The 72,089-nt window shown below is 36.0% G+C and overlaps 1 protein-coding gene and 1 pseudogene across 1 annotated transcript; one reads left to right on the forward strand and one right to left on the reverse strand.

The window, feature by feature from the left end:
* The first annotated feature begins 22,957 nt into the window (after positions 1-22,957).
* On the forward strand, positions 22,958-24,149 carry LOC113328074 (zinc finger protein 385B-like). The gene is made up of 2 exons (XM_026575166.1): positions 22,958-23,324; positions 23,739-24,149. The coding sequence occupies exons 1-2, from the start codon at positions 23,016-23,018 to the stop codon at positions 24,105-24,107; spliced, it is 678 nt and encodes a 225-aa protein (XP_026430951.1). The 5' UTR covers positions 22,958-23,015; the 3' UTR covers positions 24,108-24,149.
* Positions 24,150-37,518: 13,369 nt separating this feature from the next.
* Positions 37,519-38,206, reverse strand: LOC113291678 (annotated as a pseudogene).
* Positions 38,207-72,089: the final 33,883 nt, after the last annotated feature.

Here is a 72,089-nt window from a genome sequence, read left to right on the forward strand (position 1 = left end):
TTTTGTGTTTATTGCATATCTTTGAGAATATTCGGTTTTGGATCCTTGGTGTCCAAACTTCCTTGTCTATAAATATTGAAGTTTGTATTTCTAGCAAACTAATCCTCAGAGCCAGAAAAACTACCTAGTTGTGTTGTTACTGGTGGAGCCGCCTATTCAGAGAGGAAAGTAACCTAATTAGGCGAAATCACTTACGGCCGCTCAGTTTAAATACTTCTTTGGGATTGAGAAGCTCTATTAGTACCGTTGGTGGGAAACTAGATAATTGCGGTTTATTATTAGTTTTCGATTGATTTGATTGACTAACAGTTGTTGAACTTTGATTGCACCTAGTTTTTTTATTCTTGAGAATCTTCTCTTCTGATATAAGATTCACCCAAACTAGATCGAAGTTTCGACGGGGATATTTAGACTGTTTGTAATTCTAAAGACGTCTTGTGATAATCCAACGTTAACAGACTCCGTTTTGTGTGTGATTGATCACAAGAGATTCAAGTTGATTGTGTGCAGGTGTTGATTGAAGATTAAAGAAGATTTGAAGACAAGAATACTTTTTGGGTTCATAATATTTGGTGTGCACAATACTTGTTTCGGATGGAAAGGGATCCAAGTATAATCGGTTTATCTTTGTGATAGATTGGATTGATTAGTTGAGTAGATCGGCATCAATACACTTCTTTGTGATTAATAGTATTGATTGCATAGTCTAACAATTACTTCGGTAGTTGTTGAGAGATTGATCTAAGGACCCGACAAAGGAGTTTATTGGTTAAAGGGAAGAGCCTTTGTCAAACTCAAATCACGTTGTTTGAAAATATTTGTTACCGAACAGATTTGTTGTTCCTTTACTGTTTGGAATACGAACCAAAGGAATTGTTCCAAGTGCGTGACTTATTAACAAGTTGGAGGCGCAGGGATACTGAGCAAACTAGGTGAACTATAGGTTTAGTTGCTTGGTCTCAACTATACGAAGTTGGTTTGATTTTGTATAGCGTCTTAATCTGAGAGTATTCAATTCTGGACTAGGTCCCGGGGTTTTTCTGCATTTGCGGTTTCCTCGTTAACAAAATCTTGTTGTGTCATTTACTTTTATTTTCCGCAATTATAATTTTTGTTATTATAATTTAAAGTAAATTACACAAACGTTAATTTCTATTTTACTTGATAGACAATCTCTAAAGTTTGGTTAAGTCTGAACCTATTATCAAGTAAACTACTTCGTTGTTGTATTGTCTCGATCTTGTATCCGTAGTCAATCACACAAGTTATCTTGTTGTCGTATTGTCTCGATCTCGTATCCATAAACGATCACACAAAGTGTGAACCGATTAGTTGTATTGTCTCAACTCAGTCTGTAGACAATCACTTTCGGAGAAAGGACTTATAGATGGAAAAGTTTTAGATTGAGGTATATTTGGGTACTCTCGTCTTTTCAAAGATCAATCAATCATGAAAGATAATTAAATGAATCTAATTGTGTTTCAAATATAGTTGTTTAATTGTTCATTATATCATAGAAATATATATATGAACAAATTGAATCGAAATCGTTTTGATTCATAATCGTACAAAGTACTTATACAAGAATCAATTCATGAACATTAAGCCACGGTTTGCAAAAATTGCATTCCTTAGATCATAAATGTTTTAGTTTATGAGTATGAGAATCATAAATGACCGATTCTATAACTTCACCACTGTGTTCGCCAACCAGGTACGCGAAACAGCAGCTCGGGACCTTGGCCTAGTCAAGCCGTTCGCAAACCCGATTCGCGAACAACCATCCCGGACCCAACTCAGGTAAACCCGTTCGCATACTAGGTACGCAAACAAGAGTTTAGGACCTTCTCAGGTAAATCTGTTCGCATACTAGGTACTCAAACAAGGGTTCCATACCTGAATCATCACAATACAGTTCACATACTAGGTATGCATACCGTGTTGTAACCAGACATGGGTAAACATTCCAAACTATCATTCAATCATTGAAACATCCTTGGAAGACGACAATGGTTGTCTCACACATACCATTAGCTTCAAGTAATTTTCAAGTGATCGAATGATCAATATGGAACTTCCCAAGCTAACATAAAATGATTGTCTTGCACAAATCATATAAGATGTTCAATGTAATTTCACATGATCATCTTTTGACATTATATTTAGTTTCCAACAAATAAATTGTTTCCAACTAAACTCGTCAAGAATATGATGAACATAGCTAAAGCAAAAAGCTTCCAACACATATTTCGAGAAACACATAAGCGAGATAAACTCGGCTCGAAATATCAAATGTGTATAATGTTAAAGTCTATATAGCTATACGACTTAGTCTCATTAGAAGATAAAATAGAATAAACTTCTGAGTCATAGATAATTTTTAATCTCCACAAACCTTTTGTTGAAGAAATTCCTCCAAGTTCCTCAGTAGATCTTCATCTTCAATTGGTGAACGTCGTGAAGTTTAAAGCTCAACTACACATTTTATCCTAATCCGAGACATAGCTATAAGTAAACTAGAAATCAAGTATATAGTTTTGATCAACTAAACTTGACAAACAAGCTTGAGATAGCAACGCTTGCGAGTTCGACCGAGCAGTGCTTTAACAATCTCCCCCTTTGTCAATTTAAGTGAAAAACTATCATTACATATGGATTACAAAATAAATAAACTTTGTAGCTTCTCATCCATCATGCTTAATTTCCTTGGCTCTTCAACATTCCTTGAATTCTTCGTTACTCCAATGTACTTCAGCGATTCTGAACGTATTCAACTCAGCATCATTGTTGTTGAAGATCTGTAGCCATAACAATAAGAAAGCATATGTTATCAATAATCGTTATACAACGTCATAATATTATTATATAGATAATCAAAGTCCAATTGTATCACAACTTTGAAATAATACTGTGATGATATGTATCACTCCCCCTTAGTCAATACTTCATCTTACAATGAAAACCACTTCCCCTTACATAATGACCCGTAAACCATATGTATTTAGTGTGAACTACCAAATAATTTCCCCCTTTTTGTCAATATAAATTTGTTAGAGCACTGTTCGGTCGAACTCGCAAGCGTTGCTATCTCAAGATTGTTGTCAATTTTAGTTCCAAAACTATAAGTCTTGATTTCTAGTCTACTTATAGCTAAGTATCGGATTAGGATAGTAAATATAGTTGAGCATTAGACTTCACGGCGTTCATCGATTGAAGACGAAGAATTACTAATGGGAGCTTATGGAACTTCATCAACAAAAGGTATGGGGAGACTTGAACTCATCTATCACTCAAAAGTCTATCTACTCTATCTCCTATTTGAGACAAAAGTCGTATAGCTATATAGACTTCGATTATACACATTTGATATTTCAAGCTAAGTTTAACTCGCTTACATATTTCTCGAAATATGTGTTGGTAAGCTTTCGCTTTAACCAAGTTCATCTTATATTCTTGACGAAAGTCAAAAGATGATCATGTGAAAATCGCCTGGTAACATCTTACATGATTTGTGTGACACAGTCATTTGACGTAGACTCGAAATGTTTCGTATTGATCATTCGATCACTTGAAAATTGCTTTGAAGCTAATAGTTTGTGTGAGACAGCTATTCCCGTCTTCCAAGAATGTTTCAATGATTAATATGGAGTTTAGAACGATTAACCATTGATTGGATATGGTACAGTGTGCGTACTTGTATGCTAATTGTTGCATGTTATTCCAAGTCTGGGAACCATAGTATGCATACCCATATGCATACTGTTTGGTTTAATGAAAGTCCGGGAACTTAGTATGCATACCCGTACATACACTGGCGTAAAGTTCATGTCCAGAAATTCAACTGATTTTGGAGGTATGCGTACCCGTTCGCATACTGGAGAACCCAAACTAAGTCCAACCACTTAGGCATGCGTACCTGTTTGTATACTTGAGTAGGTTATGTTCTAAAATCGGTTTGTTCATGAACTAATACATATATATATTAAGGAATGCAATATTTTGCAAACCGTTGATATAATGTTTATGAACTAATTCGAGTGAATCAAAATCGATTTTGCTTCAATTGTGTCTTGTATGCTTCTATGAGAATATAAACAATTGAAAAACTCTAGAACTAGTTTCATTTAAGTCATTTGAACTAGTTATGGTTAAGATGAATAAGGTTGACATGAAAGTGTTCATATGGCTAACTTCGGTTAACTATTGTTGATCCAACAAGGTGTACACGTTTAAGTACGGTTACTCATATCTAAACGAAGTCACTTTTCATTTATGTGTAACAAGCTAAGTTTGATCTAATGGTTGAAAGATATTAGCTTGAGTCTAATCAGGTTTTCATCTATCAGTGAATATTGAATGCTTTGTTACCAAGGTAACATTGATTGCAAACCCTTATTTGAAGACTATATACAGGAGAACTCTAGCAACTGGGAAACATAATCCCCACACCTCCTGTGTGATACTAGTAGCGACTATAGTCGATTATCCTTTAACCTTAGGTTTTTTCCAAAACCATGTAGCTAACGACTTGAAGACTTCATTGGGATTGTGAAGCCAGACCCAACTATTTTCTCTGTAGTTGCATGTTCTGATCTTGATGTATTCTATCGTATCGAGTACTATCTTTCTAAGATTTGCTCGAGATTTAATCTCCGATAGGCAAGATAAAAAGTAGTCACAAACATCTTCCTATCATCGTTTGTGATTCCCCAATATCTTGTTCGCTACCATACGGTTAATATTATTGTGAGGTGATTGATATTATTAGGTGGTTCTTCGGGAATATAAGACCGGTGTTTCAATTGATTCGTGTTCACCTTGATTTATCAAAAGACAGAACAAAACTCATAGGTATTTCTATGGGAGACATATTTATCTATTCATCTGTGTGAGACAGATTAGTTTATCAATTCTTCGACTTTGGATCGTAGCAACTCGTAGTTGTGGGTAAGATCAACTGAGGGAATCAAGTGCGCAGAGTCCTGCTGGGATTCAGAGGCGTAAGGAACGCGACTGTACCTTGATCAGTGTGAGATTGGTTAGGGCTCAACTACATTCCAGTCTGAATTTAACTTGGAGTAGGCTAGTGTCTGTAGCGGCTTAATATAGTGTGGTGTTCAAATCTGGACTAGGTCCCGGGGTTTTTCTGCATTTGCAGTTTCCTCGTTAACAAAATTTATGGTGTATGTGTCATTTCCTTTCCGCATTATATTTTTTTATATAATCGAAATATCACAGTTTGTGCGTACTTCAATCAATTAGATAATCCAACCTTTGGTTGTTGATATAAATTGATTGAGACTTGGATATTGGTCTTTGGTACCATCCAAGTTATTTCTCATATTAATCCGGCTCACAGATTTCCGTCTGTTCGATTGTTGATTGACTTGAGAAATCGAGATACAACTCTTAGATATATTTCCATTGATTGAGTCTGACTGTCTAGTTGATTCTCTTGGAGTTTGTCCATACAGATTTCCTAAACGAAATATTGGGTGAGGTTGTTAAACCCCTGAATTTTCAAAATTGTCAAAGGTACGAAAACTACGGTAAAATAATGAAATTTTCAAAAAGACACTTCATAACTAAGAGAGAACATATCAACTTTGTTTTGATGATTTCACATAGTCGAAACTTAGTGTATTCATCAATGAGTTTATAAGGATACAACATAACTCCTACAATATTCCACATCCGTACTCCCCACAAAGATATGAAAATTAAGCACAAGTTCAATTAAGAACTCTCCCCCATTTGATTGTAATTCCCAAGAGAATAACATGAGCGACCTTACTTTCACAAGAAAAGAAGGATTTCTTTGGACATTAACAAATGACATGGATTTGTATCCAATAAACTCGAATAAATTAACTGTTAGAACACTGCTCGGTCGAACTTGCAAGCGTTGCTATCTCAAGTTTGTTTTTCAAGTTTAGTTGTCAAAACTATAAGTCTTGATTTATAGTCTACTTATAGCTATGACTCGGATTAGGATAGAATGTGTAGTTGAGCTTTAGACTTCACGGCGTTCATGGATTGAAGACGAAGAACTATTAAGGGGGATAGTGGAACTTCATCAACAAAAGGTATGTGGAGACTTGAACCCATTTATCACTCAGAAGTCTATTTCTATTCAATCTCCTATTGTCACAAAAGTCGTATAGTTATATAGACTTTATTTTATACACATTTGATATTTCGAGCTGAGTTTAACTCGCTTACATATTTATCGGAATATATGTTGGTAAGCTTTCGCTTAAAACAAGTTCATCTTTATTATTGACGAAAGTAAAAAGATGATCATGTGAAAATCGCCTGGTAACATCTTCCATGATTTGTGTGAGACGGTCATTTGATGTAGACACGAAATGTTTCGTATTGATTTATTAATCACTTGAAAATTGCTTTGAGGCTAATAGTTTGTGTGCGACAGCTATTCCCATCTTCCAAAAATGTTTCAATGATTAATATGGAGTTTAGAACGATTAACCATTGATTGGATTTAGCATAGTATGCGTACTTGTATGCTAACTATTGCAAGTTATTCAAAGTCCGGGAACCATAGTATGCATACGCATATGCATACTGGTTTGATAGTTGAAGTCGGGGAACTTAGTATGCATACCCGTATGCGTACCATCTTAAAAGTTCAAGTTCGGAATTCAACTGAGGTTGGTCATGTACGACAGTATGCGTACCCGTTCCAATACTGGCGAACCCAGACCAAGTCCGAAACTCTAAGTATGCGTACCCGTTTGCATACTTGAGTGGGTTAAGTTCTAAAATCGGTTTGTTTATGAACAAATACATCTATATAATAAGAAATGCAATCTTTTGCAAACCGTGGCTATAATGTTCATCAATTGATTCGAGTGAATCAAAATCGATTTTTCTTCAATTGTGTGTTGTATACTTCTATGAGAATATAAACAATTGAAAAACTCCATAACTAGTTTCATTTGAGTCATGTGAACCAGTTGTGATTAAGATGAACAAGGTTGATATGAAAGTGTTCATATGGGTTAACTTCGGCTAACTATTGTTGAGCCAACCATGTGCACACGTTTAGGTACGGTTACTCATACCTAAATGAAATCAAATTTCATTTGTGTATAACAAGCTAAGTTCGATCTAACAGTTGAAAGATATTAGCTTGACTCTAATCAGGTTTTCATCTAACGGTGAATATTGAATATTTTGTTACCAAGGGAGCATTGATTGCAAACCTTGATTTGTAGACTATATAAGGGAGAACTCTAGCAACTGGGAAACCTAATCCTCACACCTCTTGTGTGATACTAGTTGCAACTAGACTCGATTCTCCTTTAACCTAGGCTTTTCCTAAAATCATTATAGGTTAATGACTTAAAGACTTCATTGGGATTCTGAAGCCAGACCCAATTATTTATTATGTAGTTGCGCGTTCTGATCTTACTTTGTTTTATCGTATTGAGTACTATCTTCTCTTAGATTTGCTCGAGATTTAATCTTCGATAGGTAAGATAAAAAGTAGCCACAAACATCTTCGTCTCATCGTTTGTGATTCCTCAATATCTTGTTTCGCATCCATACGATTAAGATTATTGTGAGGTGATTGATATTACTAGGTTGTTCTTCGGGAATATAACACCGATGTATCAATTGGTTCATGTTCACCTTGATTTATCAAAAGACGAAACAAAAACTCGTAGGTATTTATGTGGGAGACAGATTTGTCTATTCAATATACTTTTCTATGTGAGACAGATTTGTTTATCAAGTCTTCGACTTTGGGTCGTAACAACTCTTAGTTTTGGGTGAGATCAGCTAAGGGAATCAAATGTGCATAATTCGGCGTGGTTCTAGAGGCGTAAGGAACGCGACAGTACCTTAATCAGTGTGAGATTGGTTAGGGCTCAACTACAAGCCAGTCCGAAGTTAATTGGTAGTAGGATAGAGTTTTTAGCGGCTTAATACCGCGTGGTGTTCAAATATGGACTAAGTCCCGGGGTTTTTTTGCATTTAGGGTTTCCTCGTTAACAAAATTTCTGGTGTTTGTGTTATTTCTTTTCCGCATTATATTTTTATATAGTTGAAATATCACATGTTGTGCGTAGTTCAATCAATTGGTAAATACAAACTTTGGTTGTTGATTGAAATTGATTGGCGCTTGGATATTGGTCTTTGTTACCATCTAAGTTATTTATCATATTAATCCGGCTCACAGATGTTTATCTGTTCGATTGCAGATTGATTTGAGAAATTAAGATATAACTCTTCGATGTATTTTCCTTGATTGAATCTGACTGTCTAGTTGATTCTCTTGGAAATATATTGGAGTTAGTCCATACAAATTTCCTAAACGAAATATTTAGTGTGGTTGTTAGACCCCTGGTTTTTCAATTGGTGTCAGAGGAGGCAAACACGTTTAAGACCTCATAAGTCTGTGTTTGTAGCAGTCTGGTTTCTGTGGATAGATTGTCTCATTCTCACGCACATAAAAATGTCTTCCAAAGTTTTTTATTATGCCAAATGCCTTCTCAGCTCATTGGTTAACTCAGAAGTCTCCTGGTCAAGAACGGGAACTCTACAGTATTGTTGAGTCTTTCTCTAACAATATCGAAAACCTTGTTCAAGAAACTACCATACAACGTGAAAAATTAGTGTTCTTGGAGATATTATTAAAGAAGATTCAATTAGAGAAAAATGTTTGATCGATAATGATTCATCAGATCAGAACAACATTCATGCTGAAATATAGAAACTGGTCGCATCTCCTCTCCTAGCCCAGGATTAGTGTGATTCCTTGAAAAAGGAAAACTGTCTCTTAATAAGCAAATCTTCTTCTATGTCATTCTCTAATTCTCATGAGGTATTACAGTACATGAATAAAATTACTCCAAAGGAAGCATATGCTAAGAAATGTATGCATAACTTGCAGTCTTCCAATAGGGTTATGAGTTTAGAATAGGTTCCTTTCGATGTCCCTCATCCACGATCATGTGTCTTTCTGCGGGAAAATAAATCATTATTATTACAATGTTTTTCTAGAAAGAAACATATTTCTGATCTTCAGAATCTACTTCTTTTTGTTGTTGACAGGGTGAATTGCCTGACAACATCCACAATGGATTTCATTCCTGCAGAAAAACCATAACTCGCATGCACAAGGTTTCCAAAGTCACTTTTCGAGAAATCCTTACATGAATCGTGTTCCTCTTAATGGTGTTAATAATCACACTACTAATGTACACATTCCAAGTGCAAATGAGAAGAAGTCTGGTAGACCTAAGTCTAGAAGATGGAATTTTCTCAATTCTGATCCCCTGGAACCAATCTCTAGAGGTTCCAGATTTAATCCTCAAAAAAATATGTCTGATGGATACTCAAAGAGGTTTATGTCTTATTTCTCTGGAATAAGAAATAACCAAAGAAAGGTAAGGAATACAAGGGTCAAACATCTAGATGGTATTTACAATTCATCTCTCAATGGTCATGGCGGGATAACTTCTCACTTTGTTACCTAGCTCTAGATAATTTCATCCTTGTATCTAACTTAAGAGTTGTAAGTATGACATTTGCGAGATGCTCAAGTTTGTTGTAGATTACCATTTGTCTTATGTTTGATTTAGTTGTTTTCTTCTTTTGTGAAGGTTGAGTCATTTCTTGACTCCTTGTAACTATTGTATCTTCTCCTTATGCTCTGATTAAATATTTTAATTATTGAGCTATGAAGGTAAGAGATATCTGAAAACAGAGAGTATTTCCTCATTTTTGGATCTTTTCCGATCCATTAACCTTTCATAATAGGTCCACGAACGTCCGTTTCTTTCGTGGGTGTTTTAGGGTTTCCTTAACAAGGGCGTCCTTCTCTTGTTCATAATATATATATCATTTTTCCTTCCCTAATAAAAAAATTTGGAGAACTCCTCAAGACCTCAGGTAGTGGTGAATCTTGAGATGGAATAAGACATTAAAGGATGCGATTCAGTTCAAGATCTTGTCTTGAAAAAGATGATTGAAAGGAAAGAGTACAACTCGTAGATTGGAGAATCTGTCAAGGATTTAATTTTTTCAGAATGACTCTAGGGTCGAATTTGCAAATCCTCAACTGCAAATGAATCAACTTATTGATGGTCAGACCAAAATCCTTGAAAATCAAAAGATCTTGATCAGGAATCAGAAGAAACTCATCGTGGATTGTGTCAAAACTAGGCAGCTTGCCCGCATTGTTGATCGAAAAGTTAATGTTCTAACCCATGAACATGGAGTTTCTACGGTCAAAAGAATCAAGGATATCAGTGATACCTTTTATGATGGAGCTTTTCAAAGGTATGAAGTTATCAAAGAAACTTGATTTTGTCTAGGAAACTTCTTATGAGAATTCATTCTTGTATTTTAAGTAGGATAACTAGGATTTGGAATAGCCTATATTGTGATTACACATTACAATTGCCAACAATTTTCATCTTGCAATTTATTTAAATTCTAAAGTTTATTTGGAAGATGATTTTGCAGTATTAATCTTTATTGGTTTTATATTTTGCAAAAATTATTATGGGATATGTGTGTTTGGGTCCGAACTATGATTGTCCCATATTTGTCAAAAGTTAAGTCTATTGTGTCATTATGAAAATAATGATGTAAAATAGAATGAACTTTTGAATTGCAAAGATTAAGTCTATGATATCATTATGCAAATATTGATGAAAAATATAATGAATCTTTGAATATTCCGCAGTATTGATCTTTCCCTGATCTACTTCTATGTGAAAGTATTGTATGACTCTGTAAGTTTTCTTATGTTGAGCATTTCCGATTAAATTAATCATGGCTTCTCTTGTGGTTAATTTAATTGAGTTGTCTGGATACAAATTCATGTTTCGTGTAATTTTTTAATGTCCAAAGAAATCCTTCTTTTCGTGCAAAAGTAAGGTCGCTCTTGTTGTTCTTTCGGGAATAACATTTTATGGGGGAGAGTTCTTAATTGAACTTGTGTGCTTAATTGCCAAATCTTTGTGGGGAGTGTGGCTGTGGAATATTGTAGGAGTTATCTTGCATCTTTATAAACTCCTTGATGAATAAACTAAGTTTCAAATATGTGAAATCATCGAAACAAAGTTGATATGTTCTCTTTTAGTCATGAAGTATCTCTATGAGAATTTTATTATGATCCCACTAGTTTTCGTACCATTGCCAATTTATATTGACAAAAATGGGCAGAATTATTGTGTAGTTCACACTACAAATACATATGGTTTACGGTTTACGGATCTTTATGTAACGGGGGGGGGGGGGGGGATGTTCATTGTGAGATGAAGTATTGACTAAGGGGGAGTGATACATATCACCATAGTATTATTGTCAAAGTTGTGATACAATTAAACTTTGATGTTGTGTAATAATACTATGACACTGCATAACAATAATTGAAAACAATTGTTTTCTTATCGTTATGTGGGCGGATCTTCAGCAACTATGATGCTGAGTTGAACACGTTCATAATCACTGGAGTACTTGGAAGTGACGAAGATTTCGAGTAATGTTGAAGAACCAAGGAAATCAAGCATTTGGATGAGAAATTACAAAGTTTATTTATTTTTTAATATATATGTATTGATAGTTTTGTCACTAAAATTGACAAAGGGGGAGATTGTTAGAGCACTGCTCGGTCGAACTCGCAAGTGTCGCTATCTCAAGCTTGTTTGTCAAGTTTACTTGCCAAAACTATAAGTCTTGATTTCTAGTCTACTTATAGCTATGTTTCGGATTATGATAGAATGTGTAGTTGAGCTTTAGACTTCACGGCGTTCATCGATTGAAGATGAAGAACTACTAATGGGATCTTGTGGAACTTCATCAACAAAAGGTATGTGGATACTTGAACTCATCTATCACTTAGAAGTCTATTTCTATTCTATATCCTATTGATATAAAATTCGTATATCTATATTGACTTTATTTTATACACATTTGATATTTCGAGCTGATTTTGACTCGCTTACATATTTCTCGAAATATGTGTTGGTAAGCTTTCGCTTTAACCAAGTTCATCTTTATTCTTGACGAAAGTCAAAAGATGATCATGTGAAAATTTCCTGGTAACATCTTACATGATTTGTGTGAGACATTCATTTGATGTAGACTCGAAATGTTTCGTATTGATCTATTGATCACTTGAAAATTGCTTTGAAGCTAATAGTTTGTGTGAGACAGCTATTCCCATCTTCCAAGAATGTTTCAATGAATAATATGGAGTTTAGAACGATTAACCATTGATTGAATATAACAAAGTATACGTACTTGTATGCTAACTGTTGCAAGTTATTCCAAGTCCGAGAGCCATCGTATGCATACCGGCTTAAAATTTCAAGTCCGGGAATTCAACTGAGGTTGGTCATGTACGACAGTATGCGTACTCGTTCTCATACTGGCGAACCCAGACCAAGTACGACTAATTAGGTATGCGTACCCGTTTGCATACTTGAGTGGGTTAAGTTCTAAAATAGGTTTATTCATGAACAAATGCATTTATATATTAAGGAATGCAATCTTTTGCAAACCGTGGCTATAATGTTCATGAATTGATTCGAGTGAATCAAAATCGATTTTGCTTCGATTGTGTCTTGTATATTTCTATGAGAATATAAACAATTGAAAAACTCTATAACTAGTTTCATTTGAGTCATTTGTGGTAAAGATGAACAAGGTGGATATGAAAGTGTTCATACGGCTAACTTCGATAAACTATTGTTGAGCCAACCAAGTGTATACGTTTAGGTTCGGCTACCCATATCTAAATGAAGGCACGTTTCATTTTTGTATAAGGCAGAAACACAAGTCTCCCCTCCTCCTTTACTGTATAATCATACACATGAATAGATCGATCATTTCTTTTTGCTTTTCTGTTTGCAATTCAATAGACAGTAGTTTATGTTTGACATTTTCCTCTTAATTAAGTTGGTGCTCTCGAAATTGCATTGGAGTTTAGTCCATACAGATTTCCGAACGAATTATTGGGTGTGGTTGTTATACCCCCGCTTTTTCAGACACCTTTCCTTGTACCCATTGGTTTAATCTTTCCGCTCTCTACTAAATGAGTTAAACCTCTACTCAGCACTTCTTCCATTATCACAAACAAAATGAGAGACAAGGAATCCTCTTGTCTCAACCTCTTAATTCGCACGGAGAAAAAACCATTTGGTCCATTATTAACCATCGTAAATATTTTGGCATACCCAAATAAGGCTCTCAACCAATCGCATCAAGTTGTAGAAAAACCATATCCTTGAAACACCTTAAACAAGAACTTCTAACTAATAAATTCATATGCTTGGGATATGTCCAACTTCAGCCTCAGATTGCCACCTTTTATCTTCACCTTCATCTCATTCACCAGTTCTGAACCTAGAAGTACTTGCTCATGAATACTTCTCATTTTGACAAATGCAACTTGATGAGGTGAGACTAATTTTCCCAAGGCCCTGTGTATCACTGCTTTATACTCCCTTTGTATCTGTGTCACTGTTTTATATTCCCTCTGTATAATGTTGGTTGTTTATCTAGGTTTTTTTGTCTTCCATAAGATCCCAACAAACTTTCATTTTATTTTATTTGCAATACATTTGGATGAACAAAAATTATAATAATACGAAACCCTCAATCTTCTAAGTTTATCAATCCTGTTAAAGGGGCGGCATGTTCCATTGGAGGGGCAGCAAGGGTGATAGCAATGTCCCTCTTATTGGTTAGGGGATTCCTATAGGGGGTGTAAATTAACCAGATTACCCTACTCCTATGTTTAACCTAATGGAATCAGAAAAATCAAAACAATTTTTTTGATTTTTTTCATCTTCTCTTCTCTTCTCCTCCTCCATTAAAATTGAATTTTCATCGTCCTCGATTAATCAGCAATTTGAAAAATTGATAATCGTTGATTGAAAACTATATTTCAAAAGACCCAGTTAGGATTTTGTTTATTGTGTTTGATTTAAGTTAGTTTTGTATCAAAAATTAGGATTTTGGATCAAAATTGAAATTGAAATTTATGTGTTGCATGTGAGTTACGGTTGGTAATAACTCCAATTGGAACAGTAACTATAGATTTGGTTGATGTTACGGTTCATTTAACTCAAATACCAACCGTAAGTTCTTGATTTTGAGATAAAATATTCAGTTACGAAATTTTTTTTCAACCGTAAATTACTTACGGTTGGTCTCGTTACTTAAGTTACGAGCCGTAAGTCGTCCTGGATGTTTCATTTTCTTTTTACGTACGGTTTGTAATTGCATCACTGTTACCAACCGTATTTGAGTTACGACTTGTAACTCAAATAACCTTACCAACCATAGGTTAATTACGGTTGATCTCGGTTCATTAGTTACCAACTGTAATTTGTTACGGTTGCTATATGTTGTCGTTCTACCAACCGTAACTAGTATTACGATTGGGTTTTCCCCAAATTGAACAAGTTACGGTTGGTATTCAATACTTTTGGAACCGTAACTGAGAGTTACGGTTGGTAACGAGCTAAATTCCAACCGTAAGTTCTTCTGAAATTTTAAAAGTTTCGATTTTTTTACGTACTTTAGATAATTTTGAGCGACAAAAAGCTAATGGGAACTAATTTAGAGATTCACCCATCTCAAATTTGTCACTGGAATCACTCATTTTGGTTGAGTGAATCAAAATCTAGGGTTTTACAAAAATGTCTTTTTTCTTCTCCTCACAACTTTCTTTTTTCAACTCTAAAAATCTGATTTTAGAGTTATTATAAGTAAAAATTAATTATCAACACTAATCTTGATTATCATCACTAATCTTGATTATTAATAATAAGGGTTAATTGGTCATTTCCATATTTTTTTTGATAAGGGGTGGCATGAATTATCATGTAATGACGCTTTTTGTCTTATTAGGTTGTTGTCCCTCTAATGGATCATGACGCCCCTTTAACGAGATTGAAGTTTATAGTTCCAAAAAGTGTGATACAACTTCTAAGATAAGGGCCATGTGTAATCTCATTCCTTATCTTTTTAAGAATTGATTTAGAAGGCAGGCCCACTGTACTTGAATGCTGTATTTTTTTATTTGTTTTTTAATTTTAAAAAAGGAAATTTAAATTTTTAATAGTGGGTTATATGTTTCTTTACTGAACTTTTTTTTTTACGGGTTAGTGTGTGCAGCTTTAGTTCACAGAGTGCGATCACTCTTTCAAAGACTTGGTCTCTCATTCAAAATGAATAATTTAGTCTTGTTTGGGGACTACTCATATCCTTTGCTCTAATTTCAAAACAAAATCGAGTGGGATTTGATTTTTATAATGAAAAGTTGGGAAAATACGTCATATTTTAGAAAATTGGAGAGATCCAATCCTCTTTTTCTTCCCTTTCTTGAGTATTATTATTTTAGCATAATATACTGACTTATACCGACAAATTACTGCTAATTTATTAAGCTTCGCATTTTTGAAATCACATGTTTTGACTGAATTGATAATTAAGACCGACAACATATTATTTAAGATACATTTTAAAGTTTTTCTTCCTCTGCTAAGCAATATACTTTATAGTTTTATATTGTTTGATCAAAACTTTGACGATCACTCCTACGTTGGACTCGCACTTTTTTCAATTGATTACTCTATAAATGATAAATATTATTTTTGTACAAATGAGTATCAATTCATTTGGAGACCTTTTTATTTGTTCAATGCGCCAAAATGTCAAAATGAAATCTAAGATGAGATGGAAAGAGAGAATATATATTTTGACCCAAAAAGAAAAACGCTTATAATTCTCGTTTAATTAGGGGTCCCAAAAAATAATTAGGGGTCTTCCACTACAAGACAAAAAAGATTATTAAAACTTAATTTTGGTCACCCTTTAACCAAATTTTTTAAATGACTAAATTACCCCTAAATGATTAGTGCTTATAAGTAGTTAAGTTAAGTTAATTAATGATGTTAGGTTAAAATCAGATTTAAGAATTAGAATTTGGAAAAACAAAAATTGTGTTTTTCGTGTTTTGGGAAGAAGAAGAGGATTTTTGGAGGAGAACTTAGAGTTTTTAGAAATAAGTGATTCAAAAGGAGGAAATGATGTCGGTGAAGGTCCAAATAGCAAACATGATTGTGTTGATGGTGAGATTATCTTACATTCTCCTATGGATTGGATATATGATGAGGAAATGTTGATAGAGGAAGCTCAAAATGATGGTGCAAATGAAGATCTTATTGCTCTAGATGAACGAACCATCCCTCAATATGAAGAACCCGAAGCTCAAAACAATCAGGTAAACATCTTATACCCTTCGATTTGTCTGTTTGTTGCTCCAAGTGGTCGATTGATCCACACCATGGAAAAACTCAGTGTTAGGGTCGTTACTAACAATGACGACTCAAACCTGCAACTTTTCAGGTTATGAGAAATCGTCAACGTAGTGTGTAAACATTGATGACTCTACCTAGCTAGGTCACCTAGAGTCGTTATTTTGTTTTGTTAACACCCAGACGACTCTAAAACCCTAACTCTCTGTTTAAAAAATTCAATGGGTCGTCATTTGATTATTCATGTGCAATAACGACCCTAACTAACCATTAAGAATTTTTGTTAAAGTCGTCTGGGTCGATAGTTAAATCACTAACGACTCTTGCCCTGGATTTTCATAATTTTTGATTTCATAGAATCATTTCATTGAATCGTAAAACGCATACATCTTGCATAGCGTTGCATTAAAGGAAATGAAATATAATAGATGATAACGGTGCACTTATACACTTAACCATAGATGTTGTAATTATAGGTAGTGCCTTCCAAGATACGACAGCATTCGTCGAACTCAAACTTTTTCCCACGAAACACCTCATATCGGGCATACGCCTTCCCCAACTGAAAACGCAAAACAAAAATAATATGCTCAGTTAATATCATTCAAAACTTGGGATTAGTTTTACCTCTTGTTTAAATAATTACTCTTATAGCACCCAACATATTGGGTAAGACTTCCCTTACGACTTTCAATCCTTTTTTGAAAGCTTCACATTCTACGAATATCTCCTCGAACCGTTCCTTGACGAGTTTCAAAGATCTTGAGTTACAATTTCCGTCTAACTCCACAAAAACGATGAATACACGGTTTCACCAAGCATCAGATGTTTGATCAATGTCTTTTCCTAGACCTTCAAAGTGGTCTTGGAGTGTCAACCAAGCTCTCACAGTGGCGCCATTCTCTTCGGAAGTGTAGGGAGTAGTCATGGTGTATCTCTTCTTTTTCCTCTTGGATGATAAATAAATGAGAAGGGGAAAAGAAAGTTGAGAATTATGGTTTGGGTGAGGAAGAGGTGACATATGGGTCTCTATTTATGGAATTAAACGATCCAACTGCCAAGTTTTTGAATTTTTTTCCGTCGGTCGACTCAACCACATTAGGTGAATTCAATTCTTATTAACTGCTAAGTGGGTCGTTATCAGACAAATTAACAAAGTGACGACTCTTGCAGATCAAATGAGTCGTCATTATTTATGTTTATTTGTTGATGACTTTGTTATCCAAAAGTCTCTGCGTGGAGTAACATCTAGAGTCGTTAATAAGTCTTTCTCCAAAAGTGACGACTCATACCAAAAATTTCAAATTACCTTAAGAGTCATCACTCATATATTTTAAATCCCTAACGACCCGTTTTAGGAATATTTACTGAATAAATATTTGAACTCATTTTATTAAATCCGAAAAAACATGCATGTACTATGAAATAAAATCGAAGAAAAAGACATAAAATAGTTCAATACATTGCTCTTGAACACCTAAACGAGTTTAAACACATGCGACGAATTTCCAGGTACTTTCCCTCAAGAGACGATAGCAGTCCTCGTGCAAAAACTCCTTGTCGTACTTAAATTCGTATTGGTTGCGACCCAAAGAGTACTGGAAAAACAATTTGTTCATAAGTTAGCGTTGTTGAATAAAAATAACCAAAAAAATAATTTTTGATGAACAACCTTTTGATTGACAAATTTACTCTCACCATATCAGATCCGTTGGAAAGAGCGTCGGCCTGAGCGTTGGGAGATACCATGGGATTCTTATCTTTCGTCTTGCTACAATACTCCAAAGACAAAAAAAGGAACCAATGAGACATCATTTTTATTGTCTAGAGAACAAGGGTCGTCAGTAAGAAATTGTTAAACATAAACGACCCTTCAATACAAATGACGGCTCTAAATCATCCAATGACGATTCTCAACTACACAATGACAACTCTACTGCTTCTACATGACGACCCTTTCAATTTTTTGGATAGAATGATAGTTATTTATCTTATAGAGTCGTTAGGGATTAGAAAAGGGTCATCACCAAAGAATCGTTAATGGTTTAGAGATTGTAATTGACGATCCCTTCATTATTTTGGACAAAGAAGTAGTTTTGTATAGTAAAGAGTCGTTGAGTTATAAAACGAGTCATCATCAAGAATCGTCAACAGTGTAGTGACTTCATCGACGATTCTAAATTAGGGAAAAAAAATTTGCAAACCAAGTTCTAGGGTCGTTATCTCCTTCAGCCTATACGTTAACGATATTTCATAATACGAACATGCAAATGAAAAATCGTTATGGAACAAAAACATCGACATTGACGACCCTAGAACTGTAACTGCAATTTTGCGGTTAAAAACCTAATTTTTCAATCAACATATCAAATTAAACGCAAACCCAAGTTAGATTAGGGGGTTTTAGTTCACATACCTTCTGATTGGAGCCATACCTTGCTCCGATTCCACCTGATTTGATTTCAGACTGGTTCTTGAATAAACCCTAGCTTTAACTGTCTCGATGAGATTAGGGACCTGAAGTTCTTTTCTAGCAGTCTGCTTGGTACGTGCCATGCTTGTAGAAGAAGTTAATCGTCGATTAAAGTTTTCGTATCGACGATTACTACGATGAATCGTTTGAAATTTTTTACTTCCTCTGGATCGTTAATGGAGATGGAGAGAGCAGAGAGAGAAGGAAGGGAGGAGAGGAAGATTTTTTGGGTTAGATAGAAAATGAAATTGGGGGCCTAGGGTTAAGGGTTAATAGGATTTTAAATTTAGTTATTAGAGAAGGGCATAATAGCATTTTCACCACCTTTTAGAACCCCTATAATTTTTGGTGTGGGTATAAATTAGGTGAGGCCCCTAATTGTTTTCTGGGCCCCCAATTAAATGAGTTTATCATTTACGCTTTTAAATTGAGTCTAGAAGTAGGGGTGAGCATGGACCGGTATGGATCGGTTTTTACCTCATCTGCATCCAATCCAATACACTACGAATTTCAAATTTGGCATCCGTATCCAATCCAACATCCAACGGATTTGCATCCAATGGATGCACGGATGAACGGATCGGGTGCGCATAATCCAATGGATTTGTGTAAGTTAAAATTTATAATGTAAAAATAAATCATATATAGATGACTTCTTATAGAACCTACACATTTTATATATGTATATAAATATAGAAGTGACATAGACAACACTCTAAGCAAACACCCTAAAAATTACAAAACTATCTATATATTTTTTAGAAACTGTATAAATGCGCTTAATCTAATGGATATGGATGCATCCGGGCCCAATCCGTTATTCGTCGGATTTCAAAAATCTCTTTCACGTCCAACCCATTAACGAACGGTCCGGACATCCATCCGCAAAAATACGGTTGGTCCCGGTTAAATCCGCGGATTACGGGTAAAATGCTCACCCCTCCCTATAAGGGAGTCTGAAAATTAAAACTCTGGGGGCGGGATTTAAAAAGGGAAAATTAGGGGGAGACCCAAAAAAAATAATATTTACATTGTTAGGCCCACAATTAATTTTAGGTACCGTGACACCCATAATTATATGAAATTATTAAAAATGTCTGCATGACAGATTATGCATCCGCATGATGGGTTATGCATCAAGGGTATAATTGACAACGCAACTTGGATATAACATAGCTAAAAATCCGTGCTTTGAAATTTTACATCGTTGGAAATCTTTTTAAGAGAGCTATGCAACGAGTACAAACAAGAATATCAAATTTTTGTTTTTCACGAAAAAATCGGAGGTGATCATCATTTTAGGCAAAATTTTCGAAAACTTGATACATAACTACTATGCAGCCACCAAAAAAAATGCATAACACATTCTGCAGACGCATAACGAATTATGCAACCATTTTCTCCACTGCATAACAAATTATGCATTTGGATAACAAAGTTGTGCATTTATAACAAGTTATGTAACCATTGTTTTGGTTGATTTTAGTGCGTACGTAAAAAAATTATGCACAATGCAGTATGCATCCATATTTACGGATGCATATCAGGTTATGCATCTATTTTCTCGATGCATAAAAGATTGTGCAACAATTTTCTTGATGCATAATGCATTATGCAGTCATATTTTCGGATGCATAACAGGTTATGCATACATTTTTACGACTGCATAACATTTTAGGTAGATATTATTGTAGGTGCATGACAAGTTATGCAACCAATTTCGAGAATGCATAACAAGTTATGCAACAAATTTTGTAGATGCATAGCCTGTTATGCATCACTATTCACACCTCCATTTTCTTTTAAATGCACGTCACACGCATACCAAACCTATTTGCACTTCCATCTCCTTTGCCTTGCCACTGCAGCATCCTTTTAGCTCCATATTTTTTAAATGCATAACCCATTGAAACCAACATCAACACCACCATTCCTAACTCACTTCACTGATCCACAGAAACATACCATGCCTAGTGTTGTAAGAGAACTCCAAAAAATGTGGCCACAATCTAAAACATACAAGTTGTACTTTTAATAATACATGGCAATCATAATGTGCTAGTTACTCTCAAGCATCAGCGGAAGTTGCTAATTGAAATAATACATGGTAATCATAATTAAGAACAACTCTGGTAGGAAGATGAACTCTTGAACGAATTTGCAGTATGAAACAAACTTAGTTTTTTCTTACCGCCGAAGGAGCCATAGCACTTGAGAATACCGAAGGCAGTTCCCTTCCTAACATGTTCCTTGACCAGCTAAAAGAAGAGCTATTAATAAATCTTGACATGATACTGCTAAGCTGCAACACCAGCAAAGAAAAAAAAAAAAAACAACAACAACAAAAGTCTATTAGAAACCAGAAGTCCAAAAGCCATTTGGTAACGTCTTCTCTGGTTTATCCTTTCCCTATGGAATTTGGGGCATTTGTTTTTGTGTTGTTTCCTATTTAGAGGCCAATAAAGAAAGAGCACAAACCTGCACCAACAACACTGTGCATCTCATCAATAAATAAGATTATTGGAAGCAGTGACTTCCTTCAGGACAGCTTTGAGCCTCTCCTCAAACCCTCCACAGAATTTCGCTGCAACAACTATTGAACCCATGTATTAGCTTAAAAAAACAAGATATAGAAAGACCAAATGCTAAATGAATTTGAAAGGAAAATAGACTCAATGGCTATTCTTCTTTTTTTTATATGTTTTTTTCATACATACTGCAAAGATTGATATGCTCCAAGCCTCCAACAATTTCACAACTTAAAACTGCACTAATCCGACTATATTGTACTATTTTCATCCAACTATTCTAACTTAACCAGACTACTTTTTGGCTTAAATATAACTCCGGGCGGTCCTATTATAATACCATGGGTAAATGTACTTTTTGGAAACAAAAATTGATCAAACTCGACATAAGTGATTGCTCTAAAACGAAACAAAACCCAGCAATCAAAACTATTTGCTAGATGTTACGAGGATTTCACAACATTAAGTGATTTCTCTAAACTAAAAACCCAGTAACCAAAACCTCTTTATAATCAAATGATCCTAAAACTACAATCTAATTTCAGGTACTTGACAATCAGTTCTCTGAGGTATTTTATCAAACAAGAATTGATCAATACTGTTTCCTTTTTTTGATTGAATTGATGAGAAATCAAAGCTTGAACACTTGTATTATAGCCAAAAAAGAGAGTTCCGGTATGAAAGATCCATACATACCTAAGTCACGGGAAATGGCCATTACATTAAATTGACTCTGTAATTATGCTCAATCTATGTACAAACAACAATTAGAACAACTCCAAATAAATCAAGAAAACAAACAAACAAGGGTTTCACCGAGATGAGAAAAATTAGTACATGATGTCTGCTCGTGACTCTGCTCAAAGTTCTTCAGTCTCTCAATTCTCCGCTCAAACCTCAGCCTCCTGTTTATCTCAGTTCGTGACTCGCTGCTTAAAGCACAGATCAAAAACCTAAAAAGCATAAAAGCGAAATTGAGATTGGATTAAACCTAAAAAAGAAACTCTAAGGCCAAATCTCGACTATGCACTACAGAGGTTTTTAATTTTGGAAGGAGATCTCCTCTCTCTATCTCGTCTTCTTTGATAGAATAAAAAAAACAAAATACAGTTTCAGAAAATATGAGTTTGGGATTAATTTTTTCTTAAAAAATGGGTGTGAGGGTGAACTTTTGTGAGTTTCTCAATGAAGAAAATCTTAACAATGGGTGTGAGTGTAGTTTTCACATTTAAAAATGGGCCTATGTTTTGTCTCTGCTCGGCTATACCGAAAGAAAAGTAGAAAACACTTAAGCCCCAGACTGTAAGCCCATTCCACAGCAATAACCTATCATCAGTTCAGTTCAGTTCAGGATCGATATCGATCGCCATGTAAATTCCTGGCATTTCCCATACGAAAAGTACTTTTGACCATGTCAAAGGTAATAAACATTCTGGAGCGGTATCGAGTAGTCTGTCCCAGTTGAGTTGGATAAGACTAGTCGGTATGGAAAAGACTAGATCTGCATGCACTTGGCTAGTAGAAACAAGAATATGAAAAGACTAGAGAATGAGCTTTGAAAACAGGAGAGACTAATTAAGATTAATTAAGGGTATTAATTACACTGGAGTGATTATACCAAATCATCTTTATATTTCTCTCTTCTGCTTCATTTCATATCGAAACCATTCTCAAGTTGTCTCTCCTCTCTCACTCTCTGCATGTTCCATGGGTTCAAGTTTTCCATCACATGATAATATAATCTCTTTAGGTGGTTATGCCATGGACGGGGCAAGTTTTCCACCGCGTGATCATAATAATATAATTCCTCTAGGTGGTGGCTATGCAATGAATGGGGCAAGAATTTCAGAACCGATACCAACTTCAAATCCTTTTGAAATGATTCAAAGAGAACAAGAAAAAGAACGAATTAGGGAGGAAATTATAGCAGCAGAAATGATGAGATTGCAAACACTAGAAGCAGAGGTGAAGAAAGAGTTAGCCATTGAGAGAGAGTTAAAGCTTCAACGAGAAATAGTGAGTGCATGCATCATCATCCCTTTCCTGTTTTTCTTTCTTTTTTTTTTTTTTCTTTTTTCCCCTTGGTTGTTTTCTCATGTCAACAGAAAATGGTTCTGTTTTCTTGGTGTCAGTGGACTGGTTTCATTTGGTGAAGTTTTTTTCATTCTTAACTCCTGCAAGATGGATTTTTTCTTTCAGAATATTTGATCTATTCTATTATAAGATTTCAATTGTTGTATGTTGGTTGCTCAAGAGTTGAAACGACTTGGCTTATTTTTCTTCTGTCAATCATTATAGGGATGTCCTTTAATCTTGCTTAAATTTTGTGAATGTTCTGGGCATGCCCTATGGTTCAACTGTTGTGCAATTTTTACAATCCATAAGATGATGCCATTTATTTTAAGAGGACTTGTTGTTGTTGCTTTTCAGGCCAAGCCGACCTCGAGTCTTGCTAGGATCAATGGGAAACTTGTTGCCGTAGGAGGATCTGGTTTTCATCAGAAGGAACTGACTTGTGATCTGTGCCAGGTGAGTGTTAAAAGCGAACTAGATCTTCACGCCCATATCACGGGAAAGAAGCACAAAGAGAATGAGGCATCATCAGTAGTTGAAGCTAATCCATTAATAGCTAATATTCCAAGTAATCCAAAGAAGGCACCTTACAAGGAATTTACTTGTCATATCTGCGATGTCAGTATGACATCTGAACAAAGTTTGATTGACCATGTCAATGGCAAGAAGCACAAAGCAAAGAGGCAACACAGGCTAGCTACAAGGACGTTGGCAATTCAGAAGTAATAAGAAAAGAAAACGCCGGACAACAAAGTAAAATTTGGGTCACTTTTACAGTGTTTCGGATCACATTGTAATCTTCTTCTTCTTCTTTTGTAGCGTTACTTTCACTTTGGTCGGTCTTGGTATTATTCGCCTTTTAACTTGTATTTTTTTGTTAAAAAATTCTCGGTAAAACCTTTTCTTCTTCCATTTTTTTATATTATTTAACTGGTATTGAAGTGGGATAAGACTAGTCGAAGAAAGAAGGTGACGGATTCGAGTTTCGAGAAGACTAGATATGCACTTAGCTTGAAACAATAGTAATGACTATGAAAAGACTAGACATGAAATTTGAAAACAGGAAAAGTTTATTTCTTGCATTTCCATTCCTCGTCTCCTTGAAGCCTTTCTCAATCCGTCTCTCTTCTTTCTGAATCCCCCATTGATTCAAGTTCTCCATCACCCACATTATAATGGAAATTCTTTAGTTGGTTATGTGATGAACGGGTGCCCTTAGAGCAACTGCATTGGTGCGATCAAAACCAACTGCATTGGTGCGATCAAAACCAAAGACTAAGAGCAACTACAGTGGTGCGATCAAAATCAAAGACTAAAGAGCAAAAGAAAAAAAAAAGTAAAAAAAATTGGGTCCCCTAGTTACGGACTAAACCCAGAAAAAGAAAAAAAAAATAGGTTTAGTTTTACCTCTTGTTTAAATATCATTATGCAGTAGAGTCGTCATGTAGAAGCAGTAGAATCGTCATTGTGTAGTTGAGAATCGTCATCGGATGATGTAGTTGAGAATCGTCATCGGATGATTTAGAATCGTCATTTGTATTGAAGGGTCGTTTATGTTTAACAATTCTTACTGACGATCCTTGTTCTCTAGACAATAAAAATGATATTTTATTGGTTTCTTTTTTTTTTTGTCTTTGGAGTATTGTAGCAAGACGAAACATAAGAATCCCATGGTATCTCCCAACGCTCAGGCCGACGCTATTTCCAACGGATCTGATATGGCGAGAGTAAATTTGTCAATCAAAAGGTTGTTCATCAAAAATTATTTCTTTGGTTATTTTTATTCAACAACGCTAACTTATGAACAAATTGTTTTTCCAGTACTCTTTGGGTCGCAGCCAATACGAATTTAAGTACGACAAGGAGTTTTTGCACAAGGACTGCTATCGTCTCTTGGGGGAAAGTACCTGGAAATTCGTCGCATGTGTTTAAACTCGTTTAGGTGTTCAAGCGCAATGTATTGAACTGTTTTATGTCTTTTCCTTCGATTTTATTTCATAGTACATGTATGTTTTTTCGAATTCAATAAAATGAGTTCAAATATTTATTCTGTAAATATTCCCAAAACGGGTCATTGGGGATTTAAAATATACGAGTGACGACTCTTAAGGTAATTTGAAATTTTTGGTATGAGTCGTCACTTTTGGAGAAACACTTATTAACGACTCTAGATGTTACTCCACACAGAGACTTTTGGATAACAAAGTCGTCAACAAATAAACATAAATAATGACGACTCCTTTGATCTGCAAGAGTCGTCACTTCCTTAATTTGTCTGATAACGACCCACTTAGCAGTTAATAAGAAATGAATTCACCTAATGTGGTTGAGTCGACCAACGGAAAAAAATTCAAAAACTTGGCAGTTGGATCGTTCAATTCTATAAATAGAGACCCATATGTCACCTCTTCCTCACCCAAACCATAATTCTCAACTTTCTTTTCCCCTTCTCATTTATTTATCATCCAAGAGGAAAAAGAAGAGATACACCATGACTACTCCCTACACTTCAGAAGAGAATGGCGCCACTGTGAGAGCTTGGTTGACACTCAAAGACCACTTTGAAGGTCTAGGAAAAGACATTGATCAAACATCTGATGCTTGGTGGAACCGTGTATTCATCTTTTTTGTGGAGTTAGACGGAAATTGTAACTCAAGATCTTTGAAACTCGTCAAGGAACGGTTCGAGGAGATATTCGTAGAATGTGAATCTTTCAAAAAATAATTGAAAGTCGTAAGGGAAGTCTTACCCAATATGTTGGGTGCTATAAGAGTAAGTATTTAAACAAGAGGTAAAACTAATCCCAAGTTTTGAATGATATTAACTGAGCATATTATTTTTGTTTTGCGTTTTCGGTTGGGGAAGGCGTATGCCCGATATGAGGTGCTTCGTGGGAAAAAGTTTGAGTTCGACGAATGCTATCGTATCTTGGAAGGCACTACCTATAATTACAACATCTATGGTTAAGTGTATAAGTGCACCGTTATCATCTATTGTATTTCATTTCCTTTAATGCAACGCTATGCAAGATGTATGCGTTTTACGATTCAATGAAATGATTCTATAAATCAAAAATTATGAAAATCCAGGGCAAGAGTCGTTAGTGATTTAACTATCGACCCAGACGACTTTAACAAAAATTCCTAATGGTTAGTTAGGGTCGTTATTGCACATGAATAATCAAATGACGACCCATTGAATTTTTTAAACAGAGAGTTAGGGTTTTAGAGTCGTCTGGGTGTTAACAAAACAAAATAACGACTCTAGGTGACCTAGCTAGGTAGTGTCGTCAATGTTTACACACTACGTTGACGATTTCTCATAACCTGAAAAGTTGCAGGTTTGAGTCGTCATTGTTAGTAACGACCCTAACACTGAGTTTTTCGATAGTGTGGATCAATCGACCACTTGGAGCAACAAACAGACAAATCGAAGGGTATAAGATGTTTACCTGATTGTTTTGAGCTTCGGGTTCTTCATATTGAGGGCTGGTTCGTTCATCTAGAGCAATAAGATCTTCATTTGCACCATCATTTTGAGCTTCCTCTATCAACATTTCCTCATCATATATCCAATCCATAGGAGAATGTAAGATAATCTCACCATCAACACAATCATGTTTGCTATTTGGACCTTCACCGACATCATTTCCTCCTCTTGAATCACTTATTTCTAAAACCCTAAGTTCTCCTCCAAAAACCCCTCTTCTTCTTCCCAAAACACAAAAAACACAATTTTTTCCAAATTCTAATCCTTAAATCTGATTTTAACCTAACATCATTAATTAACTTAACTATTATTAGCACTAATCATTTAGGGGTAGTTTAGCCATTTAAAAAATTTGGTAAGGGATGACCAAAATTACGTTTTAATAACCCTTTTTTGACCTGTAGTGGAAGGCCCCTAATTGTTTTTTGGGATCCTAATTAAACGAGAATTATAAATGTTTTTTTTTTGGGTCAAAATATATATTCTCTCTTTCCATCTCATTTTAGATTGCATTTTGACATTTTGGCACATTGATCAAAAAAAAAAAAGGTCTCCAAATGAATTGATACTCATTTGTACAGAAATAATATTTATCATTTATAGAGTAATCAATTGAAAAAAGTGCGAGTCCAACGTAGGAGTGATCGTCAAAGTTTTGATCAAACAATATAAAACTATAAAATATAATTGCTTAGCAGAGGAAGAAATTTTTTAAAATGTATCTTAAATAGTATGTTGTCGGTCTTAATTATCAATTCAGTCAAAACATGTGATTTCAAAAATGCGAAGCTTAATAAATTAGCAGTAATTTATCGGTATAAGTCAGTATATTATGCTAAAATAATAATACTCAAGAAAGGAAAGAAAAAGGGGATTGGATCTCTCCAATTTTCTAAAATATGACGTATTTTCCCAAATTTTCATTATAAAAATCAAATCCCACTCGATTTTGTTTTAAAATTAGAGCAAAGGATATGGGTATTCCCAAACAAGACTAAATTATTCATTTTGAATGAGAGACTAACATCTTGTTTGTTTGCAGCTGACTCGGATCTGAGACAATCTCTGATTCGGGCCGAGTCAGCAGTCAAACCGTTTGTTTTGCATTTTGAGTCAGATCTGACTCGATCTATGACTCAGACATAACTTCTGATTCAGACCCGTTTGAGTCAGACAACAAAATACTCCTGACTCACTGGATCAAACCACTGACTCACGTTTTTTGAGTCAGATGAGTCAGATCTTACTCAAAACAAACATATTGAGTCAGATCCAGATGAGTCAGGTGATTTCACTCAGATCCAGACGACTCAGATGAGTCAGGAGTAAACAAACATAGTGTAAGGCTTTGAAAGAGTGATCGCACTCTATGAACTAAAGCTGCACACACTAACCCATTAAAAAAAAAAGAAGTTCAGTAAAGAAACATATAACCCATTATTAAAAATTTAAATTTCTTTTTTTAAAATTAAAAAACAAATAAAGAAATACAGTATTCAAGTACAGTGGGCCTGCCTTCTAAATCAATACTTTAAAAAAATAAGACAGAAAGAATCATTACATGGTAATTCATGCCATCCTTTATCAAAAAAATAAAATAGAAATGACCAGTTAACCCTTATTATTAATAATCAAGATTAGTGATGATAATCAAGATTAGTATTGATAATTAATTTTCACTTATAATAACTCTAAGATCAGATTTTTAGAGTTAGAAAAAAAAAAGTTGTGAGGAGAAGAAAAAAGACATTTTTGTAAACCTCAACCAAAATGAGTGATTCCAGTGACAAATTTGAGATGGGTGAATCTCTAAATTAGTTCCCATTAGCTTTTTGTCGCTCAAACTTATCTAAAGTACGTAAAAAAATCGAAACTTTTAAAATTTCAGAAGAACTTACGGTTGGAATTCAGCTCGTTACCAACCGTAACTCTCAGTTACGGTTGCAAAAGTATCGAATACCAACCGTAACTGGTTCAATTTGGGGAAAACCCAATCGTAATACCAGTTACGGTTGATAGAATGACAACATATAGCAACCATAACAAATTACGGTTGGTAACTAATGAATCGAGATCAACCATAATTAACCTACGGTTGGTAAGGTTATTTGAGTTACAAGTCGTAACTCAAATACGGTTGGTAACAGTGATGCAATTACAAACCGTACGTAAAAAGAAAATGAAACATCCAGGACGACTTACGGTTCGTAACTTAAGTAACGAGACCAACCGTAAGTAATTTACGGTTGGAAAAAAAATTCGTAACTGAATATTTTATCTCAAAATCAAGAACTTACGGTTGGTATTTGAGTTAAATGAACCGTAACATCAACCAAATCTATAGTTACGGTTCCAATTGGAGTTATTACCAACCGTAACTCACATGCAACACAGAAATTTCAATTTTAATTTTGATCCAAAACCTTAATTTTTGATACAAAACTAACTTAAATCAAACACAATAAACAAAACTCTAACTGGGTCTTTTGGAAATATAGTTTTCAATCAACGATTATCAATTTTTCAAATCGCTGATTAATCGAGGACGATGAAAATTTCAATTTTAATGGAGGAGGAGAAGAGAAGATGAAAAAAAATAAAAAAAACTGTTTTGATTTTTCTGATTCCATTAGGTTAAAAATAGGAGTAGGGTAATCTGCTCAATTTACACCCCTATAGGACATCCCCTAACCAATAAGAGGGACATTGCTATCACCCTTGCCGCCCCTCCAATGGAACATGCCGCCCCTTTAACAGGATCGATAAACTTAGAAGATTGAGGATTTCGTATTATTATAATTTTTGTTGATCCAAATGTATTGCAAATAAAATAAAATGAAAGTTTGTTGGGATCTTATGGAAGACAAAAAAAACTAGATAAACAACCAACATTATATAGAGGGAATATAAAACAGTGACACGGATACAAAGGGAATATAAAGCAGTGATACACATGGCCTTGGGAAAATTAGTCTCACCTCATCAAGTTGCATTTGTCAAAATGAGAAGTATTCATGAGCAAGTACTTCTAGGTTCAGAACTGGTGAATGAGATGAAGGTGAAGATAAAAGGTGGCAATCTGAGGCTGAAGTTTGACATATCCCAAACATATGAATTTATTAGTTAGAAGTTCTTGTTTAAGGTGTTGCAAGGATATGGTTTTTCTACAACTTGATGCGATTGGTTGAGAGCCTTATTTGGGTCTGCCAAAATATTTATGATGGTTAATAATGGACCAAATGGTTTTTTCTCCGTGGGAATTAAGAGGTTGAGACAAGAGGATTCCTTGTCTCTCATTTTGTTTGTGATAATGGAAGAAGTGTTGAGTAGAGGTTTAACTCATTTAGTAGAGAGCGGAAAGATTAAACCAATGGGTACAAGGAAAGGTGTCTGAAAAAGCGGGGGTATAACAACCACACCCAATAATTCGTTCGGCAATCTGTATGGACTAAACTCCAATGCAATTTCGAGAGCACCAACTTAATTAAGAGGAAAATGTCAAACATAAACTAATGTCTATTGAATTGCAAACAGAAAAGCAAAAAGAAATGATCGATCTATTCGTGCGTATGCTTATACAGTAAAGGAGGAGGGGAGACTTGTGTTTCTGCCTTATACACAAATGAAACGTGCCTTAATTTAGATATGGGTAGCCGAACCTAAACGTGTACACTTGGTTGGCTCAACAATAGTTTATCGAAGTTAGCCGTATGAACACTTTCATATCCACCTTGTTCATCTTTACCACAAATGACTCAAATGAAACTAGTTATAGAGTTTTTCAATTGTTTATATTCTCATAGAAGTATACAAGACACCATTGAAGCAAAATCGATTCTGATTCACTCGAATCAATTCATGAACATTATAGCCACGGTTTGAAAAAGATTGCATTCCTTAATATATAAATGTATTTGTTCATGAATAAACCTATTTTAGAACTTAACCCACTCAAGTAAGCAAACGGGTACGCATACCTAATTAGCCATACTTGGTCTGGGTTCGCTAGTATGCGAACGGGTACGCATACTGTCGTACATGACCAACCTCAGTTGAATTCCCGAACTTGAAATTTTAAGCCGGTATGCATACGGGTATGCATACTAAGTTCCTGGACTTCAACTATCAAACCAGTGCATGTACGGGTATGCATACCATGGCTCTCGGATTTTGAATAACTTGCAACAGTTAGCATACAAGTACGTATACTGTGTTATATCCAATCAATGGTTAATCGTTCTAAACTCCACATTATTCATTGAAACATTCTTGGAAGATGGGAATAGATGTCTCACACAAACTATTAGCTTCAAAGCAATTTTCAAGTGATCAATAGTTCAATACGAAACATTCCGAGTCTACATCAAATGACTGTCTCACACAAATCATGTAAGATGTTACCAGAAAATTTTCACATGATCATCTTTTGACTTTCGTCAAGAATAAAGATGAACTTGGTTAAAGCGAAAGCTTACCAACACATATTTCGAGAAATATGTAAGCGAGTCAAAATCAGCTCGAAATATCAAATGTGTATAAAATAAAGTCAATATAGTTATACGAATTTTATCTCAATAGGATATAGAATAGAAATAGACTTCTGAGTGATAGATGAGTTCAAGTCTCCACATACCTTTTGTTGATGAAGTTCCACAAGATCCCATTAGTAGTTCTTCGTCTTCAATCGATGAACGCCGTGAAGTCTAAAGCTCAACTACACATTTTATCCTAATCCGAAACATAGATATAAGTAGACTAGAAATCAAGACTTATAGTTTTGGAAACTAAACTTGACAAACAAGCTTGATATAGCGACACTTGCGAGTTCGACCGAGCAGTGCTCTAACAATCTCCCCCTTTGTCAATTTTAGTGACAAAACTATCAATACATATGTATTACAAAATAAATAAACTTTGTAGTTTCTCATCCAAATTCTTGATTTCCTTGGTTCTTCAACATTACTCGAAATCTTCGTCACTTCCAAGTACTCCAGTGATTATGAACGTGTTCAACTCAGCATCATAGTTGTTGAAGATCCACAGACATAACGATAAGAAAACAATTGTTTTCAATTATTGTTATACAGTGTCATAATATTATTGCACAACATCAAAGTTCAATTGTATCACAACTTTGACAATAATACTATGGTGATATGTATCATTCCCCCTTAGTCAATACTTCATCTCACAATGAACATCCCCCCCCCCCCCCCCGGTTACATAATGATCCGTAAACCATATGTATTTGTAGTGTGAACTACACAATAATTCTGCCCATTTTTGTCAATATAAATTGGCAATGGTACGAAAACTAGTGGGATCATAATAAAATTCTCATAGAGATGCTTCATGACTAAAAGAGAACATATCAACTTTGTTTCGATGATTTCACATAGTTCAAACTTAGTTTATTCATCAAGGATTTTATAAAGATACAAGATAACTCCTACAATATTCCACAACCACACTCCCCACAAAGATTTGGCAATTAAGCACACAAGTTCAATTAAGAACTCTTCCCCATAAAATGTTATTCCCGAAAGAACAACAAGAGCGACCTTACTTTTGCACGAAAAGAAGGATTTCTTTGGACATTAACAAATTACACGAAACATGAATTTGTATCCAGACAACTCAATTAAATTAACCAAAAGAGAACCCATGATTAATTTAATCGGAAATGCTCAACATAAGAAAACTTACAGAGCCATACAATACTTTCACATAGAAGTAGATCAGGGAAAGATCAATACAACGGAATATTCAAAGATTCATTCTATTTTTCATCAATATTTGCATAATGATATCATATACTTAATCTTTGCAATTCAAAAGTTCATTCTATTTTCCATCATTATTTTCATAATGACACAATAGACTTAACTTTTGACAAATATGGGACAATCATAGTTCACGGACCCAAACACACATATCCCGTAACAATTTTTGCAAAATATAAAACCAATAAAGATTAATACTGCAAAATCATCTTCCAAATAAACTTTAAAATTTAAATAAATTGCAAGATGAAAATTGTTGGCAATAGTAATGTGTAATCACAATGTAGGTTATTCCAAATCCTAGTTATCCTACTTAAAATACAAGAATGAATTCTCATAAGAAGTTTCCTAGACAAAATCAAGTTTCTTTGATAACTTCATACCTTTGAAAAGCTCCATCATAAAAGGTATCACTGATATCCTTGATTCTTTTGACCGTAGAAACTCCATGTTCATGGGTTAGAACATTAACTTTTCGATCAACAATGCGGGCAAGCTGTCTAGTTTTGACACAATCCACGATGAGTTTCTTCTGATTCCTGATCAAGATCTTTTAATTTTCAAGGATTTTGGTCTGACCATCAATAAGTTGATTCATTTGCAGTTGAGGATTTGCAAATTCGACCCTAGAGTCATTCTGAAAAAATTAAATCCTTGACAGATTCTCCAATCTACGAGTTGTACTCTTTCCTTTCAATCATCTTTTTCAAGACAAGATCTTGAACTGAATCGCATCCTTTAATGTCTTATTCCATATCAAGATTCACCACTACCTGAGGTCTTGAGGAGTTCTCCAATTTTTTTTATTAGGGAAGGAAAAATAATATATATATATATATTATGAACAAGAGAAGGACGCCCTTGTTAAGGAAACCCTAAAACACCCACGAAAGACACGGACGTTCGTGGACCTATTATGAAAGGTTAATGGATCAGAAAAGATCCAAAAATGAGGAAATACTCTCTTTTTTCAGATATCTCTTACCTTCATAGCTCAATAATTAAAAGATTTAATCAGAGCATAAGGAGAAGATACAATAGTTACAAGGAGTCAAGAAATGACTCAACCTTCACAAAAGAAGAAAACAACTAAATCAAACATAAGACAAATGGTAATCCACAACAAACTTGAGCATCTCGCAAATGTCATACTTGCAACTCTCAAGTTAGATACAAGGATGAAATTATCTAGAGCTAGGTAGCAAAGTGAGAAGTTATCCAGCCATGACCATTAAGAGATGAATTGTAAATACCATCTAGATGTTTGACCCTTGTATTCCTTACCTTTCTTTGGTTATTTCTTATTCCAGAGAAATAAGACATAAACCTCTCTGAGTATCCATCAGACAGATTTTTTTGAGGATTAAATCTGGAACCTTTAGAGATTGGTTCCAGGGGATCAGAATTGAGAAAATTACATCTTCTAGACTTAGGTCTACCAGACTTCTTCTCATTTGCACTTGGAATGTGTACATTAGTAGTGTGATTATTAGCACCATTAAGAGGAACACGATTCATGTAAGGATTTCTCGAAAAGTGACTTTGGAAACCTTGTGCATGAGAGTTATGGTTTTTCTGCAGGAATGAAATCCATTGTGGATATTGTCAGGCAATTCACCCTGTCAACAACAAAAAGAAGTAGATTTTGAAGATCAGAAATATGTTTCTTTCTAGCAAAACATTGTAAATCATAATGATTTCTTTTCCCGCAGAAAGACACATGATCGTGGATGAGGGACATCGAAAGGAACCTGTTCTAAACTCATAGCCCTATTAGAAGACTACAAGTTATGTATACATTTCTTAGCATATGCTTCCTTTGGAGTAATTTTCTTCATGTACTGTAATCCCTCATGAGAATTAGAGAATGACATAGAAAAAGATTTGCTTATTAAGAGAGAGTTTTCCTTTTTCAAGGAATCATACTAATCCTGGGCTAGGAGAGGAGATGCGACCAGTTTCTCTATTTCAGCATGAATGTTGTTCTGATCTGATGAATCAGTCTCGATCAAACGTTTTTCTCTAATTGAATCTTCTTTAATAATATCTCCAAGAACACTAATTTTTCACGTTGTAGGGTAGTTTCTTGAACAAGGTTTTCGATATTGTTAGAGAAAGACTCAACAATACTGTAGAGTTCCCGTTCTTGACCAGGAGACTTCTGAGTTAACCAATGAGCTGAGAAGGCATTTGGCATAATCAAAAACTTTGGAAGACATTTTTATGTGCGTGAGAATGAGACAATCTATCCACAGAAACCAGACTGCTACAAACACAGACTTATGAGGTCTTAAACGTGTTTGCCTCCTATGACACCAATTGAAAAACCAGGGGTCTAACAACCACACTAAATATTTCGTTTAGGAAATCTGTATGGACTAACTCCAATATATTTCCAAGAGAATCAACTAGACAGTCATATTCAATCAAGGAAAATACATCGAAGAGTTATATCTTAATTTCTCAAATCAATCTGCAATCGAACAGATAAACATCTGTGAGCCGGATTAATATGATAAATAACTTAGATGGTAACAAAGACCAATATCCAAGCGCCAATCAATTTCAATCAACAACCAAAGTTTGTATTTACCAATTGATTGAACTACGCACAACATGTGATATTTCAACTATATAAAAATATAATGCGGAAAAGAAATAACACAGACACCAGAAATTTTGTTAACGAGGAAACCCTAAATGCATAAAAACCCCGGGGCTTAGTCCATATTTGAACACCACGATGTATTAAGCCGCTACAGACTCTATCCTACTACCAATTAACTTCGGACTGGCTTGTAGTTGAGCCCTAACCAGTCTCACACTGATTAAGGTACTGTCGCGTTCCTTACGCCTCTAGAACCACGCCGAATTATGCACATTTGATTCCCTTAGCTGATCTCACCCAAAACTAAGAGTTGCTACGACCCAAAGTCGAAGACTTGATAAACAAATCTGTCTCACACAGAAAAGTATATTGAATAGACAAATCTGTCTCCCACATAAATACCTACGAGTTTTTGTTTCGTCTTTTGATAAATCAAGGTGAACATGAACCAATTGATACATCTGTGTTGCAACGCTACGGTAGTGGACTATATATGAACGAGCGTACATTTTACGTTTGTTTGCTGATGGACGTAGTTATTATGCACGTCTGGATGAAGCGTATATAAACATTACGCCCGACAACGGGCGTAGACTTAACAAACACCGGGTCTGGGGAGAAAGTATAATATACGCCCCATAAATAGACGTAGATATAATGTACGCCTGATGGGGCGTGAGAAACAGTTAGTAATTGGGAAAATTAAGGGCGGGCCCAAAAAAAATAATATTCTTATTGTCAGGCCCATAATTAATTTTAGATACCGTGACACCCAAAATTATCCGAAATTATTAAGAATCAATACATAACTCGTTATGCATACTATTTTTTCAGGCATAACTCGTTATGCAGCCTAATTTTTCAGGGGTATAATTGGCAACGCAACTTGGATATAACATATCTAAAAATCCGCGCCTTGGAATTTTACAAATTTTATATCGTTGGAAATCTTTTTAAGAGAGCTACACAACGAGTACAAACAACAATATCAAATTTTTGTTTTTCACGAAAAAATTGGAGGTGATCATCATTTTAGGAAAAATTTTAGAAAACTTGATACATAACCATTATGCAGCCACCAAAAAAGATGCATAACACATTCTGCAGACGCATAACGAATTACGCAACCATTTTCTCCACTGCATAACAAATTATGCATATGCATAACAAAGTTATGCATCTATAACAAGTTATGTAGCCATTGTATTAGTGCGTACATACAAAATAGATGTATAATGCATCTATTTTCTCGATGCATAAAAGATTGTGCAAAAATTTTCTCGATGCATTATGCAGCCGTATTTTCACGAATGCATAACATGTTATGCAGATATTATTGTAGATGCATGACAAGTTATGCAGTCTTTGTTTTTGTTGGTTTTAATAGTGACAAAACAGTTGATGCATAACGTGTTATGCAACCGTTTTATGGACTCCATAACAAATTATGCAACAAAATTTGTAGATGCATAATAGGTTATGCATCCATTTTTATAAATGCATAACATAACCATTCGACTATTTTTATAAATGCATAACATAACCATTCGCCTGAAACCTTATCTTCGCATTTTTCCTTGACTTGAGTTCTTCCCGCTGACACCGGATATGTATTTTAAGCTAGTAAGAGTATCTTGAGCATGTCTCTTTGTGTTTGTGTTTCCATGCTTGAAAGCTTCCACCAGTGCTCTAACCAATGACTGATTGATGGAATATCATTGAGCATGGCTTTCTACTTTTAATTTTCTCTCCAACATCCATATTGTTTTCTCTTGTAGCTCCCTCGTCCGAACTTCTGTCTTGCACCGGGCCTGTGCTTGCTTCCATCTCAACTCTACTACTGCAACACAACCCTGCTCAGTGCATCAGCTGCCACTGCCATACACCACCAGAGCTGCAACTATCTTTCTTCAGGGTCAGAATGCACATCTGAGTTCAGAAATTTTCCACTTACTGAGACAGGACAAGAGATTCTACTGTAAATCCACTCCAGCATCAGTCACTGAAAGTTGAGTTTACGGGAAAAAAATATAAAAAACGGACGACCAATGAGCAAACTATGCAAGAAATTAAACTAAAAAGAAGAAGTAAAGAACCCGTGTATGATATCCATAACTGCCATGGATAATAGAACTCAATAGCTACATTCTAAGCCATAGGCCAAGTACTATTTCCCCTAAAAAGATAGGGTGCAATTTAGTTGTCCTAAGGGTAAAATCCAGTCCAAGGATACAATAGATGTCACGTATGCGGTAATCATTCACGAGCAACTCGGACTACCTGCTTCCCTATGTTTCGGCCAGTAAAAAGACCTATAAATGCAGCAAGAGCACTCTCAAGACCTTCCACTGTATCTTCTACGTAAACCAATTTCCCTTCCTTGAAATGTTGTTTCATCATTTCCATGAACTTTTGGTAAAGGTGATAGTGGTCTGAAACAATAAATCCTTCCATCTGAACACGTTTTGTGATAAGAAGAAATAAGTTGTGAACCCGTCAGGCTGCTCAAGATTATACTGTGAAATCATTCCACAAACAAAAATTCTTCCATGGAGAGCCATATTAGGGAGGACAGCTTCGAGCATCTTTCCACCCGCATTCTCAAAGTAAACATCAATACCCTTAGCAAAGTACCTGAAGCAAGAACTATGTGAATCCGAAAGAGCACACAATATTCAAACAAATTAGGAGTTGGAGTTGCACTTCGCTTTGGTCAGACAAAAACTATGTGAATCCGAACATGGTAAACAAAGATACGAACAAAGGAAAACAAGAAAATGGTTTTAACTAGTATAGTAATGGCCGGTGGTACTAATAAAAATTCCCACAGAATAAATGTAGAAGCGCACCTTTTCAAAGTTGCGGTCACGTCGGGCTCTTCTTTATAGTTGAAAGCATCATCAAATCCAAACTTTTTCTTTAACAAATCAACATGAAGTTTCATCAAACAAGAAAAAGTTAATAATGAATTAAGCACTAAGTTGAAAGAGCAATCATTTACGAAACCCTAAATTAGCTTACCATTTTCTTCTTCTTCCAGAGCTCAATCGACTTCAGCACCATCACCTTCTCCCTCGATTCATCAAGCTACTAAACTTCCTAGAGACTATTCACACAAAATCAAGCTCAATTCCTTTGAATTGAGGTCGCCAGAGAGACTAGAAGAACAGTAGAAAACGAGAGAGAAAGAAGAGAAGTGAAAAATAGACCGGAACATCATTTTATAAATTCTGGATTTGTGAGAAATTTTCTCATCAAAATAGGGTGCGCGCCTGAACTATTTTGTCGGTGGGTTTCACAGTGACCAAAGTCTTAATAGTGGGTGTGTCCGTAGTTTTCACTTAGAAATTTGGTTTTGACACCTCGTAAGCGCTTGGACTCCCCAAACCCGACCTATTCTGCCTTAACATCGCCACATTAATTTCAATTGTCGTTTCCACTGTCAATGCAAAATGGGATGAAATGTACGATATGCGTTATCACGAAGGACAAATACTAATGGTAAAGTAGAGAGCGTGGCGAAACATGAGTGACACGGAAAATGACTCAAAAGGGTGTAGAGACGATGTCTTAGTGGAGCGAACATTAAATCCACGTCTCATGACATGCGTACATATAATTAACGCCGTACCGGGCGTACATTTTATCAACGCTCCAACTGAGCGTAATTTATATCTTCGCCTCACTATGTAACGAGGATTTTACATACGCTTCACGGGAAACATACTTTATAATTTCGCCTGAATTGAAACGAACGTAATATGTTCGCTCGACTATATTTGGTTTTGTTCTGGATTTCAGATCAAATATAGTCTTAGATTTGGTTTTGGTCAAACTTTTACTCTTTAGTCCCTCCCACTGTGTCTTGTTTCTGGACCATATTTTTAGGTTTACTCGTCCACTGTGGTTGCTCTTGACCCTTACCTTACATACAAGTGATTCACACTAGTCTGTTTTCCTTTCCGTTTCTAAATCAAACAGTAGAGGATGAAATTAGTAGCTAGATCAGAGTTATTAGTTGATCCAAATAGCGAAACAAGATCAACAAACATACTCTCTCTCTTTTCTTTTTGTCTAGAGAACATATGGAAGCTTTTGGAAGAAAAATTGCTGATAAATTTTAATTTGGTCATGTTAGCTCTTGTAATCTTCTCTTCCTCGAGGTAACTTAACCTTTTGAAAATCCATCTTTAGTAAACTGAAATTTTAGTCAATGTGGTATCCTTTTCTCTTCATTTTGTCAGCTTAACCAGCATCTACATAATTCTAATGTTTCTGATGGAAGGGTATCCTTTTCTTCTCAACAAGAAGATGGGAAAAATGAGAAGTTTCCTTTTCAGGGACATAGAGCTTCTGAGATTAACAAAGGATTGGTTTTGCTAATAGTAAGTGCATTGTCCCTTTCCTATTTGATTTTCTTTCATTGGTTGTTTCCTCATGTCAATAGAAATTGGTTTTGTTTTCTATGCATTGGCTGTGAGCCTGTGACTGGATTTAATAGGGACATTTACAAGCTGGTTTTGCTTTGTTTATCAGGCCGGAAAGTAATTTGAGTTTCATAATATACTATGTCAAATTCCTGTGTTTTCATAGACGGATAAAAGTTAATGCTAAGGCCTTTTCATGTACAGTGCTGGGTATTTGAACACTTCCCGCTTTCTGGCCTGATAAAGAGAGACCTTGTTGCATCCCGCTACACTGTCGCTGGTCGGAAGGGGGCAGGACTGACAGCATGCACCATAACTATGAAAGGATCAGGGATGTTTTAAATAGTTACGACGGCAAAGATGTAAGTTATAACACCAAGTAGATGTTAAAAGTATTTTATGTGAAACTTTATTTGTGAAACGTAATTTTGAACATGATGTCGTTGGCAGTTTGTGTGGATGACATATGAGAACTGCAAATTAGATGATACAACACACACGATTCAACTTGTTGCTGCGATTTCTGGAAAGGCCCAGAGTTGGCTAATTCATTACAACGAGTGCGAGTTGCAGCGACCAGAGAGATGCATGCGTTAGTTTGGGCTGAAGCAGACTAAACCAGAAGTGCCTATTGTTTATACAAGGATCGGAGGTGCTGCACCACGTATCAGGCCAGTCGATGGTCATCATGAACTACCACACATCGCCTATGAACACGTGGTGAGTTGTCTACATTTCCCATGCAAACCCCGGCTCTTTAGCTCTGTAACTTAAGAGGAAACCTAAGTTGCTCTTCCAATTATAAGTGACTAAAAATACTCCAAATTTGATGAAGTTTTTTTCATTCTTATCTCTTGCAAGATGGATTCACTCCTGTAGAATATATGATATATTTCTTCGTATGATTAAGTAAATATTTGTTTTGTTTCACTTTTTGTATGGTAGGTACTAGAGGGTGGAAATTTCTTAATGAGCTTACTTTTCTTTTATCAATTGTTCCAGGTTTGTCTTTTGGTCTTGGTAAAAGTTATTCTAGGCATGCCCTTTAATCCCTTTTTCAGTATTACACCCTTTAATCCTAAAAGATGTAATACTGAAAAGGGACCTGAGACTTTGTAGACTATACACCTCCTTCTATTATTTTGCTCAAGTGGATAAAATTGTCAAACTCTCATCTTCCTTAACTAGGATCTGGCGGAATATGTGACTTTACAATTGGAATAAAGAGGAAGCAAGTTCACATGGAAAAAATATAATGCCATTTTACCATTCATTGCAGGATGAAATATAATCTTAAAGGATTTTTGTTGCTTTTCAGGCCAAGCCGACCCAAGGCGTCAATTGCTACCATAGGAGGGGTTATTGATAATTATAATTGGCATGTGCGGACTCAGAAAAGTTAAAAAGTTAAACGGCAATTTGATTATATTAGCTCTTGTAACCTTCTCTTCTTTGAGGTAATATAACTTCTTTTGAAATCTATTTTTTGGTAAAATGAAATTTCAGTCAATGTGGTCTGATCAGAAGTTCTTTACTCATCAGCTTAACCAGCATCCACACAATTCTAAGGTTTCTGATAAAAGGGTATCCTTTTCCTTTCAACAAGAAATTGGAAATAATGAGAAGAGTTTTTTGTTCCAGAGACATTTTGATGCAAATAGAGCTGAGATTAACAAAGGATCAGTTTTGTTCATAGTAAGTGCATTATTATCCCTTTGCTGTTTGATCTTTTCTCTCTTGTTTTTTTCTTTTTGTCATGTCAATAGAAATTGGTTCATGCCATCTATCTCAACTTGCATTTGGCACAGGATGATAAGTCCCCATCTGATCATAAGACCTAACATACCATTAAAATCCCAGCTCTTTTTTCTGTCACATAGAGGATTTTATAATCATGTTGGTGCGAAACAACCTTAGTTTCTCTTCCATTTACAGGTGACTGAACTGAAGTACTCAAATTTGAATGTTTATTAATTTTTTAATAAATTATTTGATTTCCATAAAAGCCAAATACATCAAGGAACACAAACACATAAACAAACAATAATCAATAGCACCTAAAATTGAAATATTAACTTAACCAAATGACACCAAGTAGTCTTCCTTATCCACATGATACCAGTCTAAGATATCATTAGTAAGAGAACATCTTCTGAAAGGGAATCTCGTTATCTGGTTCAGGCCAACCACCCCCATAATAACCACCATCTTGACGAAGGCTCCAATTACAATGATTTCTACAATGTTTCATCCAATCTTTTTTTGCTTGGTAAGCGCTAAATTTTACATTGTGGTATCCACCATCATCACTAGACCAACTTGAATCACATACAAATTTAGTAGTTCTCTTCCAATTAACTTTAAACTTCCATATGAAATTTTGTTTGTAGTATAGTGTATGCTCACCCAAATCATCATCGCTTGACCAACAATGGATTTTTAAAATTATTTTTGGATCTATATCATTTTGCACAGTAACAACTTTTTCGTTTGACCAAATACCTCCCACCTCATAATCTAAATCATATTGCATAGTAACATCAACTGAATGTGCACAAAACGAAGTAAGAATGAAGATGGCGAAAAATCCTAAAACTGCAAATGATTTTGGCATTGTTGGAATCTTTGAAAACTCGGAGACTCAAAGTATGAGAGTTTACTCTAACTGAGCTTTTCTACACTCTTAATTTAATAATAGAAATTAGGTTAAGAAGAGGCATGCATGTAGTATATATGGCAACATATGCCTTTATTGGAATCTGATTTTGTCCAATTAATTTTATGGGATTTCTTACTATGTTGGCTTTATTTTTGTAAATTACTTTTGGAAATACTATCAGAATGGATCCCTATCAGATTTAGAAGGATGATTTGCAATAAATTTCCTCATTTCATGAGAATGGATCCATTAATTAAATTCTGACTTAATATCTCCAACTGGTTTTTCTCAGTGTTCTGGAAACCGGCACGGCCCGGGAAGTCAGCCCAGTAAACCCATGACCCAATCACTTTTCTGAGGCTGTTAGTGACCCATCAAACTTGCATAAAACCGGCTTCTTTAATGAAAACCGGTTGACCCGGACGGGTTGACCCGTGATCCGTCGATCCAAGACGAGTTGACCCCCAGTCATTGTCATGTCAACAACTAGGCTCCTTAGTTTTTTTCCAAAAACCTATACCTGAGGATGATGGGATTTCCTCATTTCATGAGAATGGATCCATTAATTAAATTCTGACTTAATATCTCCAACTGGTTTTTCTCAGTGTTCTGGAAACCGGCACGGCCCGGGAAGTCAGCCCAGTAAACCCGTGACCCAATCACTTTTCTGAGGCTGTTAGTGACCCAGCAAACTTGCATAAAACCGGCTTCTTTAATGAAAACCGGTTGACCCGGACGGGTTGACCCGTGATCCGTCGATCCAAGACGAGTTGACCCCCAGTCATTGTCATGTCAACAACTAGGCTCCTTAGTTTTTTTCCAAAAACCTATACCTGAGGATGATGGGATTTGATGCCAGGACCTGTTGCTCGTTTCAGGAACGTCCCTAACCACTGAGCCAGCAGCACTTTGGTGATAATAAGTGAATAATCTTCATATAATTCACGAGAACATTTTCCTATAACTGAGTATGGATACGACATTTGTATACTCCGGTGCATGGATTGGCAACATATCCTTACTAGATAATCTTATAGTTACGATTTTTTATGTGTCAAATTCTCATTTAACTTACTGGTTATTAACTTAAGTAGGAATTACCACTAGGTACTAATATAATAGTCTTAGTTAGTGGGAGGTCCATCCATTAAAGCCCAGTAATCAGAGGTCCAAAGATTTAAATAAAACAAGAAATTGGACCAAAAAGTTTAACTCCAGGCCCATATACGTGTGAGAAAGTCATGTACTTTTTTTGATATCTCCAAAATACCCCCTAGTGTAATAGAATATAAACTTTAGATGAACCATTTTTTTTCCAGATCCGTTTTTTTTCTCTTTCCTCTCGTTGCTAGTAGAGAAAATCTTCTTTTTTTTTTCGTTCTCTCCCGTTTTGTCTATCAGAGAAGAGATAATCCCATGAAGATTTTTGCAAGATATAGATCGATCCGCGAATCCAAGCTCGATTATTTATATGAAGTTTTTGGTAAGTTGATTTTCTTACTGTCGATGTTAGTCTAGGTTTTTTTTTAATCAATTTTCTTCTAGTAATGTTTATCTTAGGGTTTCTAGTATCTAATAGTTTTATGGATGTTTGATTATGTTTTGATCTCTATGCTTGATTGTTTATTTTTTTTATAAAATAGTTCAGATCTAGACGGGTGATCACCTTTTTTGTTCATTTCGTCAGTAGATTTGATTATATCAGTTTCATTTTATTGGTTCTAGATTTTTTTCAGTTCATTTTTGTGTATGAACCAACAGTACTGACAAAAACCTAGCTTTATAAACCGGTTTTGATGATTTACAGTTTTTTATTAATTTATTAGGTTTTAGATCGGCTTTGATTTTGTTTTACTCATGGATTCATCACTTAATTTGTATGATTCAGCAGTACATATATCTTGGAGAGAAATTAAGACTTAAGATTTTTGGGTTACGGAAATAGGAATTGAACTCGGTTTTTTGTGTGTTTACGATCTTTATTCTTGATTCGTTAATTTTTTTACTTCAATTTTTATAAAAAATACTTCAGATCTGGATACATAATCATGTTTTAGGTTCATTTCATTAGTATATCTGATTTTTTAGTTTCATTTTGTTGGTCTTTGGTTTGTTTTTAATTTGCTTTTGTGTATTAATCATCAGTACGTATATGATGTATTGGTGGTTTTTGATGAAAATAGTCCAGATCTAGTTATAAAATCATGTTTTACGTTCGTTTCATTTGGAGATCTGATATTTTAGTTTCATTTTGTTGACTTTTGGTTTTGTTTCTGTTTGGTTTTGTGTATTAACCATCAGTACGTATATGACGTACTGATTTTCTGTGTTTACTATGCATCTATATGTTTTGCTTGTGTATTAACCATCAGTACGTATATGACGTACTGTTTGTATGAATCTTAATCGTAATTATTCGATTTTTTGATTAGATTATGATGTTTTTAGCCTATTTGAACTCTCAATTTGATTTTCTTGTTATTTTCGTTCTTTATTTTCTAAGAAAATCATGCTTGTTTATTGTTTCAGAGGTATTATCTAGCAGTACATATGTCGCATACTAATACAAATTACATTTGATTCTGTTTTATTCTTAGTTTTATCACTTGTTGTTGTTTGATCCATAAGTACATATCTTCCATACTGAAATAATACTCTTTCGATTCTGTTTTTTTATAGATTCATTCCATGCAGTTGTTTTTTAGTTCATGAATCAGCAGAACATATGTGGCATACTGATACAAACTGCTTTTTGATTATGTTTTATTCTTAGTTTTATCACTTGTGTTGTTTCATCCATAAGTACATATATGCGATACTGAAATAAGACTCTCGATTTAGTTATTTTTCTTCATGGAGTTGTTTTAGACAGTGAATTAACAATACATATATTGAATACTGAAAAAGTTGCTCTTTGAATCTGTTTTATACATAGATTTTAGTCAGTTAATTCTTATGATTTTGTCAACACATATATGGAATACCGAAATAAAATTGAACCATCGTTAGGTAGTATTAATCTTGATGTTGTCATATTACTTGTACTATTCATTTTTGTTATGTTATTCATATATTGATTGTTGTTGTGTTTTAATTGTTACATTTTGGTCACATTTACAGGTTCAATATGTCTGATGTTAAGAGTGTTGGCGCTTTTTGGAGGAAGTGGTCCAATGGGAGTGGAGCACTAGAGAGATCCTGTTTTTTTTTAACCTGTAAGCAGTGTAGCAGATATGTACTCAAATTATGTAAGCAGTGTAGCGGATATGTACTCGAATTTCATAAACTGTGTAGCAGATATGTACTCGATATAATGAGCATGTAGACACACACGTTTGGTAGTCAGGGTATTGTGGTCATTTTCATGTTTTAATCAATTGTGGACCTTCAGATAAAAGAAAATTCTAGTTGGACCCTATTATAAATAACCTTATGGGCTTAGGACCAAACAAGAAATTTTCCTTAACTTATTATAATCGATTTTTATATTTTGGATTGTTATCTAGATTAGATATATGGTTGGACAATTTTTGTGTTTTAGATATTATTTTGAAGTAAACTTTAAGACTTTAAGCTCAAAATATATTAACTACTACACTTACAATTTCATAGGGTCCTACATATATGTGACCCAGTGAACCCGGGTTGAACCACTGGTTGACCCAGTTGACTCTGACCCGGTAATTTTTTCGGGTCGACGTCCGGGCCGGTTTTCAGAACATTTATTTTTCTTTTACTATGATAAGATAACTTAAAAGCAAACATTTCAAGAAATAAAAAGTAGTATTTTCTTTTTGAAATTAAGTATTTGTCCCACGCCTCTATCTCTCTTACTCTAGTGATCTTGGGCTTGAAATCCTTGAAAAATTCTTTAATTTATTAAAATGACCCTTATAAAAAGGAGGGTCATATTCATATAGTAGATGAATATTTTTGATAATGTCATCAAATAAAAGATCTTAATGCAGGTTTAACATATCTCAAGAATTCCAACAATGGGGTTCAACTCTATCTTGTTGGAACTGTGTATGTTTCTAAGAAGAGTGATGAAACTGTCGAGAAGTTAAAGTTGGTTAAGGTTTTGATTCGGTTTTATGTTCTTGATAGCAAAATGGGGAACCCCCTTTTCTATTTTTCATTAAATGAGAAAGTAAGTACTGTTGTACACATATAATATGCATGTGTTGAGCAGCACTCATCTAAGTAGTCTCTGATGAAGGAAGAGGTTCCTAAACTATGGTTGAGAAGCTTGTTCTATTTATTGTGTTATATGTGCTTTCTTTCCCTCACTATTTGCTTTTATAGGTTGCTTTCGCATGTTCTCAGTTAAGTGAAATTCTTTCTGATGCAGTGTCTCTGCTATGTGTCTTTGTGTGCTTACGCGTGGGTAATTTAGGGTGTACCGTACATCAGTTTCGGCCTTTAAGTCCTGTTATTATTTGTTTTCTTTTATCGTGTCTTTTCATGTTCTATCTTGACGACAAATGTTCACCCTTCTGAAGCTGGTCAACTTTTTTGAATTCCCCATATTACATTATTGGTTCCTTTTGCTATTTGCTAACACAGTTAATATTTTGCAATGTAGGTGATCGATTATGTATCGCTTGATGTGGTTGCGGTAGGTGACGCTCCTTATAGTTATTCTCATATAATTGATCATGTTTTGATTAGTTTCATTGCAGATTCGTTTCATGAATTCCTTAATGAATGAGTTTGTCTTTGTGTTCGCCGGTTTGGTTTGGGTTATTTAAAATTGAACCTTGGGATCTATAATTATAAATTTGAAAAATTGACGGGAAATGATCTCATGGTGATATATATGCCTCACTATTAGGAAATAGTCTATATTTAAGTGATGTGTATTCCAGGGAAGTTTGAATACGTGCAGTTCACGTATTGTGTCTTGATTACCAAGACAATGAATGTATAAATATCCCAACAATTAATGAGAAATTCGAAGACTTGTCGAGAACTTGACATGGTCTCAAGAGCCTGGTTCAAACCCTAAACCTAATTTTTCTTCTTCTTCAAGTTCTCTTTATACAATGGGAGAAGATGAAACAGAGTCATCAAAAGGAACAAAAGGAAAAGACATAGTCTATGATTTTCCGAAGAAGAATCATGTATACCATCTTGGATCAAGTGATGGTCCTGGTATTCTTATTACTCCAATTACTTTAAAAGGAACCAACTATGATGAATGAGCTAGAGCCATTAGACGTTCTTTGATAGCTAAGCGAAAGTTTGGGTTTGTTGATGGTACCATTACAGAACTTGCATACCCTGACCAGTTGGAAGAATGGATCGCTGTCCATTCAACGGTGGTTTCGTGGATCAATAACACACTGGATTCTTCAATCCGATCAACGTTGGGAGATTACGATGATGCGAGTCTTCTATGGACTCACTTAAAGAAGAGATTTTGTATGGTTAGCGGCACAAGAATCTATCAACTGAAATCGTCCTTAAATGAATGTAAACAAGGGAAGTCTGAATATGTTGCTGTCTATTATGGACGATTAAATAAAATCTGGGACGAGTTGGTAACGTATATGAAAATACCACAATGTAAGTGTGGTCTTTGTACATGTAATATTGCAACTTAGGTAATTAATCTGCGAGAAGAAGACTATCTTCATTATTTTTTGATTGGTCTGGATGGTATGTATGGCTCACTACGCGAAAAAATGTTAGCACGAGATCCTTTACCAACTATCGATGCTGCGTACCAAACTGTAGTGAACTCTGAAAGATTAAGAATGGGAGAAGTGCTTCAATCTAAAGAAGTGCAGGAGAACGTGATGTCCTTTAAAGTTCAACCTGATCAGAGAGCAACCAGAAACACTTGTGATGCTACAAAATTTTGTAAACACTGTAACAAAACTGGACACTCTGAAGATGGATGTTTTCAATTAATTGGCTACCCTGACTGGTGGGGTGACAGATTTGGTGGTAAAGGATTTGGCAGAGGTGGCAGAACTGGTCGAGGTCTAGGTAGTTATAGTCTGGAAGAGGTGGCAGAGGATATGGTAGCACCAATCCGGTGCGGGCAAATAATCTCAATGTACCAGCTTCTCAAAAATACAGTGGTGCTACATCTGCAGATGGGGGTGGCTTGTCTGGAGTAACCGCAACTCAGCTTCAACAAATACTTGATTATTTGAGTACAAACAAATCAAAACTTCAATTGCAAGGTAAAAAGAATCGTCCCTCCTGGATTGTAGATACAGGGGCTACGAATCATGTCACATGTAACATGACATGATAGAAGTAAAAGAAATTAAGCCATGCTCAGTGGGATTGCCAGATGGAAAGTATACGAACTCTGATAAAATAGGAACTGTGATTCTTTCTGGGGGTTTGAAGCTTAAAAATGTTCTTTATGTACCTCAGATAACATGTAACTTGATCTCGGTCGCACAGATGATCGATGAGTTAGCTTGTGTTGTGCAATGTACTAACAGTTTATGTCTTATACAGGACCGGTCGACGAGGAAGGTGATTGGAGTGGGTGAGAGACAAGGTGGACTATATTTGTTTCATGGTGTACCTTCAGCTAAAGTGTTTGATGTTCGTGGAGATTCGTACGAGCTGTGGCATCAAAGAATGGGACATCCGGCAGAGAAAGTATTACAAAAGATACCAGCTATGAGTGGGTTGTTTAGGAAGAATAATAATGCTTGTGATATTTGTCCACGAGCAAAACATCGTCGAAGTAGTTTTCCTAATAGTCAGAGTAAAGCTAGCTGCATATTTGAGTTAGTTCATATGGATTTATGGGGGCCTTACAAGACACCTTCGTCTTATGGAGCTCATTATTTTTTAACAATAGTTGATGATTTTTCAAGAGGTGTGTGGATTTATTTGATCAAGAATAAAACTGAAGTTGAATTGGTATTTCTTAACTTTGTTGCTCTTATTAAACGTCAGTTTAACAAGGAAATAAAAAATGTTAGAAGTGACAATGGAACAGAATTTAATGCTTTGCGTGGCTATTTTAAAACTAATGGAGTAATATTTGAGACGTCTTGTGTTGGTATACCCCAACAAAATGGGAGAGTTGAAAGAAAACATCAGCATATAATGAATGTTGCAAGAGCTTTGAGATTTCAAGCTAATTTACCAATACAATTCTGGGGGGAGTGTGAATTAACTGCGGCATACTTGATTAATCGAACACCAACACCTGTACAGAATAACAAGACTCCATATGAAGTTATGTTTGGAAAGGTACCTCCATACAATCAGTTGAAGGTGTTTGGATGTTTGTGTTATATGCACAATCAGAATAGTAAAGGAGATAAGTTTGCAAGTCGAGGAAGAAGGTGTGTATTTCTTGGTTATCCATTTGGTAAAAAGGCGTGGCAAGTTTATGACAAAACAATTTTTGGTGTCAAGAGATGTAGATTTTTATGAGCATCGGTTTCCATATATGACAACTAGCGTTGAACATCAAATAATATTGCTCCATCAAGTATGGAAACATGTTGGAGTGATGATGAAGATAAAGAAGAAGTACAATTGCCCAAACAAGGTATTGAAACTCAGCAGCCTGAGATGCAACAACAACAAAGAAGTGATGAAACACAGCTTGGTATTGAAGGCGCAACAAAAGAATTACAAATAGGTGTTCCAGAACACCATGAGGAGACTGAACTAGAACATCATGAGGAGACTGAACAGGATGCTTCATCCAATGACACTTCAGCTGAAGTTATGGTAGAAAATAACAGTAGTGAGATGGGTAAAGGAAAACGTCAGAAAATTCCTTCTAGCAGACTCAAGGATTTTGTGACGCATACAATATGTGAAAATAGTCCACCTTCCACTCAACCTACACAATCATCGGCCTCAGGTACACCCTATCCTTTGACATATTATGTTAGTTGTGATCGTTTTTTTGTTGTTCATAGAAAATATCTTGCAGCTATAACGACTGGAAATGAGCCAAAGATCTTCAAAGAAGCTATAAAGCATCCAGGATGGCAAAAAGCCATGGCTGAAGAAATAAGAGCTCTTGAGGAACAAGGAACATGGGAATTGGAGGAATTACCACCTGGTAAGTAGGCATTCGGAAGCAAATGGATTTATACAGAGAAGCGTGATAAAAATGGGAATTTGATACGTCTAAAAGCAAGAATTGTGATATTTGGGAATCATCAAGTTGAAGGATTGGATTATAATGAAACATTTGCACCAGTGGCAAAAATGACAACAGTTCGTACTTTTCTAGTTGTTGCAGCAGTTAAAAATAGGGAAGTGCATCAAATGGATGTCCATAATGCATTTCTTCATGGAGATTTGGAGGAAGAAGTGTATATGAAGATACCTCCATGTTTTGCCAAAGGAAATTCCAATATGGTTTGTAGAATGAAAAAATCATTATATGGTCTAAAACAGGCACCTAGGTGTTGGTTTACGAAGTTATCAACAGCCTTGAAGAATTATGGTTTTAAACAATCCTATTCAAATTACTCTCTTTTTACTATGACGAAGGGAAAAATGCAGCTTAATGTCTTAGTTTATGTTGATGATCTAATTGTGGCAGGAAATGATCTTATTGGACTTCATAATTTTAAAACTTACTTGGGACAATGTTTCAAGATGAAGGATTTGGGAAAGTTGAAATATTTCTTAGGATTAAAGGTTGATCGTAGTAAACAAGGTTTCTACATATGCCATAGGAAATATGCATTGGATATAATAATGGATTGTTGAATGCAAAAACTGCAGAATTTCCAATGGAGACGAATCATCAACTGGAATTGGCAAAAGGAAAAATACTTGAGGATGTGGAGAAGTGTCGAAGATTGGTCGGTCGTTTGATTTATCTATCAGTAACAAGGCCAGATCTGGCTTACTCGGTGCATATTTTATCACAGTTTATGCAACTCTAGATGGGGAAAAACGATTTGTTGGTTTTTAAGGAATTGAGGAGACGACCGTAGGGAGGAGACTCCTCGAACCGAGCGAAATGTTAAACCTCACACAGATGCACCGCTGTAAAGGGGGTGCTTTAGATTCGAGAGATCAATCTGTAGTACTCCGTCCTAAATCAAGACAATGACCGTTTCAGAGTAAATTCGGTCACAAGAGAGGATGGGTTGATCTGTAGGAGGGAAGCTGGGAGACGTGTGGAATCAATGGTAATCAAAGATTGTGGGTGTGTGAATTCTGAATATGATAAGCTCTGAATGATTGAAATTGCTCAATTGAGAGTAGTTGCTCAATTGATGATCTCGTGTTGATGAGACGTGAGATTGATAATACTGTTTTTTGATGATCCTTCAATCATGATTCAGAGACCTATTTATATTGCTGGAATTGTAGACACCATGACCCCATAAAGTGTGACAATTGATGGAATCAAAGAGTGGGGAAGTGGAGATCGTGTTTGAAACCAGTTGCTCAACGTGTGGAGACTTGATCGATTTTCCACCCACTACCTCGTGAATTCCTTCAACTGATTGCACGACTTGCTCACATTCCATCGTGTGTTTGAACACACGTGTCGTAGACCCCCAGGCCAAAACCCTAAGTGATATCCCCCCAAAGTGACACGATTGACGTCTCGTGGTATGATAGTCAATTGATGACTTCGTGGTTTGATGGGACGATGAGTCCATGTAGTTGCTGAGTTGAACATGATGTTCTGAAACTCATGAATTGAACATGTCATGAGACAGAGGTATAGTTCTTACGATGAAGTGAGCGAGTAATACTCGGATCGTTGAATATTGATTGTTAAACCAATATTCCTTGGTTTGAGCAAATATTTATCATCTGAGCAAGTGTTGCTCATGTGATGAATTGTTGAATATTTGATCGTCTGAGCATGTGTTGCTCATCTGATGGATTATTGGCAGCATACCAAAAATATTAATTAGAATACTGGTCGTTGAACCAAGCATAATTAATAAAATTAATGACCATGAGGTCGTCATAAAATTATTAAGGTTGGAATCTGGAATGATAATCCTTGATTCAGAAACCCTAATTTGATCAATTGATGATCAATTCATGGTTCGTCAGAAGTTTAACCATGGTAGGAAGGAGGGAGCGACTACATGGGACCGTGGATCAACCATGTAGTTTCCATATGCTCACGTGAGAAAATACAAAGAACTCATGAATAGTTGACGATTTGTTGGTGAAAGAATGATTAAATGCTTGTTTAATCATTTATTCGAAAATGCTCGTCTGAGCCTTAGGTGAGAAAACCTAATTAATTATGACGGAGTGAGGGACCGACCATGGGGTCATGAAACCGGCCTTGGGTAGTCACGTGATCGCCTGATGATCACTTCATGAAAATCCAAAGTGTTTGGAAGATTCTTGGACCTAATACGTGCAATTGTGCAAATTAGGTCAAAAATGTGAAAATTGATGGGACCGGATTCTGTAAGCCAAAGAGCAAATCTTGGTCGATCAAGATAGAATGCTCGTGTTCCCAAGACGTCCGTGTCTCAGTTCTGAGAATTTTGATATTTTATGACGTGCAGTTGAGCGTTCATTCGAGAAAATATGCCAAAATTAGGGTTTCGCTGAAACTAAGGAAAACACCATGAGATGATGGAAAATAATTATAAAATAAAGGAATGAGGAGGCGTGGGACCGTGAAACCAAGGTATGGTCGGCCAGTCGTGACCACGGTCTCGTGGTGCCTTTCCCTCAATTTTATAATATTTTTCATGATTTTATGAAAATATTATGGATTTAAAGAGTTTTGATGAATTTAGGGAGTTTCCCTGAAGTGAAGGAGTTTTCATGAGTTCAAGGAAGCAAAAATATTAAAATAATAAAAACAAGGGTGTGTGGGGCTGTGGGAGGCATGGCCGCCCGGCTAAGGCCGGTCCCACAAGTTTTCATAATTTTATATATATTTTTAATGTATTTTTCATGATTTGAGGGAATTTTTCCTAATTTGAGAGAAATACCATGAAATCAAGGAATTTGATAAATTCAAGGAAAATAAAATAAATAATAATAAAATAAAGGGGCATGTGGGACCGGCTAGGGCATGGCCGACCGGCTTGGGACACGGTCCCACGAGTTTTTCATAATTTTATATTATTTATTTCCTAATTTTTGCAAAATACCATGAAATCAAGGAGTTTTTTCATGAAATCAGAGAAATAATAATAATAATAAAATAATGAGGAACCATAAGGTGTGGGGCCGGCTGGGACCAAGGCATGGGCGGTTGGCCAATGGTCACGCCCCACACTATTTTTCCTTAATATTATATTATTTTCATGGGTTTATGAAAATACCATGAAGCCGAGGAGTTTCCTCGAGACGAAGGAGATTTGATAAAATGAGAGAATTTTCATCAAATCATGGAAAATAATAAAAATGCATTAAAAATATAAAACTTGCATGGGATTGACCACGACACGGTCGGTCAGTCGGTCGTGTGTCCGTGCTCCCGGCACCCTGGTCAATATTTTTAGTTATTTATTATTTTCTTCCCTATTTTGCATAGGTTCATCGTTTCGTTGTATTTTGAAATACTCGTTCATGCGGTGAATGTTAGTGTATCGTCGTTGAATACACCTTCACCATTTGAATCGGGGCTTACTTAGAGTAGCTCAGACGCCCGGTTGTTGATTATTTATTACTAATTGTGGAATTCGGTGGAGAATAATTCACAAAACTGAGTAATAAGATGTTTATTATTAATTCATAAGATCAGTTGAGGATTCGACTATGAATTCAAAATAATAAAGTGAGCATTACCATTCCATGGGATCTTAGATTCGACCATATAATCGGAGTAATTAAGTTTTATCTATTACCATTTATGAGACCAGTTGTGGATTCGATCATGAAATCGGAGTAATGAGATAATATAGTTATTGCTATTCTATGAGATCAAGTCGTGGATTCGATCATAGAATCAGAACAATTGTTTATTGCCATTCCATGGGACCAGTCGTGGATTCGACCATGGAATATGAGCAATAATAGATTATTCTGGGAATTCAGTAGTGAATGTCACGGCAAAATTAATCTTAATTAGGAATAATTAACTTTGTGGCTCTATACTAGCAGAGCAAGCTGTCTAGGAGCATTAATTATCCCGATATGAGCTTGTCGGTAAGTCATATCCTTTATATAGTCAGGGTAAACTCGTTGTTTGTTCCTAAAGACGTTATCGCTCTATACTAGCAGAGAAAGCTGTCTAGGAGCCGTCCATCTCGTGATACTATATAGAAATAATCACTGAAAAAGTGTTCAGTATTCATGAGATATGTCGTTGTCCAGTCGTGAGACTACATATCTTCATGTACTCTGAGAGAAAGTACTCTCCATTGAGAATTCGATGAGAGACCCGTGACTCAATACTCACGTCTGATTGCTGGATCAGAGCTTCGTATAATTATGAGTTTACGATTTTAGCCCTTGTCGAAAATCTACCATCTACAACAACAACCAAGAATGGAGCATTGGAAAGCAGCACTTTGTGTGGTTAGATACTTGAAAAAGAATCCAGGACAAGGAATTTTGCTGCTCTCTGATAATGGTCTTAGTCTAAAAGGATGGTGTGATTCAGATTGCGCGAGTTTCCATTGACTAGACGTTCATTAACATGATGGTTTGTTCTTCTTGGTTTTTCTCCTGTTTCTTGGAAGACTAAAAAGCATCACACAATTTCGCGTTCCTCAGCAGAAGCTGAATACAGGTCTATGGCAGCAGTTGATCGAATTTTATAAAGTGGTAAATAGAGTTGTCTTTCACACGGACTTGATGAGATTGTTTTTAAAAATTAATAAACTAAAGTAAAAGAAAAATATATACAAAATATTGTCACAAGACGAAGAGAGTTACTGGGACTAGGATTTCGTCGAATTCATAACATAGGGTTCAATTTATTTATTCTCAACAATTTAAGCTCAATAAATAAAATTAAAATGGACTCTGATTTTGCCAAGGTAGATTCTCAAAAGATTAGTTGTAAATCCTAAGCATGATGTATCAAAACATTTAAGCTAAGCATACCTCATCAAATTAAATGACAACCAATTAATTCAAATCATATTTCAATTAAAATAAATGCAAAAGTCTTAAAAGGAATTAAATAATTTTACCCATGTATGAAATTCGTCTTATTCCGTCATCCTAGTGTTGGGATTTAGCTCATCATGTTGGAAACACGCTCAAAGTATGATTTCATTGCTCAAAAGGTGCTTACAAGGATTAAAATATATGAAAACAGAGATTCGTAACACTTATATTTGTTACAATGGACACTGTTACAGAACGATAAAACTGCACTGTCGCTGACACTGTAGCGCTGCCACCCTGTAATATTTGTCGTTCAGACTGTAGCATGAACGACTGTCCACGGGCGTCTTATTTTCTTCCCGTACTTCAGTTCTGCAGCAGCAGAAACTTCTCTCCGCAACTCGTGATTTCTCACGCTGTTGATCTCTGTTTACTCCCCAATCACTCCATACCCTAGTCTGTGATCCCATCCTCCTATATATACCCATTTGGACCGAGAATAAATCCTCATAACTCCAAATAATCTCGGCAATCAATTAAGTATATTCTCTTTTACTTCCATGAAAGATACGTGATTTTTTTCCCTACTTTACTCTTCCACACGCCTGCACGGTATTGAGACACACCATCACGCTGAAACTAAACCTCCGTTGGAGTAAAACTCGGTCTCCCCACACGCCACGTCCGTAACTAACACAATATCCCGTGGATAACTTCTTCTCTTTGTTTTGTCGAGAATCACTATGTAATTCCTATTTTCTCGATTGTGAACTCATTACTGCTCTTGCTTAACCGAAACAGTTTGGTCCGAAGCAATAACGGCAAATAAATCTCCAAAAATCTCTCCCAAATTGCTTTCAGGATATCACGTTGTAACAAGATTTTCAAAAGATGCTTTTTGATAGGTGTTGTAAACACCTTAATTATTATCTTTTATTTATGCTTTTTTTGTGAGTTTTCATGTAAATTATGTATCTTATGTTCACTTTTGAGTGTTTAGGTACTGTGGAGCCATTTGGAGCAAAAGAAGGAGAAAGCATCCATTTAGAGCGTAAAGGGCAAAAAGGTTGATTCACAATCGAGTGATGCTTGAAGCGGGCTAGGTTGTGCAAGGAGGTGAAGAATGCACTGTCAGTTCCTCAAAACTGACAGTTGAGTTGAGAAAGGAATTAGGCTGTCGGTTCTATGAAACCGACAAGCCACATTTGAGCTGGTTAACTCTTAACCATTGAGTGGGTGCCTGTGTCCCTTTTTACTCGTACACAAGACCTAAAAACTAGAGAAGAGTCTCTCTAATCATTTTCATTTACTTCCTCTCCGCCTGAAATTGAGAGAAACATGGTCGCTCCGTTAATATGCAGAGAAATGGAGATTAAGAGATTTATTGGATTTAGACTGTATCTTAGTCGAGAGGAATCAGACGCGGTAAAGCTACAGGGATATGGCTCAAGTTATTGGAGTTTGGTGTTAAATGAAGAAGAAATGAATGTTGTCACTGGATCTTGATGCTGATAGAAGAAATTGTGAAGATTTAAGAGGGGTTTTACGAGTTCATATGGTTTTACAACTGGGTTTGAACTAAATTGAGATTTAGCAGAAGGTAATGGTGGTTGCAGTTAGGGTTTGCCATTTCTGTAAAATCAGATGAAGAAATTGAACTCAAGGAGATGTTGTAAATTGTTGGCAGTGAAGAGTCTGCAGGAAATGGGTCTTGATCCAGGAATTGGTGATGAATAAATGGGTTCTGAGACGGAAGCTACAGGGTGGTGAAGCTGCTACTGAAGCTGAAGTTAATGATGTTTTTGGTGGCTTACTGATGTTGATTGCCATGAGTCTGTGATGTTCAAAGAAGAAGAAGGGTATTAGGCTGATTCTGTTGCTAATGGAGTTGTGAAGTAAGAATGAAGAAGAGATGATGTTGATGCTCATAGGACCTGGTGGCTTGATTGAGATGGTGAAAGAGAAGAATTTATTGTTGTTTATCTGAGCAAGATGGAGTTGTGGGTCTGGTGAGATTGTTGGAGCTGAGTTGCAGGTGCTGGATGTAGCTCAGGTTGTAGGATATTGATTCATGGGTTTGAGTTGGGTGTTGGTCAATGAACTGAGCTATGAGTCTGTTGTATGGGTTTGGTTTGAGCTCAAATAGGTGGTGCTGGTTATTGCAATGGATAATGAAGCTACAAGATGTTGCGATGGAGGTATAGATGGTGTTGTAGCTGGTATGGAAGCTTTCTGTGTGAACTGAGTTGCAATGAGAATTGATGTTGGTATGCAGAAAATGGTGCTAAGCTTCTGGGAAAGAAACAAGATGAGAATATACAACTTTGAGGTTAACAGGGAATTTTTTGTGTTGTTGCAACAACTGGTTATGGAGATTTTGGATGTGTTGATGTAAGGACCCTCAAGCCCGTCAACGCTATTTGACTGGTCCAACGATAGTCAAGAGACGATTAAGCCGCTAATGACTCGATTAATAAGAGATGAACCCTAATTGATAGAAACTAATCTATCAACGATCTAAATACGAAATTAGTAGCATCGAATTGATCTCAAAAAGTTACGCGGAATGGACTACTCGAACGTGTCATTCGGATACGGGACAAAGAAGATATCTTCATATATGTATGAAGGGCAAAATTGTAATTTTTCATCAAAACCGCTTGGCTGCCCTTATGTTTACCTGGGTGCCCTAATCAATTATGTTGGTCTTATCACCACCCCACGTGTCAAAGAGAAACCGTTTTCTCTTATTCTTTTTATTTCTTCTTCTCTCCTTCTTCTTCTTCTTCTTCATTTTCTCTCCCGCGATTCTGGAAGTTTTGAGAGATGAAATTACAGTATCAATCGTGAAGTTTAAGTGGAGATCAAGGCATATTTGAGGATGTCGATGTTGAATTGATTATTGTACTCGGGATTCACAGAGAAAGGTAATTCGAAGAATGTATTTAAGGTTTTGGTTTTGATTGATTTCCTTATGAAATTGAGATTGTTTTGGTGTTATTTTTCCTGGGTTTGTTGTTAATTAGGGTAGGAAAGATTGCTTAGAGTTTAATTTGATTTCTTTAGGAATTTAATTTCGGGTTAGGGTTTCAGTGAATTGAAGATGAAGATTAGGTTTTTTTGAGATGAGAAATACATATGAGGAAGAATTGTAAATTTGGTTTGATTTATGGGTTTTGGGTCTGTGATGGAAGAATTGGAATCAGGTGAAGGGTTTATGTGAAATTAGGTTTCCTGTTAGTTAACAAGGGGAAGAATTATATGATGTTGGTGGTTAGATTAAGAAGAGCAGTGATACAATTGAATCTATGAGGAGTTTGATAAAGATTAGAGTTTAATCCCGCTATGATTGAGGATGGATGGGTGTTGTTCAGGCTGAGATGATTATGCTTTTGACAGAAGTTTTGAATGAAGTTGGTTGTGAGTGATTAGGCTGGTGAAAAAAGTTACTGCTATGGAGTGTTCATTTGGTTAATGAACTGCAGAGATTGAATTGTGAATGAGACACATGTGGAGGTGATGATTATAATGGTACTGAAATGGTTGTGCTGTGTAGGTTTGAATTACAAGTATTGTAATGATGGTGGAGTTGAGTTTCTGGTGGTATCTTAGATGAATGTTAGGTATTTTTAAGAAAGAATCAATAAAGGAGTTTTGGTTAGATGATGGTGGATATATCTTGAGTTGTCACTGCAGAGCTGAAGTAAGAACGGTAATAAGTATGAAGGGGATTGATTATGTCTAGGATGGAGTTGGAGCGGCAGTTCATGAGAGTGGTGGTGATGTTGCTGATAGACACATTTTTGTGTTTAATTTGATCTCAATACTATATATTGTTGGCACTCGAGTTTGTACTAATTTTGGTGTTTTATGTGTTTGTAGGCACCTTTGGAAAATAAACATTTTTTGGAAAATTCAGCTCGAAAAGTTGGTAAAAGCCCCGGAGGACACGTGTTATTCGGACTCTCACCGTTGGATAAGAGGCACCTCAATTACTAAGGGGCACCCCAGGTCACCCAAAAAGGCATCTGCTATTCGCACCCCAGTACAGGATTAGGGGGAGGTCATCTTCTCCATTTGAATTTTGTTTTTGGCGGGAAAATGGAGAACACTTCTGCAGATTTTTGATCGAATTGTTGAACGTGTTCAAGGGAGATTCAACGGCTGATTTTTGGTAGATAGTTGTGATATGGCCTATTAAACACACTGTGGGCGTTTGGTTCGACCAGAATTGGCTAGAATCAGCTAAACAATTCATGGGTTGAAAACAGGGCAGTTCGTGTATATCACGGGTTTCACGTGATTTGGAGAAGATTCAACGTGTTTTGTGCGTGCATGGAAGACCCTCACAGCCTGTTGGAGCGTGAAGGAGTTAAATATGGTAATTTGGAGGATTGAAAACGCGTGAGAAGATGAAACAGGAAAGAAAATATTCCCAGAAATATTTTCTTTGCTGCCGAGTTAAAGAGAATTATATGGAGTGAATGAGCAAGATTCGATGGGTCGGTTGGCTATAAATAGGTTGTTGGGGTTGAGTAGAAAGGGTGTCGAGAGTTTGGGGTCGATAGGAGAGATCAGGAGCGAGAAATCAAGAGTTGATGAAACTCTGTTTCTGCTCTTACTGATGATGAAGAACACCAAGAACACGAAGAACAGACTCGCAGGGACAGTCGTTTATCAACAGTGAAACAGACTCACAGGCGTGGGTCTTAGAACCACAGCGACAATAGCACTTCTCTTTTATCGTTCTTTTGTGACGCTTCCTGTGGGTCGCACATTAGCTGTTTACACCATTTTCTCTTCTTCTCTTCATTATAAACACCATTTGAGCAATAAATAAATATTTTGAGCGTGTTTTTATCATGATGAGCTAAACCCAACACTAGGACGACGGAGGAGGGTGAATTTCATACACGGGTAAATTTATTTTATTCTTTTTTATGACTTTTGCATTAATTTAAAATTTAAATATGATTTGAATTAATTGGTTGTTATTTAATTTGATGATGTATGCTTAGCTTAGTTGTTTTGATACATCATGCTTAGGACTTACAATCAATGTTTTAAGAATATATCTTGGCAAAATCAGAGTCTATGTTAATTTTATTGAGTTTTATTTGTCAAAGAATATATGAATGAACCTTGTGTAGTGAATTCAGCCAAATCCTTAGTCCCAGTACCTCTCACCCATTGTTAATATTTTTGTGTATATATTTTTATTAAATCTTTAAATTTAATCTTCACAAGTCCGAGAGTTTGAACCTCATTACTACAACATCATCAAAAAATATTATCAGTTGCTGAGTTGGAGAAGGTGGATTGATGGAAGTAATGGTAGCATAGATATGAGATGTTGTGAAGAATGAAGCTGAACTGAATGGGAAGTGTTGCTAGAGAAGATGTGTCGAATGTCTGGCTATGGAATTGATTACATGTGCACGATTTATGGAGTTATATTGTAGGTGAAGTCTGGGGGTGTGTGCGTTGCGGCTATGTTGTTTTGTTGAATCTGGTGGTGATGAGACTATTGGCTATAAATTGATAGTGAAATTTGTGATGGGAATGATGAGGAAGATGAGGTTCAGCTTAGAATAAATGAAGTTAGAATTGCAGAAGCATTGGGTTCAGTGACTAGAGATATGGGAGTACTTAGAATGTATTGCTAGATTATAGTATTAGGTTAAATTATTTATGAGTTAAAATTATGTATTTGAATGAATGAATTGATGTATTGAATAGTTTTGAGGTTGATCAGGGGATTAGAGTTGTATTGTCTGAGAGATTTTGGCCTGTGCAATGGCTCAGGCCAGAATTCTGTTACCGGTTAGTTGTCTGACTGAGTTGATTCGGTGTGACTCGGAACCGGCTCAGTGAGCTATAACCAGACCTGACCTTGACTAGGACTTGACCAGTGGACCGTAGACTTGACCTTGACTGGATGTTGAATGTTACATGACCCTTTTAACTGTTAGAGACCGTTAGTTGACCCGAGCGGGATGGGCCTTGTGTAATAGACGAGTTTAGTGGACTTGGGCTTGGTGCAATGTATTCTTAGTTGATGTATTGGGCCTTTTATGGTCCGAATTAGACTTTAGTTCCTTCTACAAGATTGTAGATATTCATTAGACTTATCAAATGGACTAGAGAGACAACCTAATTGAATAAGTAAACCTTTAGGTGTGTTAAAGATAGATATAAAAAGATATGAGATCATAAATGGGCTTAGAACCATTAGATAGTTCACTTAGCCTATAATTAGAGAATTGTATGAGACTATGATATAAACCTTGTATGAGCCTTTTGGATAATTTCTTGAAGTGCTGGTGTGATTAACAATCACCCTTTTATTAACAACGATTGATTCAAGGATGAACTAGAGGATTGAGGATCTCGAGGTAGGCGTGGCTTGTCATCAAATCAGGTGGGAACTCTGTAACCTTCTTGTAATCACTAAGTTTACTTATTTGCGAGCATGATGAGTCTTTAATTTCTGTAAGCATATTGTTTGTAATTCAATGGGTATGTTGTGTAATATGCGATGTGTGGTTTCCCCGCGAAGAGTGTCTGTGATTCCCCATAGCTCTTGGCTAAGTTTTAGTAGGGAAATGTTACGTTGTTCGAATATTACCTAGTAGTCCGACTTTATCCCGGTTGATTATTATTACATTTTATTGTCTTAAGATAGTAGTCCGGCTTTACCCCGGTTGATTATTACCTAGTAGTCCGGCTTTACCCCGATTGATTATTATATATACTATTTTATTTGGGGAAGTCACTCATGTACATATTATAATTGTTTGTGCAGTCTTAGTAGTATGACTGGGTTACTATGACCTTGACTTAGGAAGAAATTCTAGGTTCATGACTGGATATGGTCATTATTTGGAGACTACGACCTACGAATAATGATTGGGCTTTTTGTGAACCTGCTGTGCGGGGTCAGATCATAGTAATCAAAACCATAATATATTCTAGACTTAGATGGTGGCATTGGGATTTATGAGGTGTACGCATTCCACGATAATATCTTATGGTACCTGGATTCATGCCATCATTTGAGACTGGAGTTATTCCTAGCATCATCTTCTCCATTGAGTGAGACGAGGTTGGGATAACATATGTTTAGGTTGTTAAACTCGTTTCTCGTAGATCCATATGGTGGTGGATCTTTCACGGATATTGCCACTATGTATGTAATATCTGGAGAGGTGAGTTGAAGCAATCTTCTGCTTCGTGTTGTGTGTAAAAGGTGTTATCTGTATTCTTTTATTATTCTGTTTTAATTTTCTTTACCTTTAGTAAAACTGTGATGCATGTTAGTGATTAAATGAGAGTTATATGTTTTCATTGAGCACCCCTTTGGGATGATGTGCTCACTCGTTCCCACTTCATTTTTCAGTTTTCAGAAGAGATGGCGTGCTTGAAGATATTCGTTTCGTAGTTCGAAGATTTAGCAGATTAAGAATGTTTATGAATCCTTTATATATCTTTATTCTTTATTTACTCTGTAAAACAACACATTAATATATTCATATCACAAGAGAGTTTTTCATTTATACAATATAAGAGTGTATGGGTTTGTCTTTGGTTTTAGCTCATGTAACTGAGTTTCTTAAGATCAGTAATATAGGTTTGATGCTTTTATTATGTTATAATCCTATTAGGTAAGCAGTTGATTAGACAGTTGAGTCTGTGCATTGCAGGGAAGTAGGATGTTGTGTTACTAAAGGCCGAGCTCTTGTGGCAATGGAAATGGAATATTGGTTTAGCTGGTTGCAAATGAATAATCTAGCAGGTGAAGAATGAAGTTGGAACTGCAGAATGATTGAGCAGTTTTTGGTATGAGCTGAAGGCTGAATGCAAGCTGTGACTTTGGCTTGAATTGGAACTGGTTGTGCAGTGAGTGCTGCAATTGTAACTGATTGGTTGTGTGGAGCATGATAAGAATGATGTTCCAGCTGCAGAATTGGTGCTGCAATGGCTCGGCAGAGAGGATGCAAGCAGTGACAGCCATGGTGCTATGCTGGTGTTTAATGGGATTTGACTGATGTGCAGGTGCAGGCAGTTGGAGATGCTGCTACAAAAGTTGAATGGTTGCAGCTGAGCTATGGCCGTGAGCTGAACTGTGTTGGTGCTGGTTGATAATCGTCTCGGTGGTTTTGTCGGTAATGAAAATGAATGAATGTGAATGCCAAAATGCAGGGAAGAAGCTGACCTATGCCGTGGTCCTGGTGAAGCTAGAACAGGGTAAACTAGCTTGTCGATTCCACGAAACTGACAGGCTTAGTAAACTGAGTGTGATGTGATTGTTATTGGGCTTGGACTGAATTTCAAGAGGGAGTAGTTAAGGATGTCGACTGTTTGGGTTTTGGGAGGCTACAACCTAATTTTGGGAGAAACATATAAAAGGAGAATTCTTTCTCTAAATCTAAAATCTTTACTTCTACTTATGTTCTAGGGTTTGTTGACATGATAAATTTATTTCTTCTTTGGATGAACTCCATGAACATGAGCTAGATTATTATTTTTGGTTATGGATAAAGTTGATTTCACATAACATGAATCCTTGTTTGATATATTAGTTTTATCTCAGTATTATCGTTTATGATTCACCATTAATATTGTTACATGATTTGAATGCTTTTTTAGTCGAGTCGCGAATCGATTGAGTTTGCTTTCATCTTTATTGCTAGATTAGAATTTATTATACGCAAAAGTGATACATTTCTGATTGCAAGTAGCATAATTGTGGATATTGCTTGTAGTGATACATCCTAGTAGTCACAAGTGAATCATAACCTTTGTTAAATCGGATTAGTGCTTTTACACGTTCGATTGCTTTGATTGGCCTAATTTCATAGAACTTAATGCATCTAGGGAATTAAACTTGATTAGTGCTTTTACACGTTAGGTTGTTCTCTTAGATAGAATTCATATTCGCATCTTTTAATGTGTTTGTTGATGATAAGAGGAGATTTACGGGATATTCTTGCGATCAAGATATCCCAGGGTCTTTGATAATGAGAGATTAAATACCAATTCTAGTTATTAAGACAAGAACATGTTAGTGAATGAAGATGAATCCTTAACCAATATCTGTTCTATTTGATTTGCTTGTTTATTTCTTTATTTTCTTTTATTTTATCTTAATTTATAAAAAATCAGAAAACCCCCCTTGTTACCTTTGTTTATATAAGAAATCGAAACAGACGACAACCTAGACCTCTATGTGGGAACGATCCTTTCTTACCCTAGCTATATTATATATTTTGAGTAGTGAGAAAGTGTAATTTATTTTTGACGCCTACTACAGCGATCAAATTGTGGCGCCGCTGCCGGGGAGGCAGCGGTTGTCACTTGTTATTGGTTTCTTATTCTTCTTTTTTTAGTTTTGTTTCTTATTTTTGTTTTATTATTTTCTGGTTTTTAACCTTGGTTTGAGAACTCTTGTTTCAGGTACCTATTATGGAAGGAGCATTCTGGAGCAATGGATACGGTTTTCAACCTCCTCAACACTATGACGATTTCCCACCATCTATGGGATACGATCGGAACCAATTTATTGGCTATGATCAACATCCAAGAGCTTATGGTGATTTTCATACATACCAACAACAACCTTATAGTGGATATGTAAGTCAAGAACCTAGGTGGGACAATTCTACTTCCAATTTGCTTTATCCAAGATGTATGAATGCTATAAATGGACTGAACATCGCACAAACCAATTTCTGCAACACTTTTTCTTACCCGACTCTAGATCGTAGTTATGATCATTCACCCATTCAAAGGAAAGAGTCATGGGAAAGAGAACCTATTGTAGCCAATGGTGGTAAGCGTGTGAACGTCAGGACTTGCACAGAAATTATACAAGTTGGAAGATGATGGAGCCTCGGAAGAGCTTGTCGATGAAATTAGTAGGACCATTTATATGGAACTTAAATGACGTCGTGATAAAGGTTGGGAAACTGATGACGATTCTTATTATGGTGAGTCTGAAAATGAAGATGATTGTGTTGAAAAGGATCAACTTTTGGAGATATTCGATGACATTAGTGTAGTTGACTCAACTCTTGATCTTTATAATGATCAAACACCTATTCAAAAGGTACATGAGTATGATGAAACTAGTGTTTTATAGAACTTTCTTGCAACAAGGTTTGAGCCTAATGATGACTAGTGTGTTGAGAATGTGACCGATTTGACCAATATTATGGAAAACCCGATTGAGCTTGCAAAGAATTGTAATGATGATGTTTATGTCGAGACTTTGGTTAAGGCAGAAACGGACGAAGAATGGTTGCAAGGTTTGATAGAGGACCATGATATAAAAGAGGTGAGTAATTCACTTGAGTTTTTCAAGGATGAAGAGGATTATGTGATACAAGAGATTGTGCAAGGTTTGTCTAACCCTTTGCATATTGTTTCTTCTCCTTTACCTCTTATTGTTTTGAATGTATGTGCTTCGAGAATATTGTTGAATGACTTTGTTTCTCGATTTCCGCCATTAAAAACATTTTATTCTCATACTATGAATGTTTGCAAAAAAGAAACCATAAAAGTTCCTGATTTCTATGTTCTTTATTCACTTCCAAGTGTAGAAAATAATAAGTGTGGGGGAAACTTCTATGGGGCGATAGCTTCACTTCTGTTTTATATTACTAATATTTGTGTGAAGTTACTATTTGCAAAACAGGTTACATGGAAGGATCCCCAACTTTTCAGATTATTGGTGTATGGGGAATTCGTCTTGCAAGTCGGGCTGACGACTTTAAACCAAGCGCTAAATGGGAGGCAACCCATAGGATGAGTATTTCTTGTCTTGTTTTTATCTTTTTCTTGTCTTGCATTTACTTTTTCTGATTTCTTGTCACATTATCATGTAGTATTTTCCATCTTGACTTTCTTTGGACGATTCAATTTACATTGAGGACAATGTAAATTTTAAGTGTGGGGGGAGTGGTTAACCATTTGCATTATAAATTTTTCATGAAATTTTCAACTTTTGTGTAAAATAGTGAATAAACAAACTCCAACTTGTGATTAGTTTAGAGTCACATAGTATACATGTCGCTAAGATTACATCGAGATTCTCATAAGAGTGACTGAACTTAGAGATGACAGAGAACTTGATCGGGTTTCTTACTTGTATGAGAGTTAAAGTTGGATTTAACCATGCCAGTGGCAAATGAGGTGCAGACCGAATTCGGTATTAGAGTAGTGGTCCCCTATAGTGGAGACTACCCATGTTACATCATGTGAGGCACCGACCTTCAATTATTTGTACCTGTCTAAATTTGTGCTTTTAGAGTGTGTGTCACCGTATGTAAAGTCCGGGTAGAATGGTGAGCTACCCAACCTCCCACCAATAGAAGCACTATTTTGATCTCTTGAGTGCTATTTTGTCAATCATGATGGTGACATCTAATTGCTAACTTACATACCACTTGTAATCTTGTTCGCAGTTAGCACCATCCACTTTATCTCTCTCTACACAACCAGGTCCATAGAAACACCATCATCAACAACAAGAGGAACATCACAAATTCGAAGGAAAGTTGAAGACGTTCAAGGTTTACAAGCAACGGTACAGAAATGAGCAGATTTCAGATGTAATTCAACAAGACAAGGAGCAGAATTTTTACAAGTTGAAGACTATTGTACAAGAGTGAAGATTATCAAGATAAGTTCAAGAAGTTTATGATATCGAGACATACAAGTTGTGAAGAATCAAGCGGTAAAGGACTTACACCATGGCCTTTGTACTTGCATTTTTTTATTTTATCTTTATTTGTTAGTTTGTATTTTATTTTCTCTTGTCTCAAAAAAAAAGAACAACAAAAAAAAAAGACAAGAGAAAAGTTTATTAGGTCCATCGTTAGTTTTAACATTTGTTTGTTTTTGTATTTACTTTATTTATTTTGCATCTTATAAAAAAAAATTCATTGCATCATATTTTTGGTTTGTTTAGTTCGTTTTTGGTTTTATATCCATTCAATAAGCCAATGGAAGAAGAAATATCCATAATGAAGTTTCAAGAAACAAGGAATTAGAGGAAAGAATTACATTGTCAAGATTCTACGAAGTTCAAGATTTCATCATCAAGAGTTGACGACCGAAGACGAAGATGAAGACAAGGATTAAAGACCGAAGACGTTTCTATGGATGTTGTGAGAGTGGTGCTAACTGCACGTCGAACGGGTAACGAGGTAAGTAAGCATATTCCCACCTTCGTTAAGTGGTTGATTTCCTTTCTTAGAGATCGTCAGAAAAAGGGTTTTCAAAATGAACAAAAGATGTGGGTTTTCAAAACAATTCGGAGGGTTTTTTCCTTCCTACCATTCAACGTGTCGCAGGATTCTCTCTTCATTCCTACCTGGACACATGTGTGACCCATAAAAAGCTATTTATTATTGAGAGCAACTTCATAAAACCCTTTCTTGTGAGGCAGAGTCGAGACTTTCGATCACTCCGAACCCGAATTTCTTTCGATAAGGGATGGTTATTTCTCTCTCAACTTTTAAGGATGAGATTGTGTTCATTTATGTGTCTAACTTCTTATGACAAGTGTGCAGAATCTCTATGTCTTCTTAGTAAGTTGGAAAAATAGGTTTTGTGGGTATATCTCTAGTAAACCCTCACGAAATGGAGTTTTATATATGTATCCTTTAGAATAAGTTTTTTTTTGATTTGCTCGAGGACTAGCAAAGTCTAAGTGTGTGGGAATTTGATAGGTGTTGTAAACACCTTAATTATTATCTTTTATTTATGCTTTTTTTGCGAGTTTTCATGTAAATTATGTATCTTATGTTCACTTTTGAGTGTTTAGGTATTGTGGAGCCATTTGGAGCAAAAGAAAGAGAAAGCATCCATTTAGAGCGTAAAGGGAAAAAGGTTGATTCACAGTCGAGTGATGCTTGAAGCGGGCTAGGTTGCACAAGGAGGTGAAGAATGCACCGTCAGTTCCTCAAAACTGACAGTTGAGTTGAGCAAGGAATTAGGCTGTCGGTTCTCTGAAACCGACAAGCCATATTTGAGCTGGTTAGCTCTTAACCATTGAGTGGGTGCATGTGTCCCTTTTTACTCGTACACAAGACCTAAAAACTAGAGAAGAGTCTCTCTAATCATTTTCATTTACTTCCTCTCTGCCTGAAATTGAGAGAAATATGGCCGCTCCGTTAATATGCAGAGAAATGGAGATTGAGAGATTTATTGGATTTAGACTATATCTTAGTTGACAGGAATCAGACGCGGTGAAGCTATAGGGAGATGGCTCAAGTTATTGGAGTTTGGTGTTAAATGAAGAAGAAACGAATATTGTCACTGGATCTTGATGCTGATAGAAGAAATGATGAAGATTTAAGAGGGGTTTTACGAGTTCATATGGTTTTACAACTGAGTTTGAACTGAATTGAGATTTGGCAGAAGGTAATGGTGGTTGCAGTTAGGGTTTGCCATTTCTATAAAATCAGATGAAGAAATTGAACTCAGGGAGATACTGTAAACTGTTGGCAGTGAAGAATCTGAAGGATACGGGTCTTGAGCCAGGAATTGGTGATGAATAAATGGGTTCTGAGACGGAAGCTACAAGGTGGTGCAGCTGCTACTGAAGTTGAAGTTAATGATGTTTTTGGTGGCTTACTGATGTTGATTGCCATGGGTCTGTGATGTTCAAAGAAGAAGAAGGGTATTAGGCTGATTCTGTTGCTAATGGAGTTGTGAGTTGTCTCTGCAGTAAGAATGAAGAAGAGATGATGCTGATTCTCATAGGACCCGGTGGCTTGATTGAGATGGTGAAAGAGAAGAATTTGATGTTGTTTATCTGAGCAGGATGGAGTTGTGGGTCTAGTGAGATTGTTGGAGCTGAGTTGCAGGTGGTGGATGTAGCTCAGGTTGCAGGATATTGATTCATGGGTTTGAGCTGGGTGTTGGTCAAGGAACTGAGCTATGAGTCTGTTGTATGGGTTTGGTTTGAGATCAAATAGGTGGTGCTGGTTATTGCAGTGGATAATGAAGCTACATGATGTTGCGATGGAGGTATAGATGGTGTTGTAGCTAGCATGGAAGCTTTCTATGTGAACTGAGTTGCAATGAGAATTGATGTTGGTATGCAGAAAATGGTGCTAAGCTTCTGGGAAATAAACAAGATGAGAAGCTACAACTTTGAGGTTCACAGGGAATTTTTTGTGTTGTTGCAGCAGCTGGTTATGGAGATTGTGGATGTGTTGAGTCTGTGCATCGCAGGGAAGTAGGTTGTTGTGTTACTAAAGGCTGAGCTCTAGTAGCAATGGAAATGGAATATTGGTTTAGCTGGTTGCAAATGAATAATCTAGCAGGTGAAGAATGAAGTTAGAACTGCAGAATGATTGAGCAGGTTTTGGTATGAGCTGAAGGCTGAATGCAAGCTGTGACTTTGGCTTGAATTGGAACTGGTTGTGCAGTGAGTGCTGCAATTGTAACTAATTGGTTGTATGGAGCTGAAAAGAATGATGTTGCAGCTGCAGAATTGGTGCTGCAATGGCTCGGCAGAGAGGATGCAAGCAGTGACAACCATGGTGCTATGCTGGTGTTTAATGAGATCTGACTGATGCGCAGGTGCAGGCAGTTGGAGATGCTGCTACAAAAGTTGAATGGTTGCAGCTGAGCTAAGGCAGTGATCCGAACTGTGTCGGTGCTGGTTGATAATCGTCTTGGTGGTTTTATCGGTAATGAAAAGGAATGAATGTGAATGCCAAAATGCAGGGAAAAAGCTGAGCTATGACGTGGTCCCGGTGAAGCTAGAACAGGGTTAACTAGCTTGTCGGTTCCATGAAACTGACAGGCTTAGTAAACTGAGTGGGTTGTGATTGTTATTGGGCTTGGACTGAATTTCAAGAGGGAGTAGTTAAGGATGTCGGTTGTTTGGGTTTTGGGAGGCTATAACCTAATTTTGGGAGAAACACATAAAAGGAGAATTCTTTCTCTAAATCTAAAATCTTTATTTTTACTTATGTTCTAGAGTTTGTTAACATGATAGATTTATTTCTTCTTTGGATGAACTCCATGAACATGAGCTAGATTATTATTTTTGGTTATGGATAAAGTTGATTTCACATAACATGAATCCTTGTTTGATATATTAGTTTTATCTCAGTATTATCGTTTATGATTCACCATTAATATTGTTACATGATTCGAATGCTTGTTTAGTCAAGTCGCGAACTGATTGAGTTTACTTTCGTCTTTATTGCTAGATTAGAATTTATTATGCGCAAAAGTGATACATTTCTGATTGCAAGTAGCATAATTGTGGATATTGCTTGTAGTGATACATCCTAGTAGTAACAAGTGAATCATAACCTTTGTTAAATCGGATTAGTGCTTTTACACGTTCGATTGCTTTGATTAGCCTGATTTCATAGAACTTAATGCATCTAGGGAATTAAACTTGATTAGTGCTTTTACACGTTAGGTTGTTCTCTTGGATATAATTCATATTCACATCTTTTAATGTGTTTGTTGATGATAAGAGGAGATTTGCGGGATATTCTTGCGATCAAGATATCCTAGGGCATTTGATAATAAGAGATTAAATATCAATTCTAGTTATTAAGACAAGAACATGTTAGTGAATGAAGATGAATCCTTGACCAATATTTGTTCTATTTGATTTGCTTGTTTATTTCTTTATTTGCTTTTATTTTATCTTAATTTATAAAAAATCAGAAAACCCCCCTTGTTACCTTTGTTTATATAAGAAATCGAAACAGACGACAACCTAGACCTCTCTGTGGGAACGATCTTTCTTACCCTAGCTATATTATATATTTTGAGTAGTGAGAAAGTGTAATTTATTTTTGACGCCTACGACAGCGATCACTTTTCCCCTCCAATTTCTGTGGAGGAGAAAGGGTTGCCCCCGATCCAGGTGTGGGGGTGGTGATAGCACTTGGCTGTGATTAATAACGAAGGCGACCCTTATCAGTTGAGGTGCCCCTTAGTAATTGTATACCCCTTATCCAAAGGTGGGAGTCCGAATAACACGTGTCCTCTGGGTAGTTTTTGAGCTGAAATTTCCAAAAATGATTATTTCCCAAAAATACCTACACACACATAAAACAACAAAATTAGTACAAAATTGATCACTAACATACAGAACATTGAGGACAACTTAGACATAAAAATGTGTCTATCAAATACCCCCAAACTTATTATTTGCTAGTCATCGAGCAAATCTAATCTAGAAAACTAGGTGGCCCTAGTGACCGAGTTATAATCTCGGGAGGGTTTACCAGAGGTGTACCTACAAAACCTTATACTCCAAACCCTATATACCTATGCAGAACATTGGATAGCACTAAAGGACCTCCTTGGTTGGCATACAATCATTGACTACAGGAGGAAGTACCCTGATGCAAAATTCCAATTGTTGTACACGAGTTTGCACTCAAGCATACTAAAATTCATATATAAGTGACAGAGCTCTACTCAGATAGTTTCTGGACATCATAATTGGAGTCAACCAATCACATGGATGGATTAAGAAGATGGATGTAGAGAAAAACGCAGATGGTTTTGATGTTGACTAAGGTGAACGGTGTTTCCCATATCTGTCTGAAGGCCATTACTAGGATGAACCTATCCTAATGGATTGAGATACCGGTCTAACTAATATCAACACAGCTGGCATATACAAGGGGACCAATGGGTGATAATCCTAACTCTAGGTCAACACAACTGGTATATACAAGGGC

The sequence above is a fragment of the Papaver somniferum genome, chromosome 1, assembly GCF_003573695.1.
Source record: "Papaver somniferum cultivar HN1 chromosome 1, ASM357369v1, whole genome shotgun sequence".
Taxonomy (NCBI): domain Eukaryota; kingdom Viridiplantae; phylum Streptophyta; class Magnoliopsida; order Ranunculales; family Papaveraceae; genus Papaver; species Papaver somniferum.

Excerpts from the sequence above, each read along its gene's own strand:
- LOC113328074 (XM_026575166.1), top strand. The coding sequence starts at position 23,016 with ATGGGTTCAAGTTTTCCATCACATGATAATATAATCTCTTTAGGTGGT. Across the intron at positions 23,325-23,738 it reads TAAAGCTTCAACGAGAAATA|GCCAAGCCGACCTCGAGTCT; the intron begins GTGAGTGCATGC and ends GTTGCTTTTCAG.